This window comes from Phoenix dactylifera, unplaced genomic scaffold (assembly GCF_009389715.1).
Source record: "Phoenix dactylifera cultivar Barhee BC4 unplaced genomic scaffold, palm_55x_up_171113_PBpolish2nd_filt_p 000750F, whole genome shotgun sequence".
NCBI lineage: Eukaryota > Viridiplantae > Streptophyta > Magnoliopsida > Arecales > Arecaceae > Phoenix > Phoenix dactylifera.
In genome coordinates this window covers 155,501-226,167 of record NW_024068122.1, presented here as the reverse complement: position 1 = coordinate 226,167, position 70,667 = coordinate 155,501, and the positions used below count along the sequence as shown (strand labels likewise).

Sequence of the window (70,667 nt, the reverse complement as noted above, 5' to 3'; positions counted from 1 at the left end):
TCCACCTCTTCTTTACTTTCTTTACACCCTAATTCCCCTCTGGAATTCCTTGTAATCACACGAGCACGCCATTGTAACCAGAAATTATTGAAATGAAAAGTGTTATACATTTTTGAACTGTCTTTCTGGCATTGTCGTTCTACTGGGTAATACATCCGCAGGTTAGCGGAATTCCAGCTCCTTGGAATTTTCTCGACCATCTAGGGCCTCCAACTGGTCAGGAGCCAGGTCGGTTTACCCAGCGAACCCTATACGGGCCTTTCCAATTTGGCGCTAGCTTCCCACCCTTCCGCAGGTTGAGATGCTTTAGCTCGCCTTAGCACCAGATCTCCGATTCTTGAAAAGCTTCGGTCGGACCTTGGAGTTGTAATATCGGGCCACCCTCCGCTGATACATCGCCATCCGAACCTGCGCCATTTCCCTCGCTTCTTCCAAGAGATCCAGGTCCCTCGGAGTTGCTCCGAATTGGCCTCGAGGTTGGGTGCGCGGCCACCGAGGTGAGGGGGAGTCCGAGCTCCACGGGGGACAACGGCTTCCTGGCATAGGTTAGGCTGAAAGGCGTTTCCCCGGTAGGGGGTCCGATGCGTGGTCCGATACGCCCCAAAGGACATTCTCGAGTTCTTCGACCCAAGCTGCCCCGTCCGACCGATTCGCGCTTTGATTCCTTGGAGGATTGTCCGATTTGTGACCTCGGCCTCGCCGTTGGTTTGGGGATGCGACACAATTGTGAACCGATGCTCGATCCCGAAACTCCTCGCAGAAGTCACGGAAATGCTTGTTGTCGAAACTGTCGACCATTATCCGAGATGAGGACCCGAGGTACCCCAAATCGGGACAATGATGTTCTTCTTCATGAACTTCCGGACTTGCGCCTCCGTGATAGTGGCCAGCGGCTCTGCCTCCACCCACTTGGTGAAGTAGTCGATTGCAACAATCAAAAATTTCCGCCTGAGCTGAAGCGACGGAGAATGGTCCGAGGATATCCATTCCCCACTGGGCGAAGGGCCAGGATGCCAGTGATTGGTGCCAAGGGGACAGAGGGACTCTCTGGACGTTGGCATGGTGCTGGGCAGGCGTCGCATTTCCGTACATGATCCTTTGAGTCCTCCAACAAGGTAGGCCAATAATAGCCTTGCCTCATGATCTTGTGCGCCAAGGACCTAGCCCCCAAGTGTGATCCGCAAACGCCTTCGTGGACTTCGCCCGAGGACGTAGGCCGCTTCCGAGGGGCGGAGGCACTTTAAGAGGGGTCGGTGAACGAGGTCCGATACAGCCTCCCTTCATAGAGTACGTAGTGGGCGGACTTCATAACAAGTCGCCGAGCTTGATCTTCGTCTTCAGGGAGGATCCCTTCGGCGAGGTAGGCGACAAGCGGGTCCATCCAAGACGGCTCCGGGTCAATCGCCATCACCGCTCCAGCCTCGCCGATGCTCGGGGCATCCAGGGGTCTCCAGGTAGATCGCCCTCGACAAGTTGTGCGCGTCTGCGCCCACTAAGCGGGACAACCTGTCGGCCCTGGCATTTTCACTTCTTGGGACCTGCTGGATGTCGACACTGCCGAGGTCGGGAATGAGTGCTTGCACCTTTCGGACGTAATTCTGCATGGTCGGGTTCCGGGCCTCGAACTCCCCACGGACCTGCCCGACCACCAGCTGGGAGTCGGTGAAGACCTTCAGGCGCCGGATGCCGAGCTCCTTGGTGAGTTTGAGTCCCGTGACTAGGGCCTCGTACTCCGCCTCGTTGTTGGTCACTGGAAATCCGAACCTCAAGGCGTACTCGGCTATCACTCCATCAGGACTGGTAAGGACCAGCCCGGCCCCTCCACCTTCGGGGTTCGACGACCCATCGATGTGAAGCGTCCAAATCGGGAGGTCGAGGCTGGGTGTTTCCGGCGACCTAGGTTCCGCCTCCTGCACCGTGCACTCAGCGAGGAAATCCACGAGCGCCTGGGCCTTGATGGCGGGTCGGGGCTGGTAGCGGACGTCGAACTCACCAAGTTCTACTGCCCACTTCACCAGTCGTCCCGCATTCTCAGGATTGCTGAGGATCTGCCGCAGCGGTTGATCGGTCAAGAGGGTGACAGAATGGGCCTGAAAATAGGGGCGAAGCCTCCTGGTCGCGGTCAGCAGTGCGAAGGCGATCTTTTCAGCCTTCGTATACCGCGTCTCGGCATCCCGTAGGACCCGGCTGATGTAGTACACAGGCTTTCTGGAGCTTTGCCTCTTTCCGAACCAGTACCGCACTGACTGCGGTTGGGGGAGACCGCCAGATAGAGGTAGAGCATCTCCCCTTTTTGCGGCTTGGACAACAGGAGAGGAGACGCCAAGTATTCCTTGAGCTGGTCGAATGCTGCTTGACATTCGGCCGTCCAGAGGAAGTCTTTCGGGCGTTTCAACACCTTGAAGAAAGGTTGGCAGCGTTCGGCCGATTTTGCCACAAATCGTCCGAGCGCGGCGACCCTCCCAGCGAGCTCCTGAACCTCCTTCACTTTGGTCGGAGGGGACATATCTTGGATGGCCTTGATTTTGTCCGGGTTGGCTTCGATCCCCCGCTGGTTGACAATGAAACCGAGGAACCTCCCGGCCGAAGCGCCAAAGGCGCACTTCGCTGGGTTCAGCTTCATGCGAAACTTCCGCAAGGTGGCGAAAGTATCCTCCAGATCCGCGATGTGCTGGTCTGCATGGCGGCTCTTCACCAGCATATCGTCCACGTACACCTCCATGTTCCGGCCGATTTGCTCTTTGAAGATTTTGTTGACGAGGCGCTGGTAAGTGGCGCCAGCATTCTTCAGACCGAAGGGCATTACCTTGTAACAGTACAGCCCCCGGTCTGTTATAAAAGCAGTTTTCTCCTCGTACTGTGGAGCCATCATTATCAGGTTGTAGCCGGAGAAGGCGTCCATGAAAGACAGCAGCTGATATCCGAAAGTCGCGTCGACCAGTTGGTCTATCCGCGGAAGCGGAAAGCTATCCTTGGGGCATGCCTTGTTCAGGTCGGTGTAGTCGACGCACATCCTCCACTTTCCGCTCGCCTTCCGGACAAGTACGACATTTGCCAGCCATTCGGGGTAGCTGACCTCCCTTATGAATCCTGCCTCCAAGAGCTTGTCTACCTCCTGGTCGACCACTCGGATCCGATCCGGGGCACAGTGTCTCTTCTTCTGTTTTACCGGTCGGTGGGTCGGGTCGACGTTGAGGGCGTGAGAAATGACCTCCGGGTCGATCCCAGGTACATCGGCCGCTGACCAGGCAAACACATCGGCATTGGCTCGGAGGAATTCCACCAACCGGGCCCGAGCTCCCAGGTCGAGATTGGCGCCGACCCGGATCGTCCTGTCCGGGCGACCTTCCTTGAGGGGAACTTCGATCACACCCTCGGCCGGCTCCCCGTGCCGCAAGGCCACCTCGTCTCTGGCGTCGAGGGACTCGACGCTTAAGGCTTCTACGGGCTTCTTCCCTTTGAGAGTTGCTAGGAAACATTGCCTTGCGGTCGGTTGGTCACCTCGGACCTCTCCAATCCCGGCCGCCGTGGGGAACCGCATGAGCAAGTGGTACGTAGAGACCACCGCGCGAAGGGCGTTCAGTCCGGATCGTCCGAGGATAGCATTGTAGGCCGAGGGAACACGGACGACCAAGAACCCGAGCCGCACCGTGGCTTCTGCGGGTGCAACGCCCGCAGTCACAGGCAGCTCAACGACACCTTCGGCCGAGATAGCGTCACCAGTGAATCCTATGAGGGGGTGGATGTTTTGTGCAACAATTGTCTGGACAAGCTCATCTTTTGGAAGGCCTCGTAAAACAAAATATCAGCTGAGCTTCCACTATCCACAAGAACACGCCTTACATCATAGTTTGCCATAGTGAGGGAGATCACCATGGCGTCATCGTGGGGGGTCTGAACCCCCTTTACATCTTCATCACAAAAAGTGATTACATTATCGACCCTCTGCCTCTTTGCGACGGCTGCCCCTGACGCTTCAGTCGAGCCCCCTGCGTTCCTCTCGGGCCGGGGGCAGCCCCCAGTGATAGTGTGGATCACGCCCGCGACGGGTCGATTCTGCTCCCGAGGCTCCTGAGGGGCCGGGTCGGCCTGACGCGGGTCTGCGGGGGGACGTCGGTCGTTCACATATCGACCGAGACGCCCTCGGCGGATGAGAGCCTCGATCTCGTCCCGAAGCTGGAAGCAGTCTTCGGTGTCGTGGCCGTGGTCCCGGTGGTACTCACAGTACGCCCGAGAGGGCCTCCTCCCAGGAATCTTCTTCATCTGTCTCGGGACCGGGAGGTCCTCCCGCCCCTTGATTTCCATGAGGATCTGGGCCCGGGGAGTCAGGAGAGGAGTGTACCGGTTGAAACGTCGGGGCGGAGAACGAGGGCGTAGGGCGCCGTGGTTCCTTGCCGGCGACAGGCTTCTGCGCCGACGTTGAGGCGTCGGGCTCCTCCTCTGGCGTGCCTCTTTTCGCCTTTTCTTCCCGAGCTTTGGAGGGATCTCGGCGGCCTCCTTGCTCCGGTGGGCGGCCGCCTCCTCGGCGTCCGCATACTGGTTCGCCCGGGACAACAGCTCCGGGAAGCTCCGCGGCAGGCGTTTGTCCAGGGAGAAGGTGAGTCTGCCCTTTCGGAAGCCACGCTTCAGGGCTGAAAGAGCCACCTCCTGGCTCAGGTTCCAGACTTCCAGCGTAGCCTTGTTGAAGCGGGTAAGATAATCCCGCAAGCTTTCTCCCTCGTTTTGCCGGACATCAAAGAGGGAGTCGGAGACCAGTCGCCGCCGGCTACTGACGGCGAAATGGGTGATGAAGAGGCGAGTAAACTGGTCGAAGGACTGGATTGAGTTAGCCTCCAAGCCGGCGAACCACGCCCTTGCCGGGCCACGGAGGGTCGCCGGGAAGGCCTTGCAGAGGAGAGGATCTGATGCTCCGTGGAGGAGCATAAGGGTCCTGAAACTCTCGACGTGATCCCGCGGGTCCGCCGCCCCGTCATAGGGCTCGATCGCCGGCATTTTAAACCCCGGCGGATTCGGGGTCCGCAGGATCCTCGAGGCAAGCGCCGGCTGGGAGAAGATCTCCAAGTCGGCGAGGAGATCTTTGGAGTGGCCCTTCAGGACCTGGAGTTGTCGGTGGAGATCGTCCACCCGCCGGTCCAGGGAGCGCGACCGATGGGTGGGAGACAAGGAGCACCGAGAGGGGGACCGACTGGAGTGCGGGTTCCTTGAGGACTGGGGGGTCTGGGAATGCGCCCGGGCCCGCCTCTCGTACCCCGCGCAGCTCCGATGGGAAGGTCCCGGCAGAATGGGACCGTGCTCGAGAATCTTCCTCGCGCCGGCGCTCCTCCCCATGGGAGAGGAAGGAGCGCGGGTTGAGGAGGACAGGTGAGCGCTCAGGGAGCAGCGGCTCCTGGGCCCGCTGCGGCGCCCGAGACACCACACCCTGCAGGTTCTGCACTGCCTCCGCGAGGGTGCGAACCTGCTGGGCTAACTGGTCGAACTGAGCGGCTTCGACCATCTGAATGGGAGGTGGAGCGGTGGAGTGTTGCTGAGAATGTGTTGGAGACGCAGCGGCCTCCCGGCCGGAGGCGCGAGAGGCCCCGCGATCGGAGGCATTGGAAGCTCCACGACCACCTCGCCGTGCCATTACGATCGCTCTGAGATTCGGGCCCTTCCTCTAGCGCCAACTGTTGCTGGTGGTCCAAACCGAGAACGATTGGCACAGCGGTGTGAACGGGGTTCCGTTTGAGTTGCCTTGGTTGGTGTTGATTGCGCTCCACCTTCCACCGGGGAACCTGCAAGCAAGCCTCGCACCACCACTGGGGTAGTGGGGGCCCTCCGACGATCAAGTCAGAGGAGATTGGAGGAGAAGGAGAGATAATAGTAGCAAGTAAGAGAATGCTCTAGAAGTTCTCGCTTACCCCCCCTCCTCCCCCCAGCCGCATATATACCAGGCTGGGGGGTCTTTCAGGGGGGTTCGTCATCGTGGGGCACGATGGAGCTGCCACTGACACGGCCGTTACAGGGCGTCGTGGGGCAGCGCTGGGTACGGCCATGACAGGGCGTAGTGGAGCTCCGCCTTGTATGGCTGTTACAGGGGATCGTGGAGCAGCGCCAGATACAACCGTTGCAGGGAGTAGTGGAGCAGGAGGCTGCGGCGTGCCTCTGGGGAATAGCCTGTCGTTGTCGAGAGATGTCCGACTCGGGGTCGGGCTGCGGAGACGAAGATGTCCGACTCGGGGTCGGATTGCTGGATCAAGGGGCAGCCGACTCGGGGTCGGGCTGCGGAGCCGAAGATGTCCGACTCGGGGTCGGATTGCTGGATCAAGGGGCTGCCGACTCGGGGTCGGGCTGCGGAGCCGAAGATGTCCGACTCGGGGTCGGATTGCTGGATCAAGGGGCAGCCGACTCGGGGTCGGGCTGCGGAGCCGAAGATGTCCGACTCGGGGTCGGATTGCTGGATCAAGGGGCTGCCGACTCGGGGTCGGGCTGCGGAGCCGAAGATGTCCGACTCGGGGTCGGATTGCTGGATCAAGGAGCTGCCGTAGTCTTACTGGGCGCGCGTGCCGGTCACGTGGGGCATGGTGGCTAAGTTCCCCCGTAACAGTTGCCATTTCAATTCTCCCTCTGAGTTGGGCAACCAAGGTGCCCACGTTGCCATCTGGTTTTGTCAGCTCTTTGAGACTCTTGGAAATGCTCCTCAAGCTGTCCTTGAGCTCTATTGATCTGATGGTTTGGGTGGCACCCACACCCATTATTTCTTGTGTTGTAGCTTCAATTTGACTTCTAATATCCTTCATCTCTTGTAGAAGCCCTTCATGTGAAGCTCTGATGGGGGCCAACTCTGTAGAAATCATGGATCTCATCTCCTCCCTCATCTGCTGGCAAATGGCAGATGCTAAGGTGCGCATCTGATCCTCTGACAGGAAGGAGGGCCCACTAACTGGAGGAGGTGGTGGCATGGATGTGGAAGGTCCAGCTGAGCTGGAGGGTATATCAGGGATATCCAAGTGGCTAAGTGGAGGAGAGTGATGGTCAGACTCATGATGTGGGTTCTCGGGCTCTAGGATTTGGGCTTTTCTCTTTGGTACCTTCACCCACGACCCATCTATCTTATGAAATTCCATTCTTCTCATTGTGCCCTCATTATAATAGTCGGTGTTTCTCAAGGGCTTTGCAGGTTCATTTGTTGGAATGGGAACTTTGAAGTGTTTGAAAACTAAGGTAAAGATCATGTCGTAGGGTAAACTAAACCTAGAATACCTATGACATAGGGCAATGTAGTTTAGCATAAGTCTAGGGAGGTTTAGGGGTATCCCTAGTAGGATATGGTGCATTATAACTAAATCTCGCTCCGAAACAAAATCGAAGCGACCGGTTTTGGGAAATAGGACCCGGTTGACAATACTTAAAAGAAGTCTCATCTCTGCATTTAGGTCCTGGGAATTGACAACATCAAGAGGGCCGCAGTCCTCTCTTCCTAAAAGTAGATTTAGGGCTGATTCCCTTTGGGGATGTGAGGTTGGAGCCTCACCGTCCTTAGGAATTTGTAAGACAGTGGATAGGACATCTTCATTGACTTCTACTAATGTCCCTCGGACATATGCAGTGTACCCTATGTCCCCTAAGGCCATATTGCTAAAAAGTTCTCTAACTAGGCCGGGGTAGGTCGAGGTATTGAGGGTACAAAAGTGCTCCCACCCTTGGGCTCGGAGTCTCTCTCCAATAGAGAACCCCTCATGATCTAAAAATGAGAAATCTATGTACCTTTCGGTCGTGACTGTGCGATTTGCACAGGAAATAGTCGTGGTTGGCGGAGCAACCGGAGGAGACGGCGCGGAGGGTTCTTCCCGCCGTTCCTCACCGTCGGCCGCTGCCCTAGGTCGCCTTCCACGGGTCGTCCTAGCCTTCTTTGGTGCCATGGATGCTAGGGTTTGTGATGGAGAGCAAACGGAGGCTAGGGTTTGAGGTGGAGAGCAAATGGAGGCTAGGGTTTTTCGTTTTGGTCGGGGATGAAGGAGAAAGCTCGGGTCGGCTCGAGCTATTTCGACCTATTTTAAAAGCCCTCATTCGGTCCCCGAGACGTCTCCACGACTAAGGCGAGACGTCTCCCCTGGGGGGACGTCTCTGCGATTTGCCAGAGACGTCTCCGGCACTGAAAAATTTCAGACTAAATTCTATCTTCTCCCAATTTTTGTTTAATCACCCTAATCAACATGATCTCTTTTGATAAACTTAGAGTGAATTTGTTTGTGATGCTTCCCCTTAATGATACATCCTATAATAATTTGATAATAATTTTTGAATTATTAATATTGAAATGAGGAATGTTTGACCAAATTTCGAATACCTATGAAATAGGCTCTGAAAATATCTCCATGAAGAGTCCAAGGGAGGGTAACCATCCTCCGGAAAGTCAAACAGTTCGTCATTTAGCTTACATGAATTCATGTTTTCACTTATGTTTACCTTGAGGTTGATTACTAGTTTGCGCAGCAAAACAATGCAATACAAGTTCAATTCATTTGCTAGGATCATACAAGTTCAAAGCATTCCTTAAGAAGTTGAATCTTTCTTTACAAAGGGGCTTTGTAAAGATATCAGCCAATTGATTTTCAGTACATACATATTCAATCATCACATCATTTTTCAGCACATGATCCCTAATAAAGTGATGCCTAATCTCTATATGCTTTGACTTAGAGTGTTGGACAGGATTTTTTGTTAAATTAATTGCACTTGTATTATCACATTTAATTGGTATATTATCCATTTTGATACCGAAATCTTCAAGTTGTTGCTTAATCCAAAGAACTTGGGCACAACAGCTTCCAGCTGCAATGTACTCAGCCTCAGCTGTAGACAAGGCAACTGAATTTTGTTTCTTGCTAAACCAAGAAACCAAATTGGCACCCAAGAATTGACATGTGCCACTTGTGCTTTTTCTGTCGAGTTTGCACCCAGCAAAATCAGCATCGGAATAAGCAATTAAATTTATGTCAGATTGTTTAGAATACCATAAGCCTACATTAGATGTCCCTACTAGATATCTAAAAATTCTCTTAACAGCTTGCAAGTGTGATTCCTTAGGACATGCTTGGTATCTAGCACACATACAAACACTGAATAATATATCTGGTCTACTAGCAGTAAGGTAAAGTAGAGAGCCTATCATACCTCTGTACAATTTGCAGTCTATACTTTTACCTTTTTCATCTTTGTCAAGCTTGCAACTTGAGCCCATGGGTGTGCTGATTTCCTTTGCATCCTTCATCTTGAATTTTTCCAACATTTTCTTGATGTATTTGGACTGACTGATGAAGATGCCCTCCTCTGATTGTTTTATTTGTAGCCCAAGGAAGAAGTTGAGCTCACCCATCATGCTCATTTCAAATTCTCCCTGCATAAGCTTGGCAAACTCTTGACAAAGACTGTCATTAGTAGCACCAAAAATTATATCATCCACATAAATTTGTACAAGCAATAAGTCATTTCCTTTTCTTTTAATAAAGAGGGTTTTGTCTACATTTCCTCTCTTAAATTTGTTTTCAATTAGGAAATTACTTAATCTTTCATACCATGCCCTAGGGGCTTGCTTAAGGCCATACAATGCTTTATGCAATTTATACACATAATCTGGATGTAAGTGATTTTCAAAACCTGGAGGTTGTCCTACATAAACTTTCTCCATTATATAACCATTTAAAAATGCACTTTTTACATCCATTTGATAGAGTTTAAAATCCATGAAGCATGCATATGCCAAAAGTAGTCTAATAGCCTCTAACCTAGCAACAGGAGCAAAAGTTTCATCAAAATCTATTCCTTCCTCCTGATTATATTCTTTGGCCACTAGCCTAGCTTTGTTTCTTATTACTATTCCATCTTCATCTAGTTTATTTCTATACACCCACTTGGTGCCTATGATTGAAACATTAGGGGGTCTTTTCATTAGAGTCCAAACTTCATTTCTTTCGAATTGGTTTAATTCCTCTTGCATAGCATTCATCCAATTATCATCTTTTTCAGCTTCTTCTAGTGATTTAGGCTCTATTTGTGAAACGAAAGCAAGATAATTACTAGTGTTTCTTAAAGAGGATCTAGTTCTTATACCTTGTGAAGGATCACCAAGGATTAGATCCTTTGGATGACCATGTGCATACCTCCATTCTTTGGGAAGATCTTGATTTCTTGAAGGAGGTTGATCTTCTTCATCTCGCTGATTTGTATCTTCTTTGATATCATCCTCATGTTGTTTGTCTTGAGTGGAGAGTTCCTTCATTTGGTCTTCAAGTATACCTACATCACCATCTTCTTCTTTTCTAGAAGAATCTCCATTAGTTTCATCAAAAACAACATGAATGGATTCTTCAACAACGAGAGTTCTCTTGTTGAAGACTCTGTATGCTCTACTAGATGAGGAATAACCTAAGAAGATCCCCTCATCTGATTTAGCACTAAATTTACTTAGATTGTCCTTTCCATTGTTCAAAATAAAGCATCGACAACCGAAAACATGAAAATAACTTATATTAGGTTTCTTACTTTTTATCAACTCATAAGGTGTTTTCTTTAAGATGGATCTAACTAAAGCACGATTTAAGATATAACATGAAGTATTTATTGCTTCAGCCCAAAAATACTTTGGTAGATCCGATTCGCACAACATGGTACGAGCCATATCTGCTAGTGTGCGATTCTTCCTTTCTACCACCCCATTTTGTTGGGGTGTCCTAGGTGCCGAGAAGTTGTGATTGATACCATTTTCTTCACAAAATTTTTCAAAATACTGATTTTCAAACTCGGTACCATGATCACTCCTAATTGCTTTTAGTTTAAGATTGAGTTCATTTGAAACCCTATTATGAAACTTGATAAAAGCGGAAAAGGACTCATCTTTGTGTGCAAGAAATGAAACCCATGTAAAACGTGAAAAATCATCAACAATTACAAGACCAAATTTCTTACCCCCTAGACTAGCAGTTCTAGTGGGTCCAAACAAATCCATGTGAATTAGTTCTAAGGGTTTTGATGTTGAGACTATGTTCTTAGACTTGAAAGAACTTCTTGTTTGTTTCCCTAATTGACATGCAGCACAAATTTTATTCTTTTCAAAGTCTATTTTTGGTAGTCCTTTGACTAGATCCTTTGTAATTAATTTTGAGATTAAATCCATGCTAGCATGCCCTAACCTACGATGCCATAACCAACTAGTCTCATTGACTTTGGGATTCATGGCTACAAGACATTGGCCATCCTTCATGGTGAGATCATCAAGATCTACCATGTAAACATTTTCATGCCTATGTCCTGTGAGTATGATCTCATTATCAATTGGACTACTAATTATGCATAGTGATGATTCAAATGATACTTTAAATCCCTTGTCACAAAATTGACTTATACTTAATAAATTATGTTTTAGTCCATTGACTAACAATACATTATCAATAAATGAGGAGGGTGATATGGAGATTTTACCAACACCAATGATTTGACCTTTAGCATTGTCTCCGAATGTGACTACTCCTCCTTCTTTTGATTCCAAGGTGACGAAGAGACTCTTGTCACCGGTCATATACCTTGAGCAACCACTATCAAGATACCACATTCTCTTTTTGTTTCCGGCTGCAAGGCATACCTGCAAAATGATCATGTGAAGCTCTTAGGTACCCAAGTTTTCTTGGGTCCTTCGTGGTTAGTGTGGTTGGTTCCCTTAGGCACCCATACTTTAGTTATGTTTTTAGCTTTCATAAATGTACTCTTGTTAGTTTGGATCTTTCTTTGAATACAAGAGTAGGCTTTATGTCCATTCTTCCCACAATGAAAGCATGTAGGTTTTTCAGTTTTTACATTTTTTGCTTTTACAAAGAAATTCTTTAGGTATTTTTGTTGTGTGTTAGTTTTATATCCTAATCCGGCTTTATTGAAAACAGCTCTTTGATTTGAAAGAATAAGATTTAATTTTTCAGAGCTTTGTGTGAATTTTTCAACAATTGGTTTGTACTTATGTACCTCATTCTTAAGATTCAAATTTTCTTTAACTAGTTCTTCCTTATCTTTTTTAAGGGATTCAACATTTTGTGCAAGTGAGGTATTATTATCAAGTAGGGATTTTACTTTTAGATTTAATTCCTTAATTAGTGTTTTTGCCTTTTCATTTTCAATGCTAAGTTTTGAATTTTTGATTTCTAGGTTAGTAGTGTTAATATTTTTAACGCTCTCCTTTTCAATTAATAGGTTTTCAAAATCTTCCTTTAGTTTTTGATTGGAGGCTTTTAACTCTTTATTCTTTGCTCCTAACATACTACAATCACCCATAAGTTCTTGAAAAGCTTCATATAATTCTTCTAAAGTAAAATTTATAGTTGGGTTTTGACATACCTCGTCGTCTTCGAACGCCATGAAGCACAAATTGGCGGTCTCTTCCTTCTCTTCCTCGGAGGATGATGTGTCACTATCATCCCATGTTGCCTTCAATGCCTTCTTCTTCTCCTTTCCAAAATACTTCTTTTGTTGAGGGCATTTGGAACGAACGTGTCCCGGTCTCTTGCAATCATAGCATATGATTGGATCTCTTTCTTTTTCCTTTTCTTTTTCCCAATCATTTCTCCCTCCAAATTTCTTTCTTGGGAAAGGTTTCTTTCTTCTCATGAATTTCTTAAACTTCCTTACTATCAAACCCAAGTCCTCATCTTGGCTTTCTTCTTCACTCTCACTACTCTCTTCTTCACACACACTTGAGGTAGCCTTGAGTGCGATTGTCCTTTTCTTCGGCAACTCTTCTTCATGTTGCTTCATTGTGAGCTCATGCGTCATCAATGAGCCCAGTAGTTGTTCTAATCCCAAAGTGTTGAGGTCTTTGGCTTCTACGATCGCCGTGACCTTTGCTTCCCATGCTTTCGGCAAAGACCTGAGAATTTTACTCACAAGTTCTGGGTTAGTATAAGATTTACCCAAACTCTTTAGACCATTAATTATATCGGTAAAGCGAGTAAACATGCATGTGATGGTTTCATTGGGTTCCATCTTAAACAACTCATACTTGTGAACTAGAATGTTCACTTTAGACTCTTTGACTTGATTTGTACCCTCGTGGGTAACTTCAAGCCTATCCCATATTTCCTTAGCGGAAGTACATGTGGAGACTCTATTGAACTCATTTACATCTAGAGAACAAAATAATGAGTTCATGGCTCTAGAATTAAGTTGAGCCATCCTATCATCATTCTCATCCCAATCCTCCTCAGGTTTGGGAACTCGAATGCCATTAACCATGTGTGATGGTTCTTGTGGTCCCTTGACTATAACCCTCCACAAGGCATAGTCTTGTGCTTGAATGAAGATTCTCATTCTAGTCTTCCAATAGGTATAATTTGTCCCATTGAAGAGTGGAGGTCTATTGGTTGCTTGCCCCTCGGCAGGAACATTGTTAAAGGTGTTGTCATCTAGATCTTTGGCTAAGACGGTTAGGTCTTTCAAGAAATACACAGAGCACCCGCTCTGATACCACTTGTTGCCCAGAGATGGTCACCCAAGAGGGGGGTGAATTGGGTGTTTTAAAAGCTTTTGACTAATTAAAAATAAAACACACGAATATATGCACTAAAGTAAAGAAGGAGGAATAAGAAAGGTCAATCGCAAACACAATGTTTTATAGTGGTTCGGAGCTTCCACTGCTCCTACATCCACTCCCCAAATCACCTTTGGAAATTTCCACTATAATCCAAGATTACAGTACGGTAGTTTTGCGAGTTCACTACCCAACTCGTTGTTTTACACCGGGCTCACAACAAACCCTAAAACCCCCAATTTCACTTAGGCTTGGGACGCCTTTCCCTTGTTCCAAGTCCCTTGACTGGAACAAGCACCACAATGAAAGAGTTTACAAAGGAAAAGTAAAGCTCTAAAAAGCAAATATGACAATTATGAACAATAGAACCCGGAAGAATCCTTTTGCCGTTGGAAGCGTGAGAAATGTTGATTCTTCCGATGTGGACCGCGTAGGGTTGAGTGTGAGCTTTGAATCCCGAGCGTACGAGAGAGGTTGAGCTTGAAATCACTTGGGAAGCTTGAAAACACTTGATTTCTTTACTTGAATGCACTCACTCCCTTGAACTTTTCTTTCTTACTTTTCTCTTGAATGATCTAGCTTTGGGTTGGTGAAGAGTTGTTGAGAAGCACTTAAGAGGTCCCTTTTATAGCCCAAAAAAGCAAATATAGCCGTTAGAGACAAAGTAAAAAAGATTTGAAATTCAAACCAAATCTGAAAAGCTGTCAGTCGCGTCCCAGGCGCTCCGGGGACGTCTCCGCTTCAACGAGAGACGTCTCGGCTACAAGATTTCACTTTTTACGTTGTCTGGGGTCGACCCGGCACTTTAAGGGGACGTCTCGGCTTGTTTGTACTTTTTGAATAGGGACGACTCCGCTGCTTTGGGGGACGACTCCGCTTCTTTATCTCTGAAAAACATATCCTCTGGAATTCCCTGAGAGAGTCGACTCCGCTCCTTCAGGGGACGTCTCGGCTTGTTTGCACTTTATGCATGGGGACGACTCCGCTGTCTCAGGGTCGACTCCGCTTCCTTATCACCGAAAAAACCATTCTCTGGAAAACCCTGAGAGAGCCGTCTCCGCTATCTTGGGGACGACTCGGGAAGTCTCCTTTTTACTTGCGGGGACGACTCCGCGTACAGTGGGGACGTCTCGCGCATATCTCTTGAAAATTGCCTTTCTGCCGCCACTGAGAGAGTTGACTCCGCTACTGAGAGAGTCGACTCCGCTAGCGCGGGGACGACTCGGCAGGTGCCGGGGACGTCTCCAAGTGTCCCAGTTCTTCCTGTTTGTGCCAGAGACGTCTCTGAAACTATCCGGAGACGTCTCGGCTGTCCCTGATCTGTTTTCTTTAACTCAAAATATTCTTCAATAAATTCATAAAAATTATGGGAACTTGCCTAGACATTTCTTAACAATATTCTCAATTAATCACATGAATTCCTCAATTAAATTGTTAAGATAAATGGAATTATACTATAGTGTTTTGTATTCATCAAAATCCATTAGGGGGTCAACATGGGAGCCATCGAGGGCTACACAATACTCTTCAGTATGGCCTGCACATTGCAGAGGATCTTAGTTGAACAGGAATGGGACTGCCATATTGTTCAAGTGCGTGTGGCACGAGATGCATGGGTGACAAATATCTAATGTTTTTATCGAGTGGAAGTCAGTTGTTGGGTGTACACTAGATGAGTCTGATTTGATCTGCATTTTGTGTTGATAGATGGGCTCCTGATGGCCCTCTCTGCTGGGCCAAATCCACCAAGCATTTTTCATGGTCTGGTTTGTATTTGGAACTACTTCTTACTTTCCTTTTTTTTTTCTTTTTTTTATTTTTCTTGTTAACTCTTATCGTTTTATTTATTTCATTTATTATGAAATGTAAGTGGGCTTGTTACCATCTTGCTCATAATACTGTCACTAATAGATGATCTTTTCATTATTCATTTGATTGTTTTTTCAAGAATCCAATTGTTTTGTTGAATCTTGAGTTTATTGTGCATTACATGTTGCTAAAAAAAAATTTTACTTGGCCTCTAGTAGAAGACGAACCTGATTAGTAAGTAATTATCCAATATTCTTTTTTAAGGAAGAAACCATTGTATCAATAATGCTATGCATTGCTTGTTCTAAGTTTCCGATATTATTGCTATGACACCATCTCTGCCTATCTATTATCTCATTGATGAATGAGATCATGTATTTTTCTGTTTCCATTTGGGTCTACCTAGCATGAATTTCATGTCATTATCTCCTGGTTGGCATCTATATATTAACCAAGATATAATGTTGACCAAATTTTCAAAACATCTTGTCTCCTTTTCCTATATATACTTATTAGCTATCTCGTTCTTGATTTGTATTAATAATGGCTGCAATTCTCTAATTTTAAAGAACTTATTAGCACTACAACAAACATATGAGAAAAACATTCAATATCAGCTTATATCGTGATCTCACTAGAATTTCTTTTAAAACCAATTGTATCAAAAACTCTAGATCTCCATGTGTCATTGCACAATTCGGGGAATAACATTTCCTCCTTAAAATACCAAAGACATCCAAAAGAATTAGCATACAAAAAGTGGAATTGTGACTCCAAGTCTTTTGCACATGCTGCTTTTTTTTTTTTTGGTAGAGTTTAATGATTCTAATTTTATTTTTTACCTGAGGTTATTACTTACCATCCGATCAAGATTACCACCAACGAGGTAAACTTTCAGCTTCATCATACCGTCAGTTATGCGGCCCAGGTAAAATCATAGCCGTACATTTTTTGAACGTGCATGTCACGTGTCCCATAATGGTTAATCGGTTATGCCGTGTATTATTGTCGCCGTTGTTGCTCCTGACTTCAAAATAAAGGAGCCTAGCGGCGTTTCTTGAGCACGGACCGGCGGCGAATTCTTTCAATTTATCCCCCAGAAAATTGCCGACCGCCAAGCTTAGGTTTCTTTTTTCCCTCCAAATCGCTTCCTCTCTTCTCTCTACTCGGAGCCCTCTGCTCCCCTTCTCATGTCTCTTCGAAGACCATCCCTCCACCCGACGCCCTCGGTCCGGCCGCCATCTATGGCGAGCGAAGGAAGACTTTGCTGCTACTCGGTACGCCTCTTTCTCTCTCTCCCCCCTCCCTCTCTCTGGCGGCACTGGAGATCGCATCGGCTATATTGCCATATCGGTAATATGTGTTTACTCCCCTTTCAGATGTTTTAAGGATGTATATAAGTTTTGTTTTATTAATCTAAGCTGAAACTTTCCTGAATGATCTTTCCCATGCCTTCTTTCAATATCTGATCTTGGTCTTGGGTGCTCATTTTTGTTTATATGGTTTTTTATTTGCGCTGATGAGACTATATGAAGATACTTCTTGGGATGACACGAAGTTGGTGGTAATTCTGTTCTAGCGATGCCATAGAAAAATATGTATAGACACAACGCAGTGCAAAATGTTGAAAGAATATAAAAGAGAAAAACAGAAAACAACAATGCAAGCGCTGTTTTAGAGTGGTGCCTCAGAAACTGAAGATTGATTCCATAGCAGTAACTTTGTGAAATTGACTGTAGATATTTGCATATTGTTATAAATTATTTGTAGAATTGGAGAGCTTTAGATGTTCTGGAAACTAGCATGCCATCAATATAAATGAAGAAAATCAAAAAAATATTCAATTTAGTGTCCTTATTATGTACTTCTCAGTATCAAACAAAGCCAAAGCCGTGCAATATTATAAAATGCTGTTTGTTTGTCTCCATGATAAGACAAACTTCAATTCAAATTGCTTTGAGTTGTATGAATTTTTTTTCATGTTTTTGTGGTCAGAATAAATAACACGTTGTAGAATACGAACCAACTTATCTTTGAGAGAACATCCAATATTAGTTGAAAGGTGGACATTACTACCTTACCTGCACACATGTTTTGGAGTTTTCTGGATGATGTCTTGTTTTCTCAAAATATCATTTCTTGGCTTATTCAATGTGCCTAAGCATCAATGAAACATAGTGATGAAGCCTTTCAGATTCACTTGATATACAGAGCCTGTTAATCTTGGATTTTGAATCCAAGAAAATCATATTGATCATGTGGACATAGTTCATGTCTTATGACAGGTGTAAAAAATTTGGTAGATTATTCACTTGAATCCAGTAAATATTTATAATTATAATACTGGGGCAGTCACATTGGTTGTTGTAGTTCATATCTTGTTAGAGAAGGAAACACTTTAGTACTTTGATCAATTGGATCCAGTAAGCTCATGTCCTACTTTGCCATTTAGCTTTTTCTGCAAACATCTTGATAATTGCCTAATTAATTATAAGCGAGGTGTTACTGATGTCATTTAACTATTCAGTAACTTTACTATGATAACCTTGATCAGATGAAAGATGGAAATCTGACCAAAATTTGTATTATTGATGTTTTGGGTGCATGAGAGTGTAGAGTCCAAGCTGATCCCTCAAAAAAATTGGCATGTATCTTCATGGTGTTTAGGCCATGTAAAAGGATGAGTCTCTATAGCCCCATTTGTGTTGGGGGTTAGGATCCTGTTCGCTGATGCATTCTATTGGAAACCATGAAATCTCTTGAGAATAGCTCATGATCTTCGTTATAGATCTTGCAATGTGCTGAACAACTAAAGAACATGCTCATAGTTCCTAACATAGTTTGGTAGCTTTCTATGTCCCATCCACTGTTGACTGCTTTAAAGGATTCCTGCATGCTACTAACAAACATTTTTTTCCTAAATTTTCACTACTTTGACATCAATGATCTTCATATCAACTTTTATGCTGCCCCTTTTCTTTTTTGATCTTTATTTTTTAATTATTCTCTTTTTGAATGAATTCTGCAAGAAAATGAAGGGGTCGAGGTCCTACACGGTGCCTTGATGTATGGAACAGTCCTGAGGGCCAGCGCTTACGTGTTGCTTTCAACAACCTGGGCTAGCCAATCAGCCTGAAGGCAGCAAAGCTAAGCAACTTCTTGGGTACTATAGCATGAGATGGGCACTTGGCGCCCCTTAATTTTATTGATTGGAGGGCTATGCCAGATGGATATAAGGAGAAGATGTGGCAGCTTGTTGAGGTATCAAAAGCAACATATTTTGTTCATTCTTATTTTTTACCCCCATTATTTGATTGTGTGATTTCTAATGTCTTATGTAGTCAAAGTTTGACATTGACCCAATTGGTAAGGATTGGGTCTTGAAGTCCTTGGGTACAAAATGGAGGAACTGGAAAGCTAAGTTAAAGGCTGCAAGTTTGACATTGACCCAATTGGTAAGGATTGGGTCTTGAAGTCCTTGGGTACAAAATGGAGGAACTGGAAAGCTGAGTTAAAGGCTGCCCATTATGATAGTCACAAGACTGATGAGGAGCGGCTGGCGGATTGTGATGAGAGGGTTGTACGAGATCAGTGGACATTTCTCATGGCATATTGGAGCTCTAAAAAGGGGAAGGTTTGAGTTGAAGTTTACTGAATGTTTGTGTAGGTTACATGAGGTGATTCCATGAGTTTGTGTACATGCATATATTTTTGTTAGTTATCACTATTGTTAACTTATTAATATAGTTAAGAGTTTGTTACTAACTAACATTTTGATTCCTAAAAGAAAGGCTTTTTGCTGATCCCCCCTCTGGTGAAATTTTTCAATTCTGTGTAACTTTTGAACTATTTGACCTTGCTATCTGGTAGATATTTACAAGTATGTCTTGTTCTGAATTTGTTCCATTTCATCATGAAGTTGAAACATGGATTTGCAGTTATCTTAGTCCTTCTGCTTGCCATTTTGACATATGATGAGTGCTATATTTTGTCAAAAAAAATTGGTGAAAGTTAAATGCCAGGGGACAGAAAGTTTGAGTTGCTTTATCCTGCATTCAAAGAATCTAATAACTTGAGTTTTGGGCGTCCTTTGTGATAAAAGAATCGATAGACCACATCGGAATGCCAATAAAGAACGTGTGTGATACTAGCAAGCATTATTGGACATCTTCTGTCAAGAAAAAGCATTATTGAACAATTTCCTCATTCTTCTCTCCATGTCTTTTAACTATCTATATTTGTTATCATTCACTGCAATTCTAGCTTTGGTTCATGGGTGAGTCATAGGTTTCAGTTAAATGTCTATTTTTATTTTCCCTTAAAAACATAACAGACTCTGTCCGCTGTTATGTTCCCCAAGAAACATGAGGAATGACATAGGTATTTTCTTTATTAATACATATAATATTTTTTTAACCTAAAAGTTTTATTATATCTAATCTCACAATTGAGGATATGTTGTCTTTTGTATTACAAAATGGAGAAAGAATTAAACTAAAGGCAGATCGTACTTCATTGTTGGCATCATGTGAAACCAAGTCTTCTTCCTAGTAAACCTCAACCAAGTCATTCATCAATTAGATTTACAACCATTTCACATGAGATTTTCTCGATAATACTTTAAGGTAGCTTCTGATGATTTGCATCCTTTTCCTCCAGCTGTAGTGTGAAGCTAAAATAGCAAGGGTCAACCCATCCATATTACTGGATGCGGAAGTAGTCAGATGTGCGACCCATAATTGGTGACTAGGGGAACAAAGATTTGTAGATTGTATATTGGGCACCAGTGGTGCCTATTGTCAAAAACCTGTGCTTATCTATATGCAAGTAGCCTCTTTTCTGCTGCTGAGGTACTATGAAATTAAGCATCTTAAATTGAGCTCGCAGCTATTGCTTTACAGCCTGTCATAATTGGCCTAATTGTTCCTACTTCACCATTGCCTATGAAAACCCATATTCTTTGAAGGTCTTTCTCAAATTTTCTTTAGTGCTATTAGTCCATTTTATGCCCTTGTCTTTACCTTCCAAATATTTCATGATGGCCTGATCAACCTCAAAAAAATAAGCAGAAGTGATGATGTCAGATTGAAAATTCACACAAAACTGTTACACAACTGATTAGTAGTTGCTCCTTTTAAACTGCCAGTTCTGGCTACAAGATTCGGAACAAGAGGCAAGTAACACATCACCTGTATAAATTTTATTTGCAATATTTTTATTTTATTAAAACATTTCTCATTCAATTGACAGTTAAATTCTTATTTTTTTATTAGGTTTTTCTATTTCTCTAGTTAAAATCTTAACATAAAATCAATGAGATTATATGTTTGAAAGTTTTATATAAATTTAAAATCTTGCCATGTATATTATAATTTGCTGGTGTCTTTTTATATAATTTGAGCACATCTTCCATCTCTTTTTTTTTCAGCAATATCTTCACATAACAATATTTGAGGGCTTTCTGCCTAATTGTCGTGAATTCTGAAACACCAGTGGCACATACAATATAATGTTTGTTTCCAAGATGATAATAAACTTTGATGTCTTACATGATCATTTTTTCTGCTGAAAAGGCAAAATCTACATTTACCTGTATCTTCTCGTTCACACTGAAAATGGAAACATGACAATTATGCTTGCACCCTTGTTTGTAGGCACGTAGTGAAACCAACAGGGCTAATCACGTGCATCTGAGGTTTGGCCATACTTCTGGCACAAAAGAGCTTTGCATGTATATGTGAAGAGGAGGTAAGCTTGTGTACTTTGTGAAACCTATATCTGTATGCATGCCATCAATATAAAAAGATTTACATCATAACTCAGAAATTCATTGTTGTTTATATGAATAGTGGGCGAAGAGGCCTGATAGGCAGGAGCTATCTCAGGTGGAGCTTTTTGTATTGACCCATACGCACAAAAACAGGCAGCCCGTGGATGGGGCTTCATTGGAGGCAATTGTATGTTTAAGCATTCTAATTTGCAAATTTCTATTTAATTTAACTCTTCCACCCCAACCCCCCTACAACACACCCCCCCCCCCCCCCCCCGACACACACACACAGCCACCCAAAAAAAAAGCAGAGTGGCCTGTAAGCACCTACAAACATATTTGAATTACTACTGAGTTGTTTCTAGTTTTCTACTGTTCACAACTATATCCATGCCATGGCCTCTTTTTGAAATCTTGGGCATTAGCTTATTACTACTTGTTCAACTGCATTATTTGGATACTTTGGATTTTGTTGCAGTCAAAACTTCATGAACAAGCAAGACAGCTAGCTGAGAGCTCACATGGTAGCATTGATTGGGATTATGGGAGAAGAAAAGCCTGGCCATCTGCATACATATGGTTTGGGTCCTTCTCCCTCTGATATCTAGGGCCCACGACCAACCCCCAGTGAGGCCATGAAAATGGTTTCAGAGGCTAAGACGGCTGCTGATGAGGAGGTGCGCATGATGAAGGAGAAAATGAATGCTATGGAGCAAAAATATACTGAGATGCAAACTCAGATGACTATGATGATAACAAGAATGGGGGCTATGCATAGGAGGTTCCTTGATGAGCAGTTATCTGGTAATACAGGTGCACCATCAGAGCCTTTGGGCTCCAGACAGGTAAAAATTTAGCTGTACTTGAATTTACCAAATGTACTATTTTGGATGACATGTTTCATCGTGTGTTTCTTCCTGATAGGCTTCCGACCCCTCCAGTGCTCATGAAGCTTTGCAGCAGTCGCAGGTACACTCCTTATTAGCACGTCATGCAGATCCATCTGATGAGGTGACTATATTTGTCTAGCACTTTTCTATTCACTTGTATGTGACAGTGTAAAAATTCACTTATTGATAGTCGGTCTTAATAGTTGAGAGAAAAATAAGTTTAAAATCTGGATAACATGAGATATTCATATATTTTATATCTTTTTGGAATCATAAGCTTGGTAAAGACGCATATTCATCTCTTTTCTTCCAATTATGGTACTGCTCTTTAATAATCTAGCTTACCTATTGGATTTCTTGGAGACTTACAAGATCCACATATGAATTATGTGATACATATCTGTCTATTATAAGGGCAAAAGTTTTTTTAAAAAAAAAATAACTTTTCAGTCTCTTGATTGTTGATTTATTCATCTTTATTGAACTGATTTTCTACAATTGCAGAAGCTAAATTACATTGTTTGTTCATATGTTCGGATTTGGGGATTCAAAAATACAGTAACCATAACCATGAGGTTTTACTACAATGCAAGTACCTTGAGCATGTGCAAGCACCTTTTCATCTAATTTTTATAATGTTATCTTAGGTCTTTAGCTGGCTGTTGAGGCATTTGCATGTGCAGATGTTATTTTTGAACTTTTCTCTCTTTAAATACCGTCTGCTATCTTTCCTGAGTTGACACGATAAGTAGATTGTGGGTTTCTGCATCTACATTCCATTTCAAAGCTCATGGTTGTAATTTAGGTTTGAAAAACTGTGTCCAACCAAATGGGGAAATGGATTTCAATTTTTTTTCCCTGTAAGATATTTTTTGTTCGAAAATGGCCATGTGAAGAATGTCCCTTCTCCCTTCCTCTTCTAACCTTTGCAGCTATTTGCTTAGCTGGAAGAGAAGGTTGCTGAGATAGTCTTCATTCTTATGAACACCTGGATTTATATGTATTCTGGTGCCCACTTATAAGTGTCTCCCTGCTCATTAGGCGAGATTTTGTCCCTCATTTCCTTGTGTTATGTGCATTTTATTTAAACCTCTTTGGCATTCTAGTTTCTTTTTTGTGTGTAGGTCTAGGACTTGATGGTATTGTGTTCTGTCTGTCTGTCTCTCTCTCTCTCTGTGTGTGTGTGTGTGTGTTTGTGTAATAGAGAAGAATCACAACAAAAACCCCTTCACATGAAAATAAAAAACTCTTGACCCCCATAAGACCCAACAATTCACCCAATTGCCTTTTAAGACAGCCAGCTCATCTTCCCCAGAATGGAGGTAGAAGATGATACTCTAATTCAGAAGTTGGTAAGAGGTCTGTAGGAAGAAGGATAGGAAAGGAGGGGAGCCTGGGGCATCCCAGAATTGCAGACCTTGTCTCTCATGAGCGGTGAAAATAGAGCCTGGTTAGAGTGCCTCCCCTATCCTTTAAATTGATGGATTCCCAGTTTTGACTCTCACTGTTGGAAGATTATTGAACCTGCTTGGTGGAGGGGCAGGGTCTTTGATCCCAATACCCTTTTGCAATGATGCGGGTGAGGTTTAGTTCAAGGATTCCTCAAGTACAGGCCAACAAAGAGCCACACCTTTTCAGCTACAAGTGCTCCAGATCACGTAGGGTGATGGAGATGACGATGGCCAACAACTGTATTTGGCACTTTTTTTGTCATGCCAATATCGATAGTTCCTAAGTAATGTTCATTGGTCCTTTTTCTGTGTACACTTATGGGGTTTACTTTTAAAATTTGGGTTATTAACTTATTGTAATTTACGGTTCTTTTATTCTAACATGGAGAGATGTAAATAGGGTTTTGGAGATGGAATTAGGTGTTGTGTAGGTCTATGATTTCTTGCATGTAAGTTCTTTTTGTTAACGTCTTAGCTAAATGTGGGCAAAGCCATCTAAAATGTTCAAATATTGATTTATGTCATCTGCATATGGAATTTGCTTTCATTTTTTTTTCCTGGAAATCATGTGATTTTCTGTTTCAAGAGGTGAAAACATGGGAGTTTGGATACTTCTGATTCACATGTAAGCTGTATGATGCAACTAACTATTGAAAACTCCTTTTTTTGAAGTTGTCTATTCCCAATTTGTTGGTTATGTCATGCCTTGAAGCAAGAAATAGTTCCCTTCTAATGTTATTTTTTCGGTTCAAAAAAAATGCACTAAAGCACGTGCAGCACCTGGTACCCCACATTATTTAGCAGACAATTAGATGTAGGATATGATTCTCCACCACCCTCAAAATCATACGAGTCACTTCTTCATCCACCATCTTTCTGATATAATGCCCTTGTTGAAGATCTGCTTCTTGGTAGGGATTGTTTTATGCTCTGTTTGGGATTTAAGAAAAAGATGGGTTACATATTTGCAAGTACAATACAGAGGATGGAGTAGGTTTAGATTGTTGTGCTACTCATAACATAATCTTATAATCAACTACCATAAATATGCTTAATGTTAGCCATGGTGCAAATCAATGGAAAATTTGCAGCCAAATCATATTTTATTATTTGACATCCCATCTTAAGAAAAGGAATTATGTAATGTGAGCCAATTGTTTGATGCCTCTATGTATTCTTAGTGCATCTTAGAATTATTTTAAAATGAACAATGGATAATTTGTGTTTTATAGGCAAGAGGTGAACTTTCTTGTGATAACTTATTTTTGAGAATGAAACTTTTGGCGCCCTTTTTTGTTATAATTTTTTTGTAATGATTTCTGCAAATTGTTGGTTCTTTTTTCCTTCAATAACTGTGGGTCTTGTCGATCTTCAATCAACCTAGATTTCCTGCTATGGAGACTGTTATAATTTTACTCACTTGACATCGATCTGTCAATTGTAGGGACGGCCAACCAAGAGGGGAAAGACGCATCAGGGTCGGGTCCTTAGGGCAAGGTAATTTGATGAATGCCTGCAATATTGAGGCAGAATGAATTCTTTTGGGCAAGAGAGGGTAGAACTGACACTCAAATTTCAGTCTAGTGCCAGTGAACTTCAGCTCAAAAATGATTGGAGATGTTGCTGGAGCAAATTGTTGCTTGACCTTCTAGTTGCTCATTAATGTTGCATTTGTGATATGTTTACATAGATTTGCACAATATCAATATCTGATTTGAATGTAAATGCTTCTCCCAATCGGACTTTGTACCAACTGCTAGCAGCCTATTTAGATGACTACATATACGTCCTAGTGATGTCAGATTTTTGCGATAAGGCATGACCCAGCTATTCTTTTTTTACGTTTGTGCCTGTGTGGATAAAGTTGCAAGTCTTTGTTGTTATCACCAGTGATATTCATCATGACTTTTTTTTAGCACAAGTGGAGTTAATGAATCATTACTTCGTTTACAATCACTGCCTTTAAGGCCAACTACCTCTCATCGCGTCAGGCATGAGCTCATGATTTGTGGGCATGACTTGGGTAAGCTTCCGGTGCTTGTCAAGCATCTCGCGGACTTAAAATTATGTGAACTGCATGTGATGCTCGGGTATCGTCATTGCTTCTTTCCTCCCATCTAGTCATTGTGAGGTGAAGCAAGTGCAGGATGAACGGAGGATTGGATAGCTTTATATATGACAGATTATTGGGAAGGAATTTTTTGGTTTGATCGTGCTTTTATGCTGCTTTGATTAAGAGAGATTTTTATTGTTTGACTTTTTTTTGGATGTACTCATGCTAGATGGGTTTGATTCATCTTCATCAGAACAGAAAAACAAAAAAACAAAAAAAGCAAGGGCAGGGCGTGTGGTATAGGTGCCTGGGTGACGAGTCTCTAATTCCATAATTTTATTGAGTGATACATATGATGCGGTTTGTATTTTGTGTTGATTGATTGGCTGTTCTCCTTGGACTAGATCTAGATGCTTTGGCTGTAGGTTCCTATCTTTTTTTCCCCTTTCTTTTTCTTATTTTTAATTAATTTTTTTGTTTATTCTTGTTGTTTCATTTCATTTATTAGGAAATTTGAAAGGGCTTGTCATTGTCTTGCTCAGAAAACTCACTTCAGAAATTTCACTGTCTCAGGCAAGAAAATTTTATAATGGCTATTATTTGACCTTTTTATTGTTCATTTGACCGTTATTTTTCCCCTAGGCTTATTGTGCATTGCAATGTTGCTAAAGTAAAAGTTCCTAGTCTCCACTAAAAAGCGAAACTGATGGTGCTTAATTATCCTTATTAAGGAAGAAGCCCTTGTACCAATGGTGCCGTGCGTCGGCTGTCCCAAGTTGCCCGTGATATGCGACGCCACCGTGTCCCCTACTCCATTGCCTGCCCGTGCGGTATGGCAGTGCTGCATCTCTATGAGTAGCCCTGTCCTTTCTGAGAAGCGTGCAAAATCCCTGCATCCTCTTAAACAGAGATGATGATTTAAGTTTTAGAAACCTTATTAGGTCTGGAGAATCGGAGGATGAGTGAGACAGCGAACAGAGAGAAAGCCGGTGCTTGCCGAGCGGCACCCTCGCCACGGCTAAAACAGGGGATGGCCATGACCGGTGGCTCCCAGATGGCGGATGCTGCGAGTCTCAGAGGAGGAAGTGGAGAACTCGACACTGTCACAAGGTTATTACTTTCCCTGAGGAGGCGTCAGGGACATCAAGGGCAGAGTGGAAACTTGCCGACGCTGGAGAAGAGACTGAGGAAGGCGTTGATAGCCTCTGCTCTGAAGAACATATGGAGGCTAGAAAATGCATTGAACCGTGGAGACGATATTTTCAGGCAGCCGAAACACCCATCCGACATGCAGCCATTTGGGATCGGTTCCAGGATTTCCCGATGGAGTTCCAGAAGAGGGAGATGATCTTGGAGGCCTCTTCGGTATATCTGGATGACCTAAACGCTTCAACTAGATTTGGTGCTTGTCGATTCCAAGAACCGCTGGCTCCGGGGGTTGATGTGGGAGGGAAGGGAAGAAGGTGTTCCGGCTGTACCCTGTGGGAGGATTGGACATGGTGCTACTGAATGCTGTTATGCTGAGGTCGAGGGGCCTACTGCTACGGCTGACGACAACCCGCCGGAGTTGGGAATGGAGCCGGGAACCTGTCAACCAGTAGATGGGGATCTCCCCGGCGCTTCACCGCCGAGGAGGAGGGAGAAAGGGAAGTTCGTCTGCTGCCATGGCTAGGAGCACAGAGGGTCAGAATGGCCAAGAACGGTATCGAGGAGAAGACCGAGTTTAACGCGGACCGAGCATAAACAAATCGCCGAGACCTATCAGGTGACGTGGCGCAGCGGCCCGGGGGTGGTTGGCCGTTAGGGACTTTAGGAAGAGTAATGCTAGGGTAACACGGATACTTAGCACAAATACCAAGATGCTGGCTCCAACCCCACGTATTAACTTTCTTAGAAAGCACTTTTTGATCCTCAAAAATTTTTTTTGGGGTGAATATAAATTTTTGATAAAAAAATTAAAAACTTATTTTAGTTTTAGCAAAAAGCTGAAAACGCCTAATTAGAAAAAATTCCAAAATAGAGTTTCTTTGAAAAAAATATTTTTAGTATATGTCGAAAAATTATTTTAGATTTACAAAATTTTCTTTTTAAATCAAAATACTCATGATAAAATTATATAATTACCGAAAGTGTCCATTTATATCATAATTCATAAAGTAAAAAAAATCTGCAGAAACCCCAACAAATAAGGAACCCTAATCAAAGTATTATATTATACTATAAATATAATATTTTATTATATTAGAATAATATTATATTACATTACAATAATATTATACTATATCATATATTGTATTAATATATATTATATTCATTATGCTCTGTTATATAATACTATCCAAGATCCTTTATAACTATTTTGTTATACTAAAATTACTTTCTTAGTTTGTTTGCCAAATACATATTAAAGCTTTACAACACTTTAAAAATATAGTTACAAAACAATAAATAACTTTTTATAAAAGTTCTACTTCAAAAATTTCTACTGCCAATAGTTTTGCCAAACGGGATGTTGGTCATCGCGGTGATGGAACGATGAATTCGTTTGAGTAAGAGAGGGTAGAACTGAGAATGGATCTCAGTTAAATGCTAGAGACCTTTCGTTCCAAAACAATCGTGAAGATATTGCTGGAACAACCGTTTCTTGATCTTTGATTGCTCATTCATGTTGCAACGTGACATGTGTGCTTAAATTTGTACATCATCATCTGATTTGAAAGCGATTGCTAATCTTTTAATTTTTCATTTATTTTACAGAGTATGCAACGAGGCAAATGTTGCTTCTTTAAATTGGATTTTTTATAGGTTTTTTTGGGACAAACTGCTAGCAGATTGTGATTGGGCAGCCTCTTCACGTTTAATAAATGCCTACATACACATCCAATGTCTCAGATTTGAGATAAGGCATGGCAACCCCGGCTCCGTGGATAATAAATATGCGAGTCTTTGTCATTAGTATTAAAATATATAGTACAATAAAATTTACATAAAGATGAAGTTATCGATACCATCGAGACAACTAGAACCAGCCTAATTGCAATCACAACAAGAATTGTGAAGAAGATCCAGTTGTGCTCCTCGCTGCCCGCGAATAGAATCTTAATTTTCCAAACCCAACTGTAGATATTTCACAACAAGAATTGTGAAGAAGATCCAGCTGTGCTCCTCGCTCACGAACAAGATCTTGATTTTTCAAACCCAAATGTAGATATTTTCGATGGAAAGATCTCACAAACATTTTTGGATGAGTTGGAGACTAAGTTCATAGAATGTCCTTTTATAACATGCCTTATCCATCAATATCAAAGTTAGCTAGGAAGACTAAAATACACATTATTTTCACTATAGTTATTTAAAATTTAATTTTATTGCAACCATCCTATAATATATTCGGTCACCATAAGGAGGCTTGTTTTGGATCAAAATCTAGATTAAATTAAAACAACTAAAGCAAATCTCATGACGTGGAACACAACCTAATTGGCTCAATCGAACAAAATTTCAGCGGTCAGCTCAGCCACTGATGCAATAGATATCATTTACGTCAGCTGTGGTTTGCCCCCTTTTTTTTATTATTATTTTTGGGAGAAGAAGCGTAGTCAATCGTTCATTCGTCCACGAACCGTCACGCATGAGCTCGTGATCTGTAGGCATGACTTTGGTGAGTTTCTTGTGCTCGTGAAGGAACCTGCATCCCTTTTTTTTTTTTTTTTGGGTAAAACTCGCAGCCTTTAAATCACGTGAACCACACGAGATCCCAGTAATTGCTTCTTTGCTCATGTCATGGTCAGCTTGGATGGAAACTCTCGGAAGAAATTCAAATCATTGTTTCAGTGTCTCACACGGACACATTATGTGAAAACTTGTACCAGCATATATTTTGTCCGCATCAATTATTTGTCAAAAAAAATTAAATATTTATATAAAATTAAAAAAAATAAAAAATATTTTTTTTTGCTAGACCAAGTGATTCAAACAACAGGTGTATGGATACACCCGAGGTAGCTCCCCATCTCTCATCCACAGAGTGCTGCTAGCATGGTTAGCCACGTAGGTGGTCATCCAATCTGCAGTTCCGTTGGCTTCTCTAAATACATACTTCATCTGGACAACTCCTTCGTCCCTCATCATCATTTAGATATCGCGAGTCAAGAGATGGCCAGCAGCAGCAATTCTTGGATCTCCTGAATCCAGCTGATGATCGTAGCCGAGTCACCCTTTAAGATGACTGAACTAGCTGAGAGCACGTGTTGATCTAATTGCTGAAATTTTGCTGCAACATAGGCAGTTGCCTGCGGTTGCCCCCCGGACTCCTAGTTACCAAGAAATCCCATGGGTTTTTTTTTTTACTATCTGAGATAAATCGAAATGTGGATTGGTGTGGCTGGAGGTTGGCCGCTGAGGTGATGGCTGAGGTCCCAAACAGGACCTCACAATAACTGCCTTTTCAGAACAAAAGAAGGTTCTCTTCACATGGACTTTTGACCAACAGAGGGCTAAATGGAACCGGATCCTTCAGACCAAGCCACCTGTGGACCGTAACGTTGTCCAAAGCCAGCAGTTGATGTTTATGCTTACGGGTGTTGGATCCGCTCCTTTAGCCGCAAACAGCGTGGCGTCCCACCACGTGATGATTCGCGGAAACATCGCGTCCTCTGCGATGGGTGGGTGAGAATATCTGGAGCCTCATCCTTTCATTCATAGGAAATAAAAAAATATTTTTTGGGTTTTGCTATGGTAATTTTTTTAACATTAATTTATAAAAAGTGAAGGGATATCCATCGGAATAAATGCGTGAATTTACTTGGATAAATATTGACCGTGGGCAGCTATTTATATAGAGTTTTGCTATGCTGCTACTTTATACTATTTTATAAAAAAGTTAGAAGGCATCTTGATCGTGCAATAAAATAGAATATTTAACGTATTTTATCGTTAACATATTACCAGTAAGTTTCCAGTCGCTCCTTTTTATTATTTTTCCTGTAAAGAAAAATATTTTATTAGTTACCAGGCTCTATTTTTATTATTTTATAAAAAGAAATATTCTTTATTATATTTTATTATTTTATTATTTTTGTCTGTTTTTTCTGAATCTCCTCCAAAGGCAAGTTTTCTCTAAAAAGCGAGTTTCTTATGTAGTTTTATTTTTTTGGAGATAATTGAGTTTATCTTTGATTGCATGTTGCCGACTTGCCGCCCTCACTAACGAAGTGTGTGGTAGAGGAAAAAAAAGAAAAAGGTGGCTTTGTAGATTTGGAACAACTCTAGAGACAGTGAATTTGGTGTCAAAGAGGAAAGCAAGGGCACAAACTAGGTATTGTGGTGGCCGGCAAAGACGACAGAGATCGTGGTGCAGATGCTGGAGAGGTAAAAGGCCTTGCAGGGGTCACTAAAGGAGAAGTTAAATGGAAAGGAGGGCCTAAGGATGAGGCGCTAAGTGTCGAGGGTGGTGGTGTCATCGAAGATGAAGATGGAGTCAAGGCTGCCAAACTCCTAAGGTTCGGAATCTAGAAGTCTCCTTGACGTTGTTGTTTGTGATGATGAGGGCGAAGGGGCAGAGGATGGAGGCAATGAGAAGGAAGGCAGAGGACGAAGATGGTACATTATTAAGGTATCGTGGACTCTTGGAGAAGGAACTGTCTAAAAAGAGAAGAAGATGAAAAAAAAAAGGAGTAACAAGCTTTCAAAACATCCCTTAACTCAACTGCAATTATAAAATAAAGTATAAATTTTATTTCCAAATGCTCTTAAAATTTAATATATTTACTATACCAATCATGTATACGAAGGACGGTTGCTCGTAGATATGTCAAACCGTCGATACTAAATCGGATGGTCAGAGATACAGAGTTGAAAGGATATTAAATTTTTTTTTGAAGTACCATAGAAAATTCCATTTATATAAAGTACATTTATAGGGATAAATATATAAATTCAAGTATATATATATATTATGCGAGAAAGATAAAAAATAAAAATAGAGAAAGGGAAAGGTTTGGGGTCAGAACTAAGAAGCTTCCGCGGGCCCCGGTGGGAGAGAGCCCCCCAAGGCTGCTGCCGTACGCCAACACGGAAACGGGGCGGTTGGGGCGGTCAACTGGATTCTTATGCACGCGGCCAGCCCGCCCGGACGGCAAAAAGAAATTTCTCTGCCAAATTCCCTTCCTTTCGGTCCCTTATATGGCTGTTGTCCAATGAGCCCATAGCAACATACATCGCCGGCTAGCTGGACTCCATTGCCCCAAGCATAGTAGAGCATGACGATGATGATAGGCGTCTCATCCAAGGTGTTATGGACTCGGCGGCCATGGAGATGGGCCAAGACTCTCTTCTTCCTGCTAACCATGGTGGCCTCCCTTCTCGTTGTTTGCGCCCCTCCTCTTCTAATCGTGGTTCTCGACCTCCTGGTCCCAACTGCCCTGGTATCCACCTCTTCCGATCCGGCCTTTCCCTCTGCACCGCTCGCAGCCCAGCTGAAGGATTTCAATTTCCGGACTTCGCTGGTCGACGTGCCCATCATATCCGCAGCCAGATCCCTCCTCATCCTATGTAAGAAGGAAATCCAGTTCTAAGAGAATCGTGTCGCCGGATGAATTGGTACTCATTGGTATCGCATGGTTGCAGGTGTTTATGTGGTTTGTGGCGGACGGGGGCTGTACCTGGGGGTGGCGATGCTGTGTGGCTTTGGTTCGATGGGGTACGTGTTGGTTAAGGGTATCGGGATGTACGGGGCGGCGGCCTCCGTGCGAGGGGAAGGGAGCCAGGTGAGGGTTGACGGGATGGACGGCGCGGCGGCGATGGAGGGCTTGTTTTTGAGCTCGGCGGCGCTGGCGATGGCTCACATCCTGGTGGCCTACCGGACCGTCTGCCGGGAGAGGCGCAAGTTGCTTGTCTATAGAATTGACGTCGAAGCGGTCAGTCTCATTCTCCCCTTGTTTTTGGTAGAATAATATTTCAGCATATACAATATATTCGAAAACAAAAGTATCAGATGGAAGATTATAATTATTTTTGCTAACAATTATTGAAAATACAAACTGATGGGCGTAGGTATTTCTTTTTTGACTTTTAGTTCTTATTTTATCTAATCCAAATGCAGATAGAGGAATTCACAGAGGAAAGTAGGGTCAATGACAATATAGAAAAAAAAAGATGGCTCATATTTGGTTTTTTTTTTTTTTTTTATAACAAAGTATGGTCAATGAGAATAAGAAAAAATAACTTATATTTGATCAGAGTTTTTAGAAAAGATAGACAAAAAAAATAGTTTTTCTATGAGAACATGAATTTCATATTTTATAAAAAGGAAAATCTATGTGGAATATTGAAAAGCTCAGTTCTTACAAGTTAAAAATTGGGATAATATTTTTTTCAACAATATTCTGAAGCTTTTAGATAGAGTAAGATAATTTTATATATTTTTTCAGAAAAATAGATGCTCATCATTCTAAAATAGAAATATACAAAAATTATTATTTTTAGATATTATATATTCAGCTTTCTAAATAAAATATTTGAGTAAGAAAAAATTTTTGCCGTGAAACTCGGCAACCCCCCGGGTCTCGGTTTAGAAGTTTCTTGAAGTTCGAGTATGCAACGGTAAGAGATGGAGGCCCTTGGGCCCTACTGTAGAAAGTTTGCACTGTATGCCGGAGATTGTTCGATACTTCAAACTCAATTGACCAATAAGATTAGCTTAGTTTTGACCGAGTAACTTTGACTGATGACCCGTAAGAATATAACCAATACAAAGACGTGTGACCAACCCTCTTCTTGACACGCTGAAACATTCAAAGAGTTCGTGCTGGTCTCAGTGGGCTGGGCCCAAAACTCTCAAAGTTTTCATCACCTACACAAGTTCCCAAATCAGCCCTAGTCACGTTGAACATTCAAATATTTAGGGCTCGTTCGGCTCGCGGAAAGCATTTTTCCTTCTAGAAATATGATTCTTGGAAAACAAATTCCTATAAAGATGATGCCTAAAAAAGTACTTTTGGCATGTTTGGTTGACCATGGGAAAGTAACACATTTCCAAAGTGCTTATGTTTGGTTGGCCATCCACTTTCCTGGAAAAATTATGTATAATTCCTATTATGTCCTTAATAAAAATTAGGTCTTTAATACCTTTTTTATGCTTCTTTAATACTGAAGGGCCTTTTTGAAAAAAAGTAAAAATGGAGTGATTCTCGCTTCGAAAGTAACTTTCCCATGTTTCTCATGGGAAAGTTAATTTTCCATGAAATGTAGGAATCATATTCCCATGAAAATATAACTTTTCCGTCTCTCTCATTTGAAAACTCCAACCAAACAAGAGGCATCTCATTACTTTTCCGTTGACCACATTTTTCCTCCTTTTCCCGCGAACCAAACAAGCCCTTAGGCTTCTATAAAAACGGTTCCAATTTAGACCCCTACGGAACCCACCAAGTTGACTGAGATCCCTCAATAATTGGTACGATCACCCCAATCTAATCCTTCCAAGCGACGTACTAAAGTTAACTTTGAGCAATTTGTCTTAAATCCATCTTTCAAATATGCGAGCAGCGACTTCAAAAGATAAATAAATATCGAGCAATACTAAAATACTTGAAATGCTCATTAGATAAATATATTGTGAAAACCCGTGCGGGCGTATATTTAGTCCCGCATCAGTTATTTGTCGAGAAGATTTTGGATACTTATAAATGACTAAAAAATTTTAAAAAAAATATCTTCTTGTTAGCTTTTTTTGAGTAAGATCTTAGGTTATTACATATATAGATCACATGGCAACTACCCTTGCAACAATAACTCTCAGCTAAGGACGTTGTTCATGTGCATCTATTCTTAGCAGTCTAATTGCATTACTAAGCATCATTTTATTAAAAGAAAGGTGGTCATACCACTCTAACAATAAATTTCTATCTTGTGCAGGTGGCAACGTGCAAAAATGACTTCCCTAGCTACCATAAAATTGCACTTAGCAAGTGAAGGCAAGAAAGATTTTTTGTATCTCTAAAGGGAGCCATATCCAAGGAGCATGTAAATTGCAAGGAAGCTTTCAATGTTACATGCCAAGATTTAGTTCGATCCATGCCATTTTAAATCAAAGTGATTTTCCTATCATTTGATTTCGTCAACACAGCTATCAGCTGTAAGTAGTCAATTTTGTAGCAGTACGATAGCTGTGTACATACAAGTCTATGTTCATCTTGTATACTTGTATTTTATTTGATAACGGTGTGTGTGTATATATATTCTTTATCATTCTTTTCTTCAAACGGAATCTTATATATGGATGTTCAGATAGTAGCCTGAACCATCTCTCTAACCATGTGGCAATGGAAGAAGCAGAGCCGGACACCGACTGGGCCGGGCTGGTTCTGGATCTCTTCATTTGGTTGGACCCAATAGACTGGATCTCTTCACAGCCCAAGCCTGCGTTGAGGGTCGCGGCGGAAGGTGCATGTGACTTGCCGACGGTGATCGGGGGGCCGTGTGTTTGAGATCCATGAAATAGAGATGATTTTTTACAAAAAGATCTAAAATAATGTTGGGATGGAGTGGGCCTAATAATCTGAGCCCGGCCCAACCTGATGGGTGGGAAATGTTCAGGTTCTTCTTGTTATTTTTTGTTGTTTTGCTGCACAAATAGCCCCACTTCTTTGTTTCCAGCCTCTAGCTAGAAGTAAAGGAATTTCACGTTCCGGGAGAGGTTAATGAAGCTGAAGACCTTTCTAACTTAGCCAATGGATCCTAGCATTGGTATGAGAGTGAGAAAAAATAATCAAACATCAACAATACGCCTTATGTTTATTAAAATTTGTGGAGCATTTGTATTTTAAAACTTTGAACAAGGGGTTACGTTGCACAATTTTGTAATGCCTCAAGAGTACCTGATCATGTCATTCTGATTTGGTGGTTGCAAGTGAGATAATGTGAAATTGGTGATTGCAAACATGTGAAGTTTTCCAAAAGATAAGATCATTAGTAGTGTAATGCTATTTGGTGACTTTTTTCATAAAAAAATTGTTTTTTGATCGAATTATCGACATGCCTTTTGTTGTAGACAAAAAAAGAAAGAGTGTATAAGAACTTGAAATTGATGCTCAGCTTAAAATATAAAAATAGTCAATGACGAGAAAGATGTACCAATTTCAGTATTATGTGGTAGTATCATTAGTATTACAAGTTTTCATGGAATTCTATAAACTCGCGTTATATTAACATCGAAGGTAGTATCGGATGCAAGGTCTATCTTTTGATGGAAATGAATTCCATTTTTCTAATTAGGCTTGTCAGGTTACATTTTTGCAAGAAAAATCTAAGCCGCCTTCAGTGTTGATCGAGTAGTATCAAAAAAATTGTATACACTCAAATCCTTTGCCCTACGGCCAACTCTAAAGCTTAAACTAAGACGTAGTTAGGCCCTTAAATTTTGGGGAGGGTAAACCCATGCAAAAAAGACAAGACCTGAACATCTCTAAGTTCTTCAGTTTGTGAGCCATGTTTGCTATTTTATATTTTTCCTGCCTTGTCTTTTTTGTTTTTCTCCAAGAAATCAATTCATATCCAGATTGAGGGTTTAGCTGACCCCTTCACAATCTTCACCATTGACATCAGTACTTCACCAAAAGAACAGTCATAAAGGCTTTAATTAAAAATCACCATGGCATGCTAATTTCAAGACCTGCGCAGATTACTGTCACGACTCACAAATAATATGAATTAGTTGATATCTTTTAGAATTAACATAAGGTTAGATTTGGTCAAGTTCTAGCCAAGCCCTTCGACTGCACCCCAAATTTGATTATTATCATGCTGAAACAAGTAGACTGAAACCGGTGAACTGGGACTTCTCCTAATCGTCGTGTATATCCCTCTGCTTAAGAGGATTTGACTTCAAATCTTGGATGATGCGTTCTAAGCGTTTGGACCTAAATAGTTATATATAAGTCTCCCTTCTTTTCTATCAAAGAAAAAAAAAAAAGAATAAAAGCAAGTTTTCTTCTTCTTCTTTTTTTCAAACCAGGTTGTAAAGTGAGATTTTTTTTTTTTTTTGCTAAAAAAAAAAGGAGCAGGGGGGAGGAAGGGACAAGCCCAACCCCGCGTAGCAGCCCCCACTGGGCCCCCCACCCCGCCAGGAGAATGTTCGATGCGGGCAAACCGGGTCGTGTGTTGGGCACGCCGACCTATTTTACTTATACCCTCCCCACCCGTGAGCCGGCTTGGTTACCCGACCCGACCCTCCGTGTGAGTACGTCACACCTGGCACCACCCAGGCTATCAGCCGACCAGTAGCACTTCCAGACCCCGTGTCCAGGCGTGGAGCATTCGGTCCCCAAATTTAATCGACGCCCGCGCGTTTCAAATCTGGAACCACTTGGTTGGAAGTAAACACCCCGTTCCAACTGAGCTACCACCTTAGTGGTGGTTGTAAAGTGAGATTCACATATGGTTAAATTTCATCAATAAGAATCCATCCAATCATGGTTTGGTTGAAACAAGTAGACCCGAGCAGCTACTACTCTCTCTTTACAGGTTGGACGCCTGGTACAGAGCATAGATATTGTCAGGCCTATTTGGGTTGTTTATTGATGACTGGATTTCTGAATGCGATGATCATTGTCTCACGTGTTCACAAGTTATTAACCCATCGGGTACGGATCTATTAGACAAGTCAACCGTTAATTGATAACCATTTGATCATTCGGATTTGTCTGAATACTGTGATGTCTCATCTCAAATAAAATCAGTGAATGGGTTATCCTAATATTTCACTCACAGCAGCCCAAAGTTTTCTATTTCTTTGTGTTTTTGATAAATATGGTGAATTAAACAATACAATATAGATACATTTATGGAAATCAAAAAATAAAATATTTAAAAATTAAAGGAGAGAATTTGTCGAAGAATTCTATGCTATAATTCCAGTACGATTGAACATATAGATCGCCATCCAAGCAGTAGTACTATTAGTTTTTCTAGAGATATATGATATCTCAGTAGAGAGCGTTGCACGTATCATTCGCCAGCAATATTTTATAGAAAGGGATAGATTTTGGTATATGTTGCGGGATTTTCACCCCGGCAACAGTCCGCACACCGGCCGAGCAGGAAAAGCGACTGGGTCCCTCCCGAGGTATTGTCCGCTCTGGACCCTGCAGGCGCGGAGCTCGTACAGGGGGCTTGGGCGTCCCTCACAGTTTTGTCCCACAAAAGGGCTCTCGTGAGGAAAGGTTTTAGGCCGTAGAAAGGTCTGTGCCTTATAATGAGGAGGACTAAAACCTTTCCTCACGAGGGCCCTTTGGTGGGACAAAATCGTGAGGGACGCCCAAGCCCTCTGTACGAGCTCCGCACCTGCAGGTGGGTGCGCACCCCGTGTGAGCTTCACGCCCGCGGGGCCCAGAGCGAACAATACCTCGGAAGTGATGCAGCCGCTTTCCCTGCTCGGCCGGTGTGCGGGCTGTTGCCGGGGTGAAAATCCCGCAACAGATGGCGCTAGAAGGATAGCCCCGGCCACGCACAAACCTTCCCGCTGGGGGGCTGTGTTGTGGGATGGGGTTCCAAACTTTAGTCCCACATCGGCTAATCAGCGGAAAGGTCTGTGCCTTATAATGAGGAGGCCTAAAACATTTCCTCACGAGCGCCCTTTTGTGGGACAAAACCGTGAGGGACGCCTAAGCCCCCTATATGAGCTCCGCGCCTGCAGATGGGTGCGCACTCCGTGCGAGCTCCGCGCCTGCAGTTGGGTGCGCACTCCGTGCGAGCTCCGCGCCCGCGGGGCCCAGAGCAGTCAATACCTCGAGAGGGATGCAGCCGCTTTTCCTGCTCGGCCGGTGTGCGGGATGTTGCCGGGGTGAAAATCCCGCAATAGTATCTGCAAAGATGAATCTAAAAATCATCTACGAAGGAGGCCTCCTTTAAACAACTATTAGAAGCACTCAATTTACATGGTACGGTAGAATCAAAAACTTTGACACCTTGCGCAGCTAATGGAATTTCACCAGCACTCCTTATAGTTATCTCTCTCTCTCTCTCTCTCTCTCTCTCTCTCTCTCTTCTCTCTCTTTCAATCATTTTTCTCTTCCATCTTGTCTTTAGCTAACTTTATCGCGCACCAATCTTTCCTTTTTTTCTACTAAAATCTCCTCGCACTACAGATTTGCTTGGGTCGAATGCGGATGATACCACAAGCGGTCAACCAAAGCAGGATTATAAGAGTTTGGAATGTCGGATTCAGAGAATTCAGGAATTGTTAACCTGAAGACTGCGATCTGCACGACGCTGCCCGATTAATATATTACGTGTCGTGGCCTGATTTATGTATACAAGAAACAAGGGTGGAACGGTGGAAGCTAGCCCAATTCTCCAGCCTACGTGAAACAAGTGATCAAATGTTTCAACTTGAGCTCGACTTGCAAAATTCCCATATTATATTCTGTGACAACCAAGTTGACAATCTGACCTGAAACTGGTTCATCTGAGTGACATAAAATGGACCACAGAGAGTCCACGCACTGCACAATTTGCACCATTTTTGCATATTTGTTTGAAAATATTCTCTTTGGATTAGCAGGAATATTGAACCTTCTATCTTTAATCAGACCATACTCTTGTAATATAATAAGAAAAATGATTCTTAGGACTAACAGAAAGTAGTTCAGTAACTTCTCTTTACGTTGTTATTTGGTAAGTTCCAATTGTGATTCAGCCGAAGGATCCTGGCATTGCAGGCCTTCGAGCCAGGGGCCATCCGTGGGGCATTTAAATAAACAAACTCCTCATGAGGTTTGATTATCCAGATGAGAAAACAAAAGATTGTCAGCTTTCAGTTAAATCTGAACTGATTCCTGGCAAGGAGTAGTTCATTTTATGATATCTTACCCCTCAATGGCAGATGAAAACAGAATCATGGCAATGAATTTTAGTTTTCGTTTTTTGATAAATAAGATGTTCTACATGTCTCTAGAGTAAATAGCATTGGTAAACACAAAGTCCTGCAATTGAAGTGGATAAGCATCAGTCTCTTTAGCATAATTCTGGTGATCATATGGCAATGAACATAATTTAGTGTAAGTTTAGGATATACAATATCCTATTAACGCGAGGAGAAAGAAGTCCAAAGACAAATGAGAATTACGATTCTACTCGGCAAAGATTATTCTAATGGCTAAAACATTATAATTAGCAGTCGCAAAAGTTGAGCCTCAACCTCTGAAATCTAGAACAAGTGGATGGATTAGCTTGACTCGATCTAACCAGATCAACAAATGGAAGCAACAATTCGAAACACATCAAAATGGATAGATTTTAGTGAAATTCATCCTAGAACAAATATTATGTGACCTAACATTCTTCACCCTAGGTTCATTTACCCAGAATAGCAGAATACCTCTAATAATATCTCATGTCTTGTTGTTAGACTTAGCTTCGCTACATGGGCCAACATGAATGTGCATGGTACGCGCATCAATTAGATGCCCTCGCGACGAGAGTGGCAACCACCCCATGCACTTGGCCTGGAAAATGTGAAGATATGGAACATGAAGCATCACAAATTACCACAAATATCGAATTTGATTTACATGGTAGCATCGATGTATGTTTACAATCCTAAGACGTACGTATATGCAGTCAAACAAGAATAAAGCGCATGTTGATTGTACTATGTGGAATTATCAAATATACTTCGGACCACAACTTTTGCACTGCAGAGTGCGGTGCCATCTTCGAAAGCTGCCGTGTTATCTATCTTAGAGATGGGTGGCTCTCATGCATTGCAGTGACGGAGAAGGGTGATTCGTATCCAAAATGAATGATATGTTAGCTATTTACGGTGGTATCGTAATCACCGCAGCGGGTAGATACTGCTCATTCCTTAGTCAAGGTCGTCTCTGGTTTGGGTGAGAGCTAAAAACGTTTTGCCTTCCATCACGGGCTTCCTTGTACTTCGATTGAAAGGCTAATTAACGTCTGAAACTGGAGATGACCTTGACTCCGTTCCTTGTCGATCGACCTTGCAAGGAGGGAATCGACGTGATTCACAATTTCACAGGAAACTGAACCATTCATCAGGTTCCATGCCAGCGACACAGCGTTTGGCTTTGGGCTCGCCGGTTTGTCCGCGGGTGAACGCTGTTTGGAGTTGTTGGCGCGAGTTAAATCGCGGGGCGCCACGCGTCCCGAAAGCCGGATGGAATACCGCCCGAAGACGGAGCCGATCAGGATCGGTAACGTCAATTCATGGGCCCCACAGGTCTCTCTGGGCTCTATTGGACAGCTGTATCCAGTCAGGTGCCACACAGCCATGCAATGCTCACGTGTTCTAAGGTAGGTCCCACATTTACTACACGACAGGACAGGCAATTATGTGGAAGATTTGGCTGTCTGTTCTTAGGTACCAACAGCGGATCTACTTCCGGGCTGGGCGGGTTGGAGAGATTGGAGAATCTGGGGGAGGGAATGGGTCCGACGGTTGGCGTGTCGGCTCCACCGACACTGCATCCACCTGGTTAGGCTATTCCAACGGTCACTTGTGTGGCTGGCGTTGTTCCAGCCTCCCCAACTAATACAGAAGATGCCATCGCAGCTAGCATGATGTCCCCTTGCCCCCCTGTTTGGTATGTACTCTCCTTGCTCTAATTTTGGCACAAGCTTTTTAGTACTATTTTCTTATGCTCCTCATTAATTTGAGATCCTCCTCCTCCTGAGTTACCTCCTATACCAACCAATTGGCACCAGTTAGCACGTATTATGTCATGTTATATTATCCCAATCTCTTGGAATCACTCCTTTTCTATCGAAAACTTCTCATCTTTATGTCAAGATGTCACAAGCAATTCTTCATGAAGGATAGAGATTAAAGGACGTAATTAGGACTTTAATGGGAGAGGAAGACTAGCACGTTTCAATTTGCTTTTCTATAGAGGCATCTTTTTTCTCTCTCTCTCTCTCTCTATAGCATGTAGAAAATGCTATATAAGTAACAAACAGTAAAGCTAGCAGTATTATAGAGGCACATGTGAAATTCAGCCAACTTAAAAAGGCTCCTGACGTCCAACACCTAAACTTGATCTTCTCCTGTTCAACCAATCCACATTTCCTGATTAATCTTTTCTTGGGCAACAAAAACTCATTCACTTTCATCCTTTGTCAATCAATGACCTATTCTGCTGGCTATTTTAATCATGTAAGTGCGTGCGCGCATACACACACACACACACACACACACATATATATATATATATATATATTTCATCCTTCAAGATATTTGGGTTATATTTTTTATGCAAAAAAATGATTCATCTTCTTTCATGACTTTGAATAGTTGGATTGCATAATGGCTACTTCAAGATCTACATAGAAGGGTGAAAAAAAAAAAAAAATGAAGTGCTTTGGGATCTCTATAAGCTGCATGATGTTCTAAAAGAAGATCAATTATTCATGAGGCATGCAAAAGTTGCAACCGGAGTCCCCTGTCCCACCTAAAAAATATTATCTAATCATGATTTATATTGGGCACATCTCCCCAATTATTGTCGCTACTTTTCTGAGCCTAACCTCTTGCAAGCTTACACGACGCCAACCAAAATAATTGAAGTACTATATATGAGGCCAAGCTGATGGTGGGTGTGGGTCCGGCATAAGATAGAAAAGAGACGTGCGTGGTACGCAGCACGCATGGAGTGTAGCTCCCACAAATGCCCACCACTCATAAGCCTACACTCAGAAGAGACATGGCGACCCCATTAACAAAAGGTGGAATCCGCGGCACTTCAACGAACACAAGCTCATACATACCTCTCCCCTTTCCTTGATCCACTGCTAACCTCTTATTGCTAATGCCGTTACTAAGGCTGCATTTAGTCCAAACAAGGACGACGATTAAGATGCTACGAATACGATGACGTCCGTCGGACGAAAGCGAGCAGTGCCAATGATAGGATTAGCACCTTGGATTAAGGTAGTAAAACTATTTTATGGAAGAAAAAAAATTAAAAAAAAAAGTGGATTGGTAGGAGGTGTAGAAAGCGTGAGAGTACCACCAAGGAGTAAAATAATTTGAATAGTATAAGGGAGAAAAAGTGATGCGGTCCCAAGTTGTCTGGTCCCCATTTTAATAGGCGTTTTAATGGGAATTTGTTGGAAATGGAGGACCACTGCCCCTTGGGTGGCGCCAGCCCCTTGGGTGGCGCCAGCCCCTTTTTTTCGGAATATTTTCCAGGCGCATCTATTCCACTGTTTTATTTACTCTTACACCCTCTCTCTTCTCTCTCTATCTATATCTTCTCATCTTATTTTTACTTTCTTTCCCTAGCTTTCTTTCACTTTTCAGAGGAAGAGGTGACGCCGATCCTCAAAGACCCAGATCCATATCTGTTTTCTTCTGAACTGAGGATGCAGGACCAAACAGAAGGCCATCTGAAAAAGTAGTGGGTGGAAGCAGGGAGGAGTAGGGAAAAACCCCCACTTTGGAGCATTTGGCATCCGTGCCAGTCCGAGATCTGGCTACTCTTTCTTCCTCCGAGGAAAGGAAACAATAATTAGAGTGCTGCAGCTATTTACTCTGAGAGAGAGAGAGAGAGAGATAGAGAGAGAGAGAGAGCCAAGGCCAAGCAAAAAGAAGGAGAGAAGGGGGTCCATCTTACAGACTCAACTTGTAGGCCAGCAAGAACTACATGTCTTTGTGAGAGAGAGAGCGAGCGAAAGAAAGGTGAAGGGAAAATAAAGGCCATGCGGCGGCTGGTAGGTATGTCCAAATGAAAGGACGAGGATCCTATAAACTGCCCTGTTATACTTGCTCATGATATCCTTTTCTTTTATCTCTTTTGTTTCCTTTTAGCTTCCAATCTTCTTAAGGAGTTGTTCATGGACGGCAACAGTTTTGATGGGGGAAGAGACTGTTTGTTTACTTTTAGCCTGCCCTTGGAAGCACTAACTCTTCTAGTGGTGTGCCCTTCAGAAGGTCTTTTACTCATCGTCTTGGCAAGCCCCTGGGTTCCAGGTTTTTGATACCATCTTCTTCAGAGACGGCTCGGGCCATCTGCTCTTCCAAAACCGGTAACGGGGTTGGCCTACCTCGAGTCGTCTCTTGGACTGTAGAAACTAGATCATCTTGCATCATTTATATCTGATACTTGGAAAAATATGGCATATGAGAAGTGGTCCGTTTGTTTTCTTTTTTTTTCGTTGATCTTTTGATTGCTTGTTTTGAAGGATTTGATTTTTCTCTTCTCTTTTTAGTCGGTTTAGTCTTGGGTGTCAATGTTTGACGTTGTGATTTGATATCAATTATTGTTGTAGGTTATAAGGGAGAGTTTCTTTTAATTACTGGAGAACAAGATGGCGCATCACCCACAAGAGAAGCCAGGGACTCAAATCTCTCCAGCTTTCGGCTACATCGATTTCTCCTCCACCGGCAACTCCAATATCCAGAGCTTCGAGTCCAACCAGGAGCTGTACAGCCTCCGGGCCGGGATGGAGATGCTGGGGAGAGGCTTCATCCCCAAGGTTGGCGGCAGCTCCTCCGGCATCGGTGGAGGGTTCTGCCAATCATCCAACGAGAATCTTATGGTCTCGGCCGAGACTGCGGGGACAACGACGACGGTGAATTCGTGGCAGCATCCGAATCGGATGCTGGTTGAAGATCCCTCGCTGAGGTGTCTATTCCCGAATGTTGCGAACCAGCAGCCGATCCGGGGGCTGTCCCTGTCCCTGTGCAACCCCGAGCCCTCCGAGTCTATAGCCGGCATGGAACAGCCCATCCTTCAGCAGCACCTCCCCACCAATTCAACAGACGAATTGTTCCCAAAATCCGCAGCCTTACTTCAAGACAGGAGGTTTTTCCAGCAATCCTATCAGCAACCACGACAGCTAAAGAGCTCCAAGTTCTTGATTCCAGCACAAGAACTACTCAACGAGTTCTGTAGTCTAGGTGGGGCAGGCAACTCCTCGAAGCAAAAGTCCTATAAAGCAAACCAATGGGAGGAAGGAGGGTCTTCTTCCAACTCTTCACGTAATCAATCCCTCTACTCTTCTGACGTTCTTGAGCTGCAAAAGAGGAAGGCTAAGCTTTTGTCAATGCTAGAAGAGGTGAGCTACTTAGTCTTCGCTTAGCTCTTCCACCTTGGTTAATAACACTAGAAACTACAATACTGAACAGCACACCCTCCTCTATATTGTTATTACTCCTAGGAGTAAAGGCAGTAAGATAAGTGGATACATGATTGATTAGAGGAAAACAGAAGACCATACCTTGGTGAGTCCGAGAGAGATAGGGAGTGGCCAGACGCATTACCCGGGGTAGGAGTCGATTCGTTCGGAAACTAATTGAATCCGGGTTCAATTATGTGGGACTGGCGAGATACCATTAATGCTGTACTGCGTCAGGGCAGGGACAGATTGATATTTCGGGGCATTCCATTTACTTTTGGAAACCTCTTTTCTTTTCTCTTAGTCGTCTAAGTAGCCCTACCAGCACCTCCAACCTCTCCATTGAATGGAACCCACCAGATCTATTATTTTTTACCATCGAATTCATTTATTTACTAGTTTCATGTTACAATTTGCGATAATTTACTGACAAAATCCGGGGTGTACTCCAAAAGCATTCGAGTGCGAAACATTTGATGACAAAGCTCCATTGTACAAAACAAAAAGTTGCAGTACGTCATAGGGCCTAATTCCATGGTTCCCATACAGACTCTAGAAGAAGCTCCACACTGTTATTTCTTCCTCTTCTTGTTTGACACACTAATATTAACATCAAAGCAGTATTGTTCCTTTTTTTTCTCCTTTTGTTTTCACTGCATCAGGTGGATATGAGGTACAAGAAATACTGTGAGCAAATGAGGGCTGTTGTCTCGTCATTTGAGGCGGTGGCCGGGGAAGGGGCAGCTTCGGTTTACTCGATGCTGGCATCCAAGGCCATGTCGAAGCACTTCCGATGTCTCAAGGATGGGATAGTGGGTCAGATCCGGGCGATAAAGAAGGCTATGGGAGAGAAGGACCCGGTCGCACCAGGGACGATCAGAGGTGAGACCCCAAGGCTCAAGCTGATCGATCAGTGCCTCCGACAGCAGAAAGCATTTCAACAGGCCGGAACGATGGAGAGCTGTCCATGGCGGCCCCAGCGGGGCCTCCCGGAGTGCTCCGTGTCGATCCTTCGAGCATGGCTCTTCGAGCATTTTCTTCACCCGTAAATCTCTCTCTTCTCTGATACACACACAAGTAATACAAAAGAGGAACGTACGTAGCTGTCCACTGCTTGTATTCGTTAATCACTTTACTACTTTAAAAAATTCACACGTTCTGGAAAGACATGGGAAATCACATATCTTCTCCCAAGAGCATAATGATATTAAGCTATCGACTACATGAACCATGGAATAGTCCCAGTACAGATGCTCCCTTTTTTTTAGAAAAAAAAGAATCAAGTGCTGATGTTTTAGGGCAATATAGTTGTCGATATAAGCTCCATAGTGAATTATCACAGTTTTGATATAAGATATTTATCTCAATGCATGCATTACCTAGCTTCTATCTTTTAGCTTATTACAGCAGGTGTCAGGTCATATTTCTATTTATTGATTGATGATTCATCAAACATTACTTTATGGATTAAAATTTCTCGTCCACATTCCTTGTTTTATATCGAAAGCAAAAAATAAAGACGTCGTCGGCGAGGAGAAACAAAAACCTAGCTATCAGTTGCCTCAGCTTCTAACTAATATCGACCTTGGGCTTATAAATTACACTTGACTACAGGTACCCCAGCGACGTTGATAAGCATATATTAGCTCGGCAAACTGGACTCTCCAGAAGCCAGGTACGTCAACATCTCTCGCCCGTCCTTTTTGCTGATTAATCTATCCTCCAACCTTGAATCCCACCATCTTTTCTTTATTTGTTATTCCATATGTTGACACATGTGTGATAGCCGCGTGTCTTCTGGTTCCCCATTCATCCAAGATCCAATACTGTCGAAGAATTTCTGAAATAAATATGTGAAACGGCTGCTTGGTTTCCGCTACAGGTTTCTAACTGGTTCATAAACGCAAGGGTTAGGCTATGGAAACCAATGGTGGAAGAAATGTACTCGGAAGAAATAAAGGAGCAGGACAAACAGACCTCCCAAGAGGAGAACAACGGTCACAACAACTGCCGGCCTGGAGAGCTACAGTCAAAACGAAACCCTAACCCTAATTCTAGCTCCCTGCAGCTGCATGCGGAGGACCAAAAGCCCACACCTGGGGAGCTCCTCAACTGCTCAGACTCCCTCTCCTCCATCGTCAACAGCAGCCACCACTGTACCAACGGAAGGGATCCCACAGACGGCAAGAGTTCCTTCCACGACCCTCGGCAACACCACCCGGTCCCCAGGGCCGAGAACTTTGGTGTGATGGACTTGGACTTCACTTCCTATGGTGAGTGCAGCAACCAGAACTTTGGAGACGGTGTCTCGCTAACTCTGGGTTTGCAGCAGCACAATGAAGGGGCCATGAGCCTGTCGTTCTCGCCGGCCTCTCAGCACTCTCTCTTCTTCTCCAGAGCGCAGATGGAGGACTGCCAACCGGGTCAGTTCTCTATATTAGACGGGGAGGCTCAGAACCTTCCCTACAGAAACCTGATGGGAGCTCAGCTGCTGCATGACTTGGCTGGGTAGAAAAAAAGGTGAGGGGGGAGGTCTCCTTGTGGAGGTTAAGGACAGGGACATGGTAACGGAAGTGGGGATATGGTATACTGGGTTCGTTGGTATATTATTTTGGGCAGGTTGGATAAAATAGGTAGATGTGTACTATAACGTAAGTTTTGGCCCTCAGTAGAAGGTGGCATATGGACAAATAGACAATGTTATGGCATTAATAGAGCAGAAACGCTGTCATTATTTGGTGCAGGAAAATACATATACGATTTTGTGGAGTCCTTAGATGCAGACAGTTCTTCCAGTGCTGCAGTACATGGAATAACTTCCTCAGCTTGTCGGGTAAATCCACCTCCTTTCTCCTTTCCCCCCTCCCCCCTCCCCCGAATCCTTCCTTGTCCCCTCAAATCATGGAAGGGGAAGGACAGGCTAGGGCAATGAATTGTTTTTTAAAGATGCTAAATTTTTATATGAACCCTCTATTAGATTTTACAAATCTTATTGACAAGACTAATAATGTTCGTGGATGGTGTTAGGATAGTCCAATGAATTATTAGTTGCTAAAATGTTACACCGACAAGAGGACACCAGCCCTCTAGTAGAAAAAGACATGAATGAGAAAACGTTAAAAGGATGTAAAAAGAAGATCTTGCAGATCTTTTTGCGTGGTAAGTCTTAAACCTCATCTCATTTTAGGCCATTTAGAGAAGGAAATTAATAGCTAATAATAGTGGATTAGAATAAAAAATCCTCAAAAATAAATGTGATAAGTGCTTGTGTGATTCATGTTAAAATACTATTTGATGATATGCAAGTGTTAGTTCAAAGACTGGAATTGTTCTGTAAGAATGTGAAACCATATTTGGATTCTATGCACCAGTAAAATATTTTATACGTGCGTGTGCACACACCCACATACATACACCCAAGGCAACATTTGAAGAATTATTATTTTTTGTTTTTATTACTTCTACTACTAATGCTATTCCATATTTTGAGATAACTTTCATAATCTTGCATTGGATAGAGAAAGGATTTTAGTGGTGCTTATATTCATGGGCCCATCCACCTATTAGCTTAAATGATTGGATTGGACTTTAACATGGTTCAAAAACTACATTCCTTTTTAGATGCTATTCTTCCAGCATTCTCACTTCAATTTCTCTAGCTCTGCATGTGAGAGAAGATGTTGATAGAGTGGTAATAATCTTACATCAGATAGGGAATATTAATCATGCTTATATACTTATGTGCCCATCCATGATCCATCTATTAATTTAAGCTTTTGGGTTGGATTTTAATATTTTTTTTTATGGTTCCAATTGCTAATATTAAAACACTCATGCTGCTGTTGGTGTTATTATTAATTAGTATATAGCTTTCCTATATTAATTTTACAATGCTTGTTCTAGATACGTTTACGAGGGTTGGTTGAGTTAACACATTTATTACCAAAAAGATGACTACATTATTAAAATATGAAATAGCGTTATGGTACAGGTGCAAAACCACTAATACATAGAAGTCACAAAATGACAATTTTTTTCTCTTTGATTGAAAGAAAATGTTCAATCAGACATCTAAAATGAATGGGAAATGCAATTAGAAGATGAATTAACAAGTTTGACCCCTAGTATGTATATGCTTTTCATGAAGATTGGTTTTCTGAATAGCTTTCTTGGAGGCTAGAGATATAGCCTTATTAGGAGCCCTCTGGCTTCCAATATTGTTTTTATGCTATTATCATTGAATCTTTTGATGATAATTAAAAACTAAAGTAATTTTATGTTTGCTACCCCAAGGCATAAGGGGTTGAGAGTGTAGAGGAGTTTGATTCTATTAGTTCTCTTGATGAAAGTCTTAGAATTCTTTGATAATTCTTATATGATATTGAAGGAAAATTAGAAACTGTGAATCAAGATGATGCAAAATATTCTTTTTGAAAAGGGAAAAGTTTAAAAAACACTAAATAAATATGTTTTTTTGTATGTTTGTCCTTACCAAAATAGCTTATTGTATATTTACTCTTCAAAAATTACTATATGTATAGATATCTCTTAAATCATTTTGTTTTTGCTTGTATCACTTCCATTATATTTTTGACTAATAGTGATAATAAACAACTACTTTAAGTATAACATGACGTATGCATTAATACCGTTGAAAATATTATATAAAATTATAGCTCTTTCAATAAAAAATCTAATGTAAATTTTTCAAGGGTGTTAACGTAAAATATGTAGCTCCAGTCGTCACATTATCAAGGTTGTGAGAGAGAGGAAGAGAGAGTAGAGGAGGTTGGGAGCCTTTGTTGGTTTGCCCTATAATGCTTCTAACCTCTGGTAGTCTGGCTTGCCACCAAGCTCCAATTGTCCAATAAGGAAGAAGGGGGTTGGGTCTTTCTGTCTCTTAACAATCGTCCTTTGAGATTCATTAAGGGTGGGCGGATGGTGAGAGAGAGGCCAAATGGAGGAGAAAAGATGAAGAGAGAATATGATAAGGTCTCTCTACAGTCTTGAACATTGGCTTGGTCTCTCCTTTATTTTTTTTAAGAATCGGTTTGTTTGAAAGAACTTAAAGCTGTTTTCACAAGCCAGCTGTTCAACCATAGGTTTGGGCTACTATTATGACCTAGTCCTAGGTCTTGACCTAATAGGACTAGTTCAAATTTACTTTCAACAATCTCTATTAAGCCTAATGTATGCCTATTACTTGACCCGGCAGAACTAGTTCCAGAAACTAGCACGAGCATCTGCCCTAGTAAGACTAGTTAAATGATGGGTTTGTTGTTGCTTTTGCTTTATAAAAAAAAAAGAAGAAATTAGAAACTAGACTTTTTAGCTTCTTCTAAAAGCATTTTTTTTTTCATTCTCTTCTTACAAAGCACTACTCATATAATATTACCAAATATTTATTTTTAAAAAATATATTTTTTATTTCAAAAGTTGTAAATGTACCTCTTTAAACAGTACTTGAAATCTCACATAAACTATTTTATCCCAATAACATTCTCTTGCGAAATTCATTTCAAATAATCATAATGCCTCACATTCAGCTAAGCATGACAAATCACCATGATCTTATAACAAACTCCGTAGCCTTTCTCATGGCCATCTACCATTAGAAATATGTCATTCCGTGTTCCAAAAAAAAAAAAAAAAAAACCATTTCATATTTGCTTGATAAAATCAATGACAGGTCTTCACAAGCAACATTTGGTATTTTGCAAGTTGGAAGCCGCTCCATTCAATAAAGCCAAAAAGCCATTCGCAAATTTGATGAGACGGAACACGATAACTTACTCCATCAAATAGCAAATATTGCTAAATTTAGGATAGAACAAAAGTGTTGTTATGTTTATTCCATCCATATGTAAAGTAGCAGGAACAAGCGACATATAAATCTATTTTAAACAATACAGCATCATCTCTTCGAGTCTCCAACAACAGTAGTCATGCTGTTCGGGTTGCATTTGTACAGTGGTATATCCAATATATAGTAGTTTATTATCAGGTATAACTATAAATAGTTGAGTACCTGTACATATTCTTAAATTTACGCATGCATGCACCTGGGGGGTGGGCACGGTTAAGGCGAGAATTAAAGCCCAGAGAGAGTGAAAAAAAAGGGCACGTTGTAGGGTCATTCGCATCGGACAGCCATTCCTTTTTGTTGGTATCTATTGATCATTTTTGTAGCATAGAAGAAGTTTTACAGTCGTTACTGATGTCCAAGCCCGAGTGGCTGGATCCATGCGAACTTCTGGAGGACTTAAGGGTGGCAAGAAGGCCAAGCCACCGCCACCACCGCCTCCAACGGTGGTGGACAAACCAGGCAGTGTCATCTAGTTGAAAAGGAGGAGGTGAACAGAGTTCTATGAATAGAATATTTAGGCCATGAAAAATGGAGCATGAGTTAAAATAATAGCCATTGTAATATTATAACAACCATTATAATGTCTCGAATATATGCTAGGATTATCATTAAGACTCACATAGCACCACAGCCTAACTCTATTTAGACCCGATCTAAGTATATGGGTTGGGTAGGTATGGATTTAAAAATAGATCCATGTTGTTTTTTAGCTCGAAATTCATGTTTTTTAAAAGTTTATCCCATCATATTAGATTATAGGTTTGATTTTCATGAAGCAATCCAATCTAGACCCAGGTCGAATCATTGTGCGTGCGTGCGTGCGTGTGTATTACACTCAATATACTGCTCATATTTTTAATGCTTTAAAGTGAAAATTATTTTGCAGGCATGAAATGAATTGAGCTTTTTTTTTTTTCTATTTTCTTCAGCTACAGCTCTTGTTCGTGGGGGAAAATTGGCTATTTTCTTATTTCAAAAACTTTCTCACGTAAAATTTGGAGCTTGGGGCCATTCTGGATTCTTGTGTTTTTTCTTGAAAATCTTTATGACACGCTTGGAACTTTCAGGCAATGAATGCTCCTGCTTGTTGGTCTGGATGAGGTTCTTTCCTCTACTGCTTCTTTTTACAAACATCAACATTTTCTGTCCTGATTATCAGACATTTGGTTGGAACCATTTAGTTTCTTTTTCTTGTATCTATGCCTATCCTCTCTTGACAATGCAACTCATCTCTGCCTCTCATTTTGTTGTAAATACGATTAATTTTTAATAAAAGCCGGGTGGCTCCTTTTGCCTCCCTCTTACATCAAAAAAAAAAAAAAGGAAGAGAATTGGGCTTTTCAAACAATAATGCTTGCTTAGAAAGCAAAACGGCGTAATCCAACCCAAACCTCATCTCTATTAGACCCAAGTCCATCAAAGTCTGGATTCAGCCAATAGCATCCTAAGATCAGTTACACCGTACACATTAATAATAGAAATATGAATAGCAGATATAAATAAATTACCAAAAAATTACAGGCACACTTTCACTGTAAATGCTATTAGGTATTGAAAATAATGGTTGTTGTTATCTAGCATTTACATTGTTTTCTTAAATTAAATAATATTTTCAAGATTTGATTTTTTAACCGTTTGTCCTTCCAAAAAAGGTTTGTGCCACACAAGCCAGAGTAATTTTTTATTTATCAAACACTTATTCAGATAATAATGTTGTTACTCTTTTATTATACCATCATTATGATTGCCCCTATAATAGTTGCTCATTTCTTAATAAATATATTCTCAACCATTTAAATTGAGACAAACAAAGTTCCGCCACTTTTGCCGGAGGTCCATCGTGACAAAATAATGTGAGAGAGAGAGAGAGAGAGAGAGAGAGAGAGAGAGAGAGAGATGCATGGCTATACAACGCGGAGAGCTGAAAATCTCGTGCATGGAACTTGTTTGTTTCTAGTAATGTTGACTTCCTATGAAGAGTTTAATGGAAGTATAAATTTGGAGCCTGTCTCGGCACCCCGGATGAAGGGACTAAGTTCAAATTTGACATAATATAATTATGTACGTATCTTTCATGTGAAAAAAGGATTCACCTTTCAATCCAACATTGGATCATCCCCCGCATAGATCTCAAAGCCTCCGAACACTAGCATTCATCCGCCTGCACACTCAAAAGCGAGTAAATCAGTGGAACTTGCGACGTGTTGTCCCAATGCTTGACATGGGTTATTCTTCTCCTGCTCCATGAAATGGGTTATATTCTCATTATTCTGCCATAAAAATAGAAGAATAAAGTAAAAATCTCCAGCTGCTGCAACAGCCAGAGGAGCTCTCGGCTCTTTGCCCACTATTTTGGATGTGCAAATTAGAGCTGTCTTGCAGCCCCAGTGATGAGAAACTCTTCCTGAAATCAAGTGATTGCCGTCAATTCACTGCCCCCCTTAAAGAGTAAATCCTTGCTAACTCCAAGCAGACCCCTCCATGAGACCCCTCCATGACCAGGCCTTCATCGGGATGGGAGACTATGGCCCTGTTTGGGGGAGCTGTTGGCAGTAGAGCTGTTGGAAGTAGAGCTGTTGGAAGTAGAGCTGTCTGAAGTAGAGCTATTATAAAAAGCTGTTTGTTGTTTGATAACTATATTTTTAAAATGCTGTGGCACTTTAACATATGTTTGGTAAACAAACTGAGAAAGTACTTTTATATGACAAAATTACCATAAAGGACATTGCATAGTATTATACAATAGAGCATGATAAAACATAACATATATTAATACATAATATACGATATAGTATTATATTACTGTAATATAAAATATTATTATTATAATATAGTAATATGATATTGCATAGCATAGCATAGCATAATGGTAATATAATTATTAAGTAAATTAATTTTCTATTATATAACATAATATTAAATTATTTAACATAACATATTAATTTATTATGATATAATGTAATATATATTATATTTATAGTATAATACAATAATAAAGATATAAAATATTATAATTATTAGTATTAATTAATTTCTCATAATATAACATAATATTAAATTATTTAAAATAACATATTAATGTATTATGATATAAGGTAATATAATATAATATGTATAGTATAATACAATAATAAAGGTATAAAATAATATATTATTAGTATAAATTAATTTCTCATAATATAACATAATATTAAATTATTTAACATTACATATTAATGTATTATGATATAATGTAATATAATAATATATTTATAGTATAATACAATAATAAATAACCATTTATCTGTTTAATAGATTATCTCTTTATTTAACTATTTGCAATGGCGACAAATTTACTATACTTATCAATATCATAAGGATCAGATTATTTGCCACTCACTCATTATTTTTCTTTTTATTTATTTATTTATACGTTCATTCGTATATATATTTTTATTTATGCATTTATTTATTTATTATTTTATCCATTGAAATGTATTTATTTATTATCTTATTTATTTATTCATTCATTCATTCATTTATATAAATATTTATTTATTTATTTATTTATTTATTTATTCTTTTCTTTTCTTTTCATTTATTTTATTTTCTTTTCTTCTTTTTTTTTTTCCTTTTCTTCTTTTTTTTCCTTTTCTTTTTTCTTCTCTTCTTCTCCTTCCTTCCTCTGCCCCCTTCTCCGTTCTTCTCCTCCCGCGCGGCCGGCAGCACCGGAAGGGGGCCAGGCCGCGGCGGCCGCGGGAGGGGGCCGGGACGTGGCCGGCGGCAGTCTCGATGGTCGACGGCGCCGGAGGGGGTGCGGCACTACGGCGGCGGGGGAGAGGGAGGGGGTGCGGTGGCGGGGGAGAGGGAGGGGGTGCGGCACTGCAGCGGCGGGGGAGAGGGAGGGGATGCGGCGGCGGGGGAGAGGGAGGCACTGCAGCGGCGCGGGGGAGAGGGAGGCACAGCAGCGGCGGTGGCGGTGGTGCAGGGGGGAGGGGGGTGCGGGTGGGTTGGGAGAGGAACAGGCGGGTGGGGGGGGGGTGTGCGGGCGGGGGGCAGGTGGGTTGGGAGAGGAACAGGAGGGGAGAGGAACAGGCGGTGAGACGGTTTTGGGGGAGGATTTTTTTTTAAATGGGGGTATTTTGGTCAAAAATATAGCTTTCCGAAAAAGCTGAAACAGCTTCCTCCCAAAAGCTCCAAATTAGAGCTTCCTCCCAAAAGCTGTTTTCAGCTTCCCGCAAAAGCTGAAACAGCTTTTTAAAAAATTTACCAAACACAGTTTTTCATCTAAAAGTACTTTTGGAGGGCCAGATAGTGCTTTCTGGCCCTCCAAAAGCTCCCCCAAACAGGGCCTATGTATGTGCTCATTGAAAGAAATGCTTAAGGGGTTGATCGCCGGAAGCGATCAGACGCCTGCCCAAGCCCGCCCCGCAAAATTTTGGGCTTGGGTTGGCCTTAGGCTGGAAATTTGTTTTCAAATCCTAGCCCGAGCCCGGCCCCAAAATATTGGGGCTTCAGGCTGGCCTTAGGCCCGGAATTTCTTGTCACAGCCCAATATCGCCTGATCTGGAAAAGCTCATTTGGGCCAAAAGGCTAGGCCATTCACGAATTGGCCCGTTTGCCCATGAAGAGTTTTGATCAATTTACTCAAGGTTCGGGCCGGGGTCCGGACCTTCGAGCTAGAAGCCGCTCTCTGGTGTTTTTGGCGGGCCCAATCTGGGCCAAGCATCCGCCCATCCCATTTTATAATTTTTCAGGATTTTTTTTTTGAGCTCAAGCCCAAGCCGAATGATCTTAGGCCTAGCCCAAATTCTGACCCAAAACTGCATCAACCTGATAGGCCATGGGCCTGCCGTAGCCCATTTTCAGCCCTGGTTGTGCAATTTGGATTTACTGACTAGATTTAAGCTAAAAGACCACAGAGGTCAATACTTCTAAATCATGTTTTTCTGCTCTTGGGTTGATCATTCGGAAGCAGAGAACGCTAAAGTCATTTGAGCAAATCTATGTAGAAGAAAGCAATAAATCCTATATTTTACATCCTTCATGCAGATGACAATCCCCATTGCCGAACCATAACATACACTTGGATTACTCCCTTACAGTATGAAGTTATATCGACAGACCTATCAAACATAACCACCCGAGTTCGGCTATAGTTGCAGATCTTTTCAGTAGTTTCAAGTGCACGCATGACTCATGAGAAATGAGTGGGAAATGTGCAAATATGATTTGATTTCAGAGGCTGCTTTGCGCTCAAGAGCTAAAAAATATCATCGTTTTAGTTCCCTAGTTATGCATTTCTTTTGTCATATTGGCCCATTCTATAGTGGGAAACCCCATGGAGTGTGCATATTTGCAATCTGGGTAAGGTACTGCATGCTTGTTCTGGCCTTCGCACTTGCCCAGCCCAGTGAGAGCAGTTCAGTTCGATCAGTTTGCGAAGGTTAGTACAGTTCAAATCAAAAACAGCGTGCTGAGTCTGGTACTGGTATGAACCCGGGCATCTATGGGCCTTTTGATATGGAACGTGATAAATGAGGCTCCTATTCCCCCTCAAAAAAACAAATGAGATTTCTTTAGGGGATTAATTGCACCCAAAATCGATACACACTTGGCATTTGTATATAAGAGAGAGAGAGAGAGAGAGATGCTTAGATCAGTTCCTTCAATAAACTTATTTGGTAAGCCAGAAATTAACTTTTAAGTAAGAAATCCCCTAGAGAATTCATACACTTGAGCTCGTCAATCTTTCACCAAGAGTCAAGCATCCCTTGATCTTGCAGCGTACTTGATTATATCTCACCACACCTAGAAACAAAATCCAGCACAATGAAAGCAGAGTCTACATGTTTTTTAAGAAAAGCCCTGCAAACTTATTGTGCGCCTTTTGGTTTATAATAAAAACAGACATTTCGAGCCATTTCGAGCCATACATGTATTTAGAGAAGTTAATGGGGCTGTAGATTGAATGGCCGTCTATGTGGCCAGCCATGCTGACAGTACTTTGTGGGGTAGAGATGAAAAGTTGCCTCAAGTGCTCCATGATATTCTGTTTTTTGGCTTCATATGCAACCTGTTTTATTAAAAAAAAAAAAAAACCCGACATTTTAACACTTGCTGGGCCTTCCAAGCGAGCTTTCATTGCACGGAGAAGGCCTATAGCAATCCCCCTAGGAGTCCTGTCCAAAGAAAGGGTTTAAGACATTTTAACTCTTACGAAACTAGTTGATGTAATGGTGATGGAAAACAAAAGCTACATGCCTACATAATAACTGTCCATGAATCCAACACATGTACCCCACCTGGCAATTGAAAGAAGCATGACACATTTTGCCGTTTTGACCAAAAAAAAAAAAAAAAAAAAAGAAGCATGACACAATGTTCGCTCCAAATTTATTGGCATCATGTCAAAACCACCGACAGGTGGGATTCCAAGAGTTATGTCCACCGCCTAGATTTTAAAGCGGACGTATGGGCAGCATGACTTTGGATTGAATGCATTTATATTAGATAAATAAAGCAATGTGATGATGGCTGTTCTATTGTTTCATGCATTAATGGTAAACATGGCCAGGGACGAGAATCCACATTAGATGAAGGTGCCAGCTCAGGCTCTTGTTTTTGGAAGATGCACTCATCTTATTTCTCGCCATTAAGGCATAGTTGGACGAAGTGTAGGACACGTGTGGTTCTCATATATATTTATGGCTAAGATCCACGATACTGAAATAAAAAAAGGCCTCATGATTAAAAATTCCACTGCTATACTAAAAAATGCAGCTTCGGTCAGATTAGCTGATCACTAATGGAAATTTACTTAGCCTCGAAAAACAGAGCGTAGGGCAAGTCTGAATCCAAAGGCAATCACATTCGCAATGCACATGCAGCCAGCAATTATAAACAAAGATGGTCACTCAATTTGCTCTCCATGCATGAGGCCATCCAACTGGAAAGCAAGCCATGCTGTATAAAGAAATTTGGAAAACCATTCGATAGTATAAGAAAGCATTCTTCTTAATTCACAATGATAAGGTGACCTCACAAATCCACATGCGAACAATTTGGATTGAATATTTCACATTTTTAGACGAGTATAATGGAAGGAATCCTAATTGTTATCTAGATTTGAACACTTGCTAGTCCAATCCTACTCTATTACCTAATTCAACCGACTACCATTCTATTTTTTTTCCCGAAAGGAATAACTGCCATTCTAGTCATGCTGACTCTAATTCTATAAAGTGCCAATTGATAGAGAAAAGTTTAATGAGAATTTTTCACCAGAATTAAGGGGGCAGTCCAAACTCACATCCCCTCTAAACTTCCACTCAAAACGAGGCCCAAATCAAGCTAAACACCATAGCCTACACAGGAGGTGGTTTAGGAAGGAAGAAGAAGATGGACTGCTGAAGAGATCTTATCATACAAAATCCAAGCAGAAATAGAATCGGAAGAGAGTTAAAAAAAAAAAGAGTAAGAAGAGAATAAACTAAGAGCAAACCAGATGGCAACGAGGCTGCTGGTCAGGAGGAATTCTCACAGACGGCGGCGATCCTGAGCTGCGGCGGCTGCTCGGGCTCCCCATTCCGCCGCCAGAAAGCCCTCCGCCACCACACCTCGAACCCCCTCTGGATGTTAGGGCACTCATCGCCAGAATTCAGGAACCGCTCGAACCAGGCCAGAAAGATCTCCTGCTGCATTGCCAGTGGCAACGTCAGAATGGTATTGGCCAGCCCGTCCTCGATCAAGTGGCGGTCGAGCCCCTTGCAGGCTCTCCTCATCCACCCAAAGTCCTCGTAGAAAGGCTCAAGCCAAATCCTTAAGAGCATGCACCTCGCCTCCTTGGAGACCAAAATCTGGCCCTTGCCCACCCCAACAAAGAGCCGGGCGGTGACCCGGCTCACCTCGTAACGGTGGATTGCCGGGACTTTGGAATGCACCACCGAGAGCTCCGCCTGGGCCGCCCAGGTCCGGAGGAACTCGTCGGCGATCTGGCGGTCGATGAGGATGTCAAGGATCCAGTGGAGGTTGTCGGCCTGGCGTGCTATTTGGGCGGCCTCCGACAGGTCGGCGGCGGCAGCGCGGAGGAAGTGGTGGCGAAGGAGGCGGAGACAACCGTCGCAGGCGGAGTAGAGGGACTCCTTGCTGAGGTCCCCGCCGGAGGCGCAGCCGCCGCGCCTGCCGTAGGAGGCGCTGTTCTCCCGGAGCATTTTGGATACGAGGCCCTTCATCTCCCGCCGTGCCTTCTCGTCCTTGCCCTCCAAGACCACCTGGAGAAGCCGGACCAGGATCTCCTGGCCACCGTTGCTGTTGGCTTCGCTCGCCGACGAGGGCCCTACTTCCATGGAGACTCTTTTGAGGACCTCCCCTGCGCCCGAGCTCCCGAGTTGGAGCTGGGAGAGGAGCGAGGCCACCTTCTCCTCCTCGTCCTCGGCCCAGGGAGCGGCCTCCAGGTACTCCAGGCAAGACAAAACCCCGGCGTCGAACACGATTGCCGCCGAGACCTACTCACAACGAACAGAAGAAGGAGACATTTTTATGATTAGAGAGAGCCATTGCGCAATGCCCTGATTCTAAGAAGGGGGCTAGGATTAGAGGATTAAAGGCGGGACCTTTAGGATGCCGAGGACCTTGGAGACGTCCTCCTTCATGAGGCGGCGGCGGAGGTCCTTGCAGTACATGAGGCAGAGAGTCTCGATGTAGACCTCGACGTCGTCGCAGTCGGAGATCTCGACGAGGTGGGGGAGCGAGCGCTGCTGGCGGGACCAACGGTCGGAGAGCTTGGCAGCGAAGAATTGGCTGTGGGCAACCAGGATGTGGCGATGGACGTTGAGGGAGACGCTGAGGCCATCCTTGGAGCTTAGGGTGAGCCGGACGTCGCTGGAGTCCGGGTCATTGAACTGATTCCCAGGGCTACAGCTGCCCAGAACATCTGCGATCCGCTCCTGGAGCAGGAGCCGCTGGTCCTGGACCTGGACGGGCGCGGCGCGGCCCGCGGGCGGAGGGGGAGGGGGAGGGGGAGGCGGCAGGGCGCGGGGTTGGTAGTCCTGCTCGTTGGTCATCATGTCAAAGAGGGTGGGGCTTGAGCGGGGCGGGGGGGACATGGGGTTGAGGAGCCCCGCGTTGAGGGCAGAGTTGAACTTGTTGTAGCTCGAGGGATACAGGGGGTAGGCCGGGAACGCGGCGGCGCCTGGGGCAGCGTCCATGGCGGCGCCCGGTGAGGCCCAGCCTGGGGAGACCCGGGCCGGCGACTGCGAATGGAGGGAAGTCAAAGGGGAGGGCTCCTCGGCGAAAGCGGGCTCCGGCTCCGGCTCCGGCTCCGGCGGCGGCGGCGAAGGTGGAGGAGGGCGGCGGGGGTCGGGAGGGGAGGCGGAGGAGGCAGGGGAGGGAGGGCGGTGGTGGTGGGGCTTGGAGGAGGCGGCGCAGCACCAGGCGCCGCCGTCGGACGAGACGACGTGTGGGGAGGGGGAGGTGGAGATGGTGGTCTCGCGGCGCTTGTGACGCTTGGATCTCGAGGGGTGGGGATGAGACTGGGTTTTGAGGTGGGCGGACGCTGCCATCCAAGGCGGGGCGCGCGGGGACTTTGTTAACTCCTCCCCCCGCCGCGGTTGTCGTCTTTTGACGAGAGCGAAGGCAAATGGGGCTTGCCTTGGGGGAGCCGCAACACTAAAACTAAAAGCTGCACGATTCCATTAATTTACTCTTGTACTGATAGATTGGAGTATGGCGATTGTTTCGATGAAGACAGCTGCTGAGGCTGGGATCGTGAGGTGACTCGAACAGTGAGCGTATACGAAGAGAGGAAGCAATGAATGCAAGGAGGTTGCAGCTGTAGCGAGACGAGCCTTTTTTTTTTTCCTTTGTTTGGGGTACATTGATCTTTCTCTCTCTTTTATGCAGTGTAGTTTATTCTGGATCTTGTCAGCTTGCCAGAACGCCGGTGGAGTTCGACGGTGAGCACGAGATGGGCCTGGAAATGATCAAAAACGGACAGTGGGGAGAGGGTGGGGTTCGAAGCATAAGGGGTGTGGCGGGGTCAAATCTCAAGGACTCCCTGCCGATGATTTCGACTTCCTTGACATGGCATGTTTGATATACTTGTCCGGTCCTATTACTGCCATATATATTTCGTATGCATTTGGTTGTCGGTTGTATTGTTTAAGATGTTTGCCTGGGAGAGAATGAGCTTAAGACGAGCTTTCGTCGTCTCTCCTCTCTCAGCTTTCATCGTCCGACGACGCTATCCAACAAGAGCGGGAAGACGTGAAGGCGTTGAAGATTTGACTCATGGGAAGATCCTTTGCGTGCGTTTGTGCTTTTTCTCCTGGGAGAAAACGGCATATTAGTCGTAGATTAGGACTTTTTTTGCTGGACCGTAGATTAGGACCTTTGATGGTCAGGTTGATGCAAGAAAACAGGGAACAAAGATATCAGAACATGGCATTAAAGCTGTAGAAATTAGATTCACTTAGAAGTCCTTTGACTCGCACGAAAAAAAAAAAGGTCGACTAAATACCTCATGTTTAGTTAAAATTTTCAAAAAAAGAAAAAAAGAAAAAAAAGTTTTTAAATTAAAACAATATTTTATGAAAAAAAACATATCGAAAATTGAAATTATTTTTTACCAGCTAAGAATTAAGATAAATTCTTTGATTTTATTGGGTGTATCCGTACCCATCAGGTATGATTCACCCGTATTAGCAAAAAAAAAGAAAAAAAGAATTATGATAATTTTTTTTCTCAAAATCCTCTTAAGCTTTTATATAAAATAGAATAAATTTTTTTCTTTATTTAAAATATAGCATATATTTTATATATTTTTTTAAGAAAATAAATGCTCAACCAAACATAAGTAATTCTATAATGTATCATTTTTCTATGATCAATCAAATATGTAAAAATTACTTTTTTAGACATTAGCTTTTTTAAAAAATAAAAAAATCTTTTTAATAATTTAGATTCTATCATAAGAATAAAATTGCCCATGCATTGTTTATATAATTAGGAAGCGGGTAATGGTCAAAGAGTAATTAAAAGGATAATTGGGCGAAGTAAGTTTTGGCTAATTCGATGGATATGCTTATTTGGACATAAATGAAAGGGTATCGCCTAGTATAAGTGGAAAATAGGCATGTTCGTCTGTGCCAAAAAGTTATTCAGTAAAATATGGGAAGTTCTCCTATTTATTTTGAAACCCAACAAGGCCTTATACAATATTTTATTTAACAAGTTAATAAGAAGTGAAACTAGTAAATTAATAGAAGTCAATTAGTTAACCATGTTGCGGTCCAATTAACCATATGAAACAAGCTATATTAGACTCAATTTGATTGTTTTTTAGCATTTCCTCTACCTCTTCTTATCCTGAGAAAACAAGGTCACCTTGCGTCTTTAAACAGATAACTTTTCTGTTTCTCTTCTTTGAAAACTCCAACCAAATAAGCGGCATCTGTTTACTTTTCGGTTAACTACATTTTTTTCTTTTCTTTTCCCGCGAACCAAACGAGCCCCTATTGTCTAAGGATTCGACATGCTAATGGCATCATCTCGCACATGACTTGGCATATTTGTTAAATTTGTTACATGTATTAGGTAGTGTTGCCCGTTTAGCAAGCAAAATACATCAGGATTTATGCTTCTGGTTCAAACGGATTGCATTCTAGTCCAAATTCGGGATTCATTTATTAACTGAGTCATATATAGATTGATAGTTCTGTTATCATACAAAGTCATCAGGGTCTCAAATCCGATCCAAACTAGACTGTAGTTGATCCAATACCACCACCATTTTAAGACATGATATACCTCTCCTCTTCCTTTCCATGACTCCAAAAAAAAAATAAAAAGGTACATATCCCATTACCTGGAAGAAAGATTATGCCCCAAATTTCAAACCCCCTCCCGTTTTTCTTACTTGTGATGCAGCAAGTCACACCTACTAATCCTACGCGACAATGGAAACTCAGCACTAAGTCCTAACCGACTCTACCCAAAAAAAAAAACTCATCTACCAGCTCCCTCGCATTTCCTGCCACCCTACAGTCCCTAAAAGAAGAATCCAAGAATCCTCAGCCGAGAGAAAATCATGCATGCCCTTTTGCGTGACCCTAGCTTCTGCTTTTTTACCAACGAACCTCAACTTTTTGATAGACAATTCTCCAGTTACCAAACTACCCCCACCCCCACCCTCATGAAAAAAATTATTTTCTTTACAAGGAGCAAAACTAATTATTTTATTTACGATGGCCCTGGCAATTTATAATTCGATCCATCAATCCGATCCATATTAAATAAGTTTAGATTTGATATAAATGAATTTGGATCGTAAACAGACTAACCTGTCTAGTCCGATTTATTAAATAGGTTAGATCTACATTTAAACCTTTGACCTGTTTAACTTATTTTGATTTATTTAATAATTAGGTCGGGTTATAATCCGATACATTTAACCTGTTTAAAATCTATGTGACCTATTTAAAATATACTTAGCCTGTTTCCGCTTAACTTATTTAACATGATTAAATTTATTTAATTTATTAAAAATTTATTTTACCTGTTTAACATATTTAATTTGGCATAATCTATTTAATAAATAAATTATAGAAATTAGATCAAATTTAATCTATTTAATAAATAAATCAAATGTAGACCTTAATTTTAATTTATTTAATAAATAAATTGGATTTTTTTTGCTAAAACAGGTTAATTATACCTGATGAGTACAGATGCACCCAATAAAATCAAAAAACAGAATGTCTCGAAGTGACAAGGGCAACTCTCTATCACTAGCCCACAGGAAATTACCGGAGTGGCTGGCTATATAAGCAGTCACCCAATCCGCAGCCTCATTAGCTTCACATAACACATGCTTGGTCTGAAAGTTCTCGCCATCCTCACCATAACCCAAATGGATTTGGATTTGGATCGGTCAATTTTGATTTATCCAATCCGAGCTGATTGCCGCTAGACTGGCCTTAAAAAAATAAACGAAAAAACAAAAAGCTTTGAAGCCCCATGTTAATCTGTCCCCGTGATCTGCCCTTCTTTTCTTAGGAAAACGGTGCCGGCATTGTTCAGCGGCCCGACGCGAGGATAAGCGTGGGAGCGCGACCTTTTTCCTCTTTCGCTTTTGTTCGTTGCCCTCCGCTTGGAAACGAGCCGAGGAAAGCATCGCGTCCAGCCTTATAAAAAACCGTATTTTTCTGTGGGAAGATGGTACCGATCCTGGCCGGGAATACCATGCTTTCGCGTGATCAGAAAGCCTCATGAAACGTGAGGACTGTGGGGACTCTGGGCTTCCGGTGCCCTCTGACCGATCCGGCAGTGCAGGAGGACTGGTCCATCGATTTGATGGTGCGAGTTTACGAAAATGTTTTCCTCCATAGAGAAGTTCACGAAAATGCCAGCATGGGAATCTCTCAGCTGGAGCAGACATATTAAACTTTTTTCTGCTTCAAAAAGAAACGCACCGGATAGACTTTGTAATTAGAGATCATCTGGGTAAGCTGATTATAGCTGGAAAGCGATGCACCACCGGTCGGGCCGTCATTAAGGTGGAGTTGTAGGCCGCCTGAGAGAGCATATCCTATGCAAGAAGGGTTTTTGAAGTCGACATGATATTTTTAGAAGAGGATTCTATCGCGGTAGTTGACTGGATACGAGGAGTGGATCCGCATGGAGACAGGCACCCGTTGCTTCGCGAGGTCCACAGTTTGATCAGGAAGACAGGCTTCTTTTAGGTAGCACATGTTTATCGGAAGGCAAACAATACAGTAGACTGGGTCGCCTCCTTTGTGGCTTGGCATTCAGGCAGATTGATTTGGATTAGGATCGGATATATATCCCATCTTCTATATTATATATTTTTTTTTGATTTGGCAGGCTGTACTCATGTGAGAACTATATGAATGCTGCTTAAAAAAAAAAAAAAAAGAGAAAGGAAAAAAGAAACATCACCTGTTGGTGGTCCTCCCTCATTGAGACCTGCACATGATCCCTTCCGAAAGGGTGGGTTTGAGAAATAAATTATCAAGGAACAGTTTGGAGATATAGCAAGCTCGCAAAAATAAGTTTCAAGAAACATGCTATGCCACTCCCTAATCTGTTCATATGCCTCACTAGTGTGGTGGAATTGGTGAGATCTGTGTCTATTCATGAAGTAGCACTTCATCAATCAGATGGTGGGGTTGCATTGCATTTCCCAAGAGGCTATATGATTGATGCTTAATTTTTCATCGAACATTTCTTTAGTTCCCTACTGTAGGCAGTATGACGCACCGGATTCCATGAGAGCTCCTAAAGTAGGCAGTATACAATATTTACTGACAGATGCACTGGAAAAGGTACATATCAGCTATGTGAATTTTTTGGTATGAGATTCATCTGTTATGCTTGCAAAACACTAACTTTGCCCCAGTCGTGAGACCAATTCCCTTACGCTTGTGTTCTTCTAATTGATTCACAAGCAACTGTGTTTTAAGAATAAAGATGGAGGTTCATTTCCCAAATTCTTCATGTTGTAGGGGTTTTTCCTTATGACATTTTAATTAGTTTTAAATTGTCTCCATCATGACGATCACAAGGTTATTCTGTTGGTTCCATCATAATATCTGCAGCTACCTCTGTTCCTTGTACATGACCATGATGAGGATCCTTCGTTATGCTTTCAAATTTCCATCTCATCCAGGTTATGCTTTCTTTCAAAATCCAAGTTTCAAAATCCAACCCAACAGAGACCGCTTATGGGGACTCAACGAGCTCGCTGGTTAGCACCTTTCTTTCAATGGCTGCTCCTGAGGTTTCCTGACACGAGACATGCTAGCCATTTTATCCCATTTGGTTTGTTGGAATAATCAAAAACATGCTTCAATAACCAAAAATCATCCATTAGAATAAGAACATATTTATTTTTTTCTACCAAAAAGCAACCACATAGCCGTCAGTTGTGTTACGGTACAATTGATTAATAGACAGCAAAGGATAAGAACAATTTATTCAAAAGACTTGCATTACCTTACACTGTAGTTAATTGTATCCGTTGAGAATAAAGAAAGTTATATCAGAATTTTTGGTCCGCTTTATAAATAAGGCCGAAGATTAGCGTTTTTCTTTACAAAATTGAAAACATTAACATATATGAAAGGAAGTCGTATCATAACACCAACAGGATAAGATGGAAATTGTATTTTCCTTAAATAAAGACAAGATTTTTATAATATCCTTGGAAAATCTCATACAGGAGATTGCACTGGAAATCATTCTTGCATGATGGCAGGGTCCCCTTTTATTTTTCTCGAAAACCAACATAAGACTAGAAACATAAAAAGGAGCTGACCCCTCGGGACTCAGCATAACCATTATAACAAGCACTAAGTAGGTACCAATTAGTTTATTTTGCCCTCGGGAGTGGCAAGCAGGTGCAGGAAGGGAGCGCCCACCCCAGTCGGGGTCGCTTCACCTCGCCAGGACCGAGACATCTTCGCTCCCAACCGAGAGTCCATCCCCGGAGTAATCCGAGAACTGCTCGTCGGCCTTGGACAGGGTATAGGCCACGTCCACCATGGTCGGCCGCTTAGACGGATCCCGCTGCAGGCACGCCTTGGCCACGTTCAGCACGGTCACCACAGTGTCGATGGGGCAGGACTGCTCCCTCAACACCGGATCCATCCAGGCGATCACATTCGCCTCCGTCCTCTGGAACACCACCTCCGCCTCCACCCACAGGGCCTCCCCCTCCTCGCTTACCGCCTCCTTCCCCGAGATCAGCTCCAACAGCACCACCCCGTAGGCGAACACGTCCATCTTGGTGGTGACCAGCCCGTCGGCGAGGTACTCGGGGGCGATGTAGCCCTGGGTGCCGACGATGTGGGTGGTGACCGCGTTGATGCCGGTCTTGGCGAGGCCGAAGTTGGCGATCTTGGCGTGGAGCTTTGAGTCCAACAGCACATTGCTGCTCTTGATGTCTTTGTGGACGACGCGGGGCCAGGTGTGCTCGTGGATGTACTGGAGGCCGTGGGCGAGGTCGAGGGCGATGCGGAGGCGGGAGCGCCAGTCGAGCCGGCGGGTGGGGGCGGCGTCGTGGAGCCACGAGTGGAGGGAGCCGTTCGCCACGTACTCGTACACCAGGTAGCAGGTGCCATCCTCCGGGTCGATGCAAAAGCCTTCCAGCTTCACCAGGTTGGTGTGGTTCACCTGATTGTCAATAATATTTTATTACACTTCCATCCGTGACCGGTGATGAAGGAAATCGAAGGCTGACCAAGTCAGGCCTTGTTCGCTTGGGGCATTCATTTCACCTTTTGTAATGATTCCGCTACTTAACATCATTTTCAATGGGCATCATCATAGCCCGTGATTAGCTTTTGTATATTTGGGTCAGTGGATTGATTTTAATAGGCTGTTCAAGGGTGCTAAAAGTTCCAAACGTAGTGCATCTAGAAAGACGGTGCTCGGAACCAACTGCATTAAGCCAATGCTTCAGTGTCTAGTTGGAATAATTGTAATCGTCTCTCGATCTTTTTGAATAATTTATTTGTAAAATGGCAGGAAGGAGCCCATAGGCTAAACTTTATTCTGCAGGACTCTTGGCTGACTATGGGCATCAAGACTGTACAGATATAATATCAGATGTGGATTAAAGCCAAAGACACATTTGTCAATGAATGGAAGATGACTTGTCATGCACTGAGCCAGTAAAGAGATGACTATGTTAATTGTAGGATGAAAAGTTAGGCGGAAGCGTGGACAGCAATAAGTCGTGCGAGGGAAATTATATGTAAGAGACAAATATAGTTGCTTAGCTAACACAATTAATGTTTAGAGACTCACACAAATGCTTACTTTCTAATTGAGTACTCGACTGAGGACACCTTAACAAGCAAGCATAAACTAATTAAAAAAAAAATCAATCTAAAACAAGCAAACAAAGAAAAATCAAAATGGCTGAAGTCATCATCGATCATACTTAATTGACTATGTTTGATTAGATTCCAAAGTAACTATGGATTTCATCATATGCCTGCCGTATCAACTCCAGCAAAGGTAGAGAAACGAGCTGATGATTTGGGAGGCCTACTAGAAAGAGCAGATATTTTTTGTCTTCTAAAACAAGCTACCCAATATTGTTGTGGACCGAGTAGGGGAGGGTTCTCTAAACTGGTGAAAGAAAGCTTACATTTTGACCTTTTGAAATGTATTCATATTAGGATTGTATGAGCCATCTATTATAGTAAAAAAAAAAAAAAAAAAACTACCAAAAAGTCTAGTAGGTGACGGATGATGGGAATTGGCGTGTTAACTCGGTCCAATTTGAATCCAAGACCTTTTCCTACCGAGAAGTAGATAGATACAAAAGTGATTACTGAGAGTACCTATTAATTAAACTAACTGTGAATATACTTGAAAATCAGGTCTAAATAAAAGAATATCTAAGTACCTTCTGCAAGATCTTGAGCTCTTCGCAGGCGTTCCACTTCATCTTCTTGATGGCGAACACCTCCCCATCGATCGTCCCCTTGTACACCGTTCCCTGGATCAGACAGCTATAATCGAAATCAGACGTGGCCCGGCGCAGCTCCTCGATCTGGTAAAGCTTGTACTTGTCCAGCAACTCCGAGATGTCCGTCATCAGCTTCACATCCGACCCACTCCTCGCAAACCTCCTCTCCCCACTTCCCTTATTATTCCACCCAACATCCCCCTTTCTCTTTCTCGCTTCTCTCCTCCTCTTCTTTCTTTCCCCTAAAAACAGCACCAAGACCAACGCGAGCAAGATTGCGAAGAGTCCCATGCCGACTGCTAACCCCACGATGACTCCCGTCCTATCCCTCTTCTCGACGACGGTGGAGGATGGTGGTGGTGGGGGCGAAGGCGAAGGCGAAGGGGAGGACGAGTTCGATAGCAGCAGCGGGGGAGGGAACTTGGAAACGGGAATTAGAATCACAGAGAAAGCCTCGACGGCTGTCTCCGCGCCGTTGAGCGAGATCAGAGACTGGACGGTGGTCCCGAAATTTGATGCGATGGAGGAGTAGGAATCGGAGGGCTGGAAGACGTAGCTGACGATACTGACGGTGGTGCTGCTGTTGTCGTTGATGAGGGTATTGGTGTTATTGGGGCACTGGCAGAAGATGGGGAAGACGGTGATGACGCCGATGGAGAGGTTGGTGGGGACGAGGGTGGGGTTGACGAGTTCGACGGCCTGGTAGCCTGTGAGGTTCTGGAAGTTGGTGGTGGAGAGGATGTAGAAGGTGTCGCCGCCTTTGATCTGGTAATCGACGAGGGCGTATGAGTGGTTGTCGACGCAGGAGCAGATGAGGGGGACGAGAAGGGGCTGGCCGGAGCTGAGGACGGCGGTGGAGTTGTCGGTGATGTTGCTGGCCCGGGCGATCGATAGGGTGCTCACGCCGAAGAGGTCGCTGACCGAGGCCAGGTCGTCCCCGCCGCTAGCGCGGTACAGGGCGTAGGCGCGGCACGGATACACCGACCGGTTGGCTATGCAGGTGAAGCCGCGGCATGGGTAGACGGACTTCTCGGCTGCGCAATTGTAGTTGTCGGTTCCCGGGCGGGAGGATCCCGATTGGGCGTGAGATGACGGGAGTATTAGGGCGAGAAACAGGAGGAGGAGGAGGGGAAGAAGGGGGTGGGCACCGTCTCTTCTCATTCTTTTTTGGGTTTCTTGGTTGGTTGGGGGAGATCCGCAGCTTGCAGATGAGGAGATGATTTTGTTCTTAAGCAAAAAAGATATTTTAACTTCTTAATGGCTTTCGTCATAGGTTTTTGGTAGCAGTCGGAGACGGGAGAGGGGCAGTCGATTCAAAGTCAATGGTCTTCTGTCGCTGTCGTTTTGGAAACGGAACAGCGAAGTCCGCAAGCGGTGCGTATGTCATCAGGCGGACAAAGAGGTTGCAGGGGCCAATCCAGCCAGCTTTAGGTGACTCCTCCGGATGACCATAGCTTCTGGATCAATAGTGCCGCAGGAAAAATTGACCATCCAAGCTCTGGATTCGGCCGAGTTTTTGATAAATGGATCGATTGTCCAGCTCTATAAACTTTCTAGCGAAGCGCATTTGAGAAATTACCACACGGAACATTAAAAAATATGAGCTATCAAATCTTCGGCCAAAAATCATGATCGTCTCAACCACATTAGAGGGAGATGGCATGGTTCTTTTTCTTGATGGGACAAGTATTGAGTGCTCCAAGATTTTCTTCTTCTTTTTTTACAAAAAAATTCAAACTATGGATCTAGAATTCAAATTTTGGTGCACTGATGGATGACAAATCGATATGCGTAGTAATTGCATATTTTATTGTTGTTAAATTTTGGTCGGTCATTCATGGATATTGTTGCAGCTTCGAATAAAAGAAAATTTTGATTGGGATTTCAGCAACTAACCATCGAAATGGCGGTTTACTGTCTGGAGGAGGATGAACTGATCACATTGATGGTTCATGTCGTGATAGAGCATGTAAGTCGTATGTTTGATGCATTGACCAAGTGTGTTGCTTGGTTTAGTGTTGGGTCGTTTATTAGCCTGAGGCACGTTAGGCATGTAATGCAGACAATGCTGGGAGATATAGTTCGGAGGTTATTCCTTTTTAAAAAATAACTTTTTATTTTTTAGGCTCCAAGATGTTGCTGTAATAATCCAGATTTTTGGATTTGTGGACTGGCCTGGAGTAGCCAAGCCCGACCCGAGCTGCCTTAGCTCACCAACCCATCCGTGCGCCAGCCCGAAGTGGCTAGGCCCACGACCCGCGATGCCTCCCATGCGTGGCACGTGAGGAAAAATTGGAGAAGAAGGAGTCTTCTTCCTCCCGATCTCGATTGCAATCGAGCAGAATACCAGAAATTTTAAGGCAAACCGAAGACCGGATCTCACCTATTTAAAACCTCATCCTCCTCCTTGAGACCCATCAAAGATTAGGAGAAAAATCACTACATAATCCGAGCTCTCTTCCGGATCCTTCTTTGTCGATTCGTTGCCGGAGAGCCCCTGGAGCGCCTTGCTGGACCGAGGTAAGGCTCCTCCTCTTTCTCTTTCTTCTCTGAAGTTTTCATTCTTGTTCGCTGTGATTGGAGCCAGTGAATTGCCCAAAAATGGCTAAAATAGGCGTGCCCTGTTTCGGTTGGCTAGGGCTACGGCCGCTGTGGCCCTTGTT

General features: G+C 42.9%; 4 protein-coding genes and 1 long non-coding RNA gene across 12 annotated transcripts; 3 read left to right on the top strand and 2 right to left on the bottom strand.

Moving 5' to 3' along the window:
* Positions 1-16,798: 16,798 nt before the first annotated feature.
* On the top strand, positions 16,799-25,310 carry LOC120107069. 3 transcript variants are annotated; one of them, XR_005509029.1, is made up of 7 exons: positions 16,799-18,619; positions 18,700-18,992; positions 21,013-21,106; positions 21,208-21,315; positions 21,607-21,973; positions 22,053-22,139; positions 24,914-25,310. It is a non-coding gene; the product is annotated as an uncharacterized LOC120107069 (long non-coding RNA). The 3 variants fall into 3 exon arrangements; XR_005509030.1 differs by having other exon boundaries at positions 18,700-19,021; XR_005509028.1 differs by having other exon boundaries at positions 18,700-19,035.
* A 6,353-nt stretch (positions 25,311-31,663) lies between these two features.
* Positions 31,664-34,768, top strand: LOC120107071. Its single transcript, XM_039120224.1, has 3 exons — positions 31,664-32,074; positions 32,150-32,439; positions 34,439-34,768. Exons 1-3 carry the CDS (start codon positions 31,783-31,785, stop codon positions 34,493-34,495), a joined length of 639 nt encoding a protein of 212 aa, XP_038976152.1. The 5' UTR covers positions 31,664-31,782; the 3' UTR covers positions 34,496-34,768.
* Positions 34,769-42,737: 7,969 nt separating this feature from the next.
* On the top strand, positions 42,738-47,497 carry LOC120107063 (homeobox protein BEL1 homolog). 5 transcript variants are annotated; one of them, XM_039120207.1, is made up of 6 exons: positions 42,741-43,252; positions 43,350-43,567; positions 43,811-44,599; positions 45,322-45,704; positions 46,274-46,334; positions 46,542-47,497. In XM_039120207.1, exons 3-6 carry the CDS (start codon positions 43,850-43,852, stop codon positions 47,169-47,171), a joined length of 1,824 nt encoding a protein of 607 aa, XP_038976135.1. In that variant the 5' UTR covers positions 42,741-43,252; positions 43,350-43,567; positions 43,811-43,849; the 3' UTR covers positions 47,172-47,497. The 5 variants fall into 5 exon arrangements, with proteins under 5 accessions (XP_038976138.1, XP_038976135.1, XP_038976136.1 ...); XM_039120208.1 differs by having other exon boundaries at positions 42,741-43,256; positions 43,470-43,567; XM_039120205.1 differs by having other exon boundaries at positions 42,741-43,256.
* Positions 47,498-56,466: 8,969 nt separating this feature from the next.
* On the bottom strand, positions 56,467-60,621 carry LOC120107067 (BTB/POZ domain-containing protein At1g63850-like). Of its 2 annotated transcripts, XM_039120222.1 has the most exons (3): positions 59,120-60,621; positions 58,009-59,011; positions 56,467-56,686 (listed from the first exon to the last, which is right to left on the bottom strand). In XM_039120222.1, exons 1-2 carry the CDS (start codon positions 60,065-60,067, stop codon positions 58,031-58,033), a joined length of 1,929 nt encoding a protein of 642 aa, XP_038976150.1. In that variant the 5' UTR covers positions 60,068-60,621; the 3' UTR covers positions 56,467-56,686; positions 58,009-58,030. The 2 variants fall into 2 exon arrangements, with proteins under 2 accessions (XP_038976150.1, XP_038976149.1); XM_039120221.1 differs by lacking the exon at positions 56,467-56,686 and having other exon boundaries at positions 57,700-59,011; positions 59,120-60,620.
* A 5,056-nt stretch (positions 60,622-65,677) lies between these two features.
* On the bottom strand, positions 65,678-69,247 carry LOC103699281 (serine/threonine receptor-like kinase NFP). Its single transcript, XM_039120225.1, has 2 exons — positions 67,942-69,247; positions 65,678-66,698 (listed from the first exon to the last, which is right to left on the bottom strand). The coding sequence occupies exons 1-2, from the start codon at positions 69,163-69,165 to the stop codon at positions 65,961-65,963; spliced, it is 1,962 nt and encodes a 653-aa protein (XP_038976153.1). The 5' UTR covers positions 69,166-69,247; the 3' UTR covers positions 65,678-65,960.
* Positions 69,248-70,667: the final 1,420 nt, after the last annotated feature.

Excerpts from the sequence above, each read along its gene's own strand:
- LOC120107071 (XM_039120224.1), top strand. The coding sequence starts at position 31,783 with ATGACGATGATGATAGGCGTCTCATCCAAGGTGTTATGGACTCGGCGG. Across the intron at positions 32,075-32,149 it reads CAGATCCCTCCTCATCCTAT|GTGTTTATGTGGTTTGTGGC; the intron begins GTAAGAAGGAAA and ends GCATGGTTGCAG. Across the intron at positions 32,440-34,438 it reads ATAGAATTGACGTCGAAGCG|GTGGCAACGTGCAAAAATGA; the intron begins GTCAGTCTCATT and ends TATCTTGTGCAG.
- LOC120107063 (XM_039120210.1), top strand. The coding sequence starts at position 43,850 with ATGGCGCATCACCCACAAGAGAAGCCAGGGACTCAAATCTCTCCAGCT. Across the intron at positions 45,705-46,273 it reads TTCGAGCATTTTCTTCACCC|GTACCCCAGCGACGTTGATA; the intron begins GTAAATCTCTCT and ends ACTTGACTACAG. Across the intron at positions 46,335-46,541 it reads CTGGACTCTCCAGAAGCCAG|GTTTCTAACTGGTTCATAAA; the intron begins GTACGTCAACAT and ends TTTCCGCTACAG.
- LOC120107067 (XM_039120222.1), bottom strand. The coding sequence starts at position 60,067 with ATGGCAGCGTCCGCCCACCTCAAAACCCAGTCTCATCCCCACCCCTCG. Across the intron at positions 59,012-59,119 it reads AGGTCCTCGGCATCCTAAAG|GTCTCGGCGGCAATCGTGTT; the intron begins GTCCCGCCTTTA and ends CGTTGTGAGTAG.
- LOC103699281 (XM_039120225.1), bottom strand. The coding sequence starts at position 69,165 with ATGAGAAGAGACGGTGCCCACCCCCTTCTTCCCCTCCTCCTCCTCCTG. Across the intron at positions 66,699-67,941 it reads AGCTCAAGATCTTGCAGAAG|GTGAACCACACCAACCTGGT; the intron begins GTACTTAGATAT and ends ATTGACAATCAG.